Source organism: Dermacentor silvarum, chromosome 5 (assembly GCF_013339745.2).
Source record: "Dermacentor silvarum isolate Dsil-2018 chromosome 5, BIME_Dsil_1.4, whole genome shotgun sequence".
Classification (NCBI taxonomy): domain Eukaryota; kingdom Metazoa; phylum Arthropoda; class Arachnida; order Ixodida; family Ixodidae; genus Dermacentor; species Dermacentor silvarum.
In genome coordinates, this window is record NC_051158.1 from 83740135 (window position 1) to 83804799 (window position 64665).

Consider the following 64665-nt stretch of genomic DNA (forward strand, 5'->3'; position numbering starts at 1 on the left):
GCTTTCATCACTCCGGCCCATTGTTTTTGTCTATGTGGGTCCCACGTGTGACAAGGGTAGTTCAAGGGCGCGTTACAGGTCCCCGACCCATTGAGCTTGGATCTTTTCAGCACTATCACCAGGATCGGCCCACTTTGTTGTAATAGGCATCGCTTTGTCCACGGACACGATCCGCCAGAACCTAGCTTCACTGTAAAAGAAAAAGAGAGGGTCATCGAAGTGTCGACGCCAAAGAAGACAAGGTTGACGTAATCGAGAGTGAAATGCGATACGAATAAGATGCAAAATGAGTGAATAATGAATATGAAAAAGAGACCGAATAGAGATATATTATCAACAATTTATAATGAAATAATTTGAAGCACCATGTACATCGACCTTGTCGAAGAACATGGTGGTACTTCAACAAGTCCATTCAACGAGTCCATCAATAACGCGTACCTGGAAACGCTCGATTGTCCGGGAGTGGCCCCTGGGTACTTTAGGACGCTTGCACGCAGCGGTTGCCATAAAACATTCATTTTAGTGTCACTCATTGTGTTTTTCCCTTCAGCAACACGAAGGAATTTACGAAATAAGTGCTTCAGACACGAAGCACACTTTCCGAACAGCACGCACCCCAATAAACAAACAAAAGATGAGCTCACGAGAGCTACAAAGACCTCCCTGTAATGGCTGTCACATGCACTACATAGAAAAAAATGTGGTTGATCCCTCTTATATAGGAATCGGTATAGAACACGAAAGTGAAGCGTGTCTTCACAGAAGTAGTGTAATGTTTATTGCACATTGATATATAATGTCTATTGGTGTTTTGTGGCTAAAGCGCCCTTAGGCGTTGATGCACCCACGCTGACGCCTGGTGGCACGTCTCCTCCATCACGACTACCAACGTCGATGACCATGAGCAACCGTCGTGCATATGGAAGCTGCACTACGCTGCACACGCTAGCACAACGCGAAAGACGAAGCACGTAACTGACACACTAATACAACGCGCCAGACAAAGCACGTAACTGAATCGTCACCGAGTCAAATCAGCGCGTACAGCGCGTCGTAATTGCAGCCTCCGCGATCAACTTCAGAAACATTTTCAGAGCTAATTGCGGAGGCCACGCTCCGCTGTGCTGAGTACGGTGAACGCCACCTAGGTGGCGTTGGTAGTGCTTCTTGATGCCAGCGTCCCTTCGAATGCTGGCATCGAGGCGTCGTAGTGCTGAGACCACCGAAGCGTTCACTGTCGGTGCGCGTTAGTAGACAGTTTTAGCAGAGCGTTCACGGTCCGCTCCGCTCAGACCGTCGTGTCCGAACGATTCGCGCAGAGCCGCTCAGCGGAACGCTAGCGGGAGCGCTAATGCGCGTGCGCACAACGCTCATATCGGCAGCGGAACGAAGAACGCTGCCCACGGTCCGCTACGAAGCCATTTGAGCGGAGCGTTAGGGTGCGTCTACTGGTTGCTTCGCCGTTTTACAGCCGCGCTGAGCGCGCGTGGCCGGCGTCTCTGGCAGACGCACTTGTCAAACAAGCCAAATCAACGCAGTTCATGCAACCAGTGGTGTGCGTGAAACGTTAGCGGAGCGGAGCGTAAGCAACGCTCTGCTAAAACTGTCTAGTGTCATAATGCAGTACTTCTCTTTTCTGCTCGTAGGCGGCGGCACCGCCCCGAGCAAGAGCGCGGGTATACGGAGGAGTGTTAGATATATAAGGCGCGTCTGTGTAGCTCTCTGCAAATGCGTTTGTGGCGCAATGGGTTAAACGCTCGGCGATCTATCGTCGCGGACCGAGAGGTCGTGGGTTCGATTTCCAAATTTTGCATGTTTGTGGAACTTTTTCTTCTGGTTTCTTTCTTTGTATTAAGTTCTATGACGTATTTCCGTGACGGAAATACGTCAGTGAAGTCTTGGTGGACCCCGGCATAAAACACTTTCGTGTTAAAAAAGTCGAAGAACCGAAACTACTAATTTTGTAAAGCATAAGTGGTTATTATGTAATCAAAATGATTAGACAGCTATACAAAGTAATGTTAATCATTTCAACAGGTCCATAAACTGCTGTAATTACTAGCTAAGTTAACAAGCACGTTATCAAGCACGCACAGGCAAGCACGAGCACATCTCACTCGCTGACCGCGGACACTCCCTGTCAGAAACCCGGCGTGATGAAACGCGGCAGCAGCGGCGAGCGAATTCCTTTTCGTGCAGCCGGTCGTTTCAACGCGAACTAGGGGCGCTAGAAAACAGCGCACACGAAGCAATCAGCTATCTCATCTCTGCTTGCTTTCGAATCGATCATAGATTGCCTCCAATGTAAGAAGAGCGCAGCTTGAGTAGAAGAGAAGATGAACACTAACCTTCCCCCTCCCCCCTTCCTCTTGATAGCGCGTGCAGATCTTCCTGCATCGTCCCCCGTCGAACGGCGGAGAAGATGGCCTACACCCTCCCCGCCTACCTCCTTTGCGAGAGTGAGAAGACAATGCCGCATGAAGCCAACATCCTGCTCGGCTCACCCTGGCAAGCTCTCACTCTCACCTACAGCGCACGGGGCGCGGCGGCGCGGCGGCGCGGCGGCGATTCTATCGCATTTTGACTTTATACGGAACATTTTGACTTTATTTTTGACTTTATTTTTGACTTTATACGGATTTCCCGCCGACGACGGGAAATCGCCAGGAGTTTCTATGTAACTTCTATAGCAATAAAACCACATGCGAAATCCAGAATCGCTGACGGGCTTTCTCACTTTAGGTTCGGAGCGACAACTAATATGAATTAGATAAGCATTTTACAAGTAGCCCATAGCCAAATGTTACATATTTTTTTTGAAAGCTAAAGACGTGCGCTATCGCACCTATGCAAAATCAGAAAATTTATATTTTGAAGCAAGCAGTCTCAGCCCACTTAGACATTTGTCAGGCACGCCTATACGAATACATGTAAAATTTAAGAAAATTTTAAACGACGCGTGACACGTCCGAATAGAACGAATTTGCGTAATCGTCTGCAGCAACTGCCACCTTGATGTTTCCTACCTTGCGTGCTCCGACAGCATCTTAAGCGGCCCGGCAATTTCCCATTGAAATCACACAACACAAACCTCTGTGCGGAGGATATCACCGAAATTTGTTTTCGTGAAGCTTCGCTTACCGGGAGGACAATCTACTTCAGGCCTCAGTCCGTGTACAGGCCTCCCCGTCGACGTGGTGCGGCTCTTCACATCGCCGCAGTGCGCGGCTACCCGAAAATTCTTCAACAAAGCAAAAGGATTTCTATAAAGCCACGACCAGCAGACGTGTTTGTTCTCAAAAACGGTAGATGGGGGGCGAGCCATAGGTCGTCAATCACAAAGTATGATTAATATGCCTGTGTATTCAGAAGAGCCGGCAAACGTATATATATATATATATATATATATATATATATATATAGGGTTAAAAAATTATGGGGTTTTACGTGCCAAAACCACGATCTGATTATGAGGCACGCCGTAGTGGGGGACTCCGGAAATTTGGACCGCCTGGGGTTCTTTACGGTGCACCTAAGTCTAAGTACACGGGTGTTTTCGCATTTCGCCCCCATCGAAATGCGGCCGCCGTGGCCGGGATTCGATCCCGCAACCTCGTGCTCAGCAGCCCAACACCATAGCCACTGAGCAACCACGGCGGGTAATATATATAGGGTGTTTGAGCGAACACTTTCAAAAAGTCCTAAAGGTTGCCTGTGGCAGATAACAAAATTCTAGTTAATGAGCTGGTCTTCTCGCAGAGGCTGACTTTGCTTGCACAAGAAATTGAAATGGATAATGGAATAATTAACAAAAAATCCCTAATTAAGTTCTTAACTAATTATCTGATGGCCCATGTTGCAAAATACAAATTGTAACCGTGGAGTTCGCAAGTCTAGTTAGTTTCTTAACAAAACGTCACTCTATGCATTGAAGCACCAAATTAACTGGAACGCCAATGCATTTCTCCGCAAAGTTCGGGAACTAATATCTTGCAACTGGTGTCATCCTGAGAATTAATTCCAAATTCCGCCTTAAGAACTCCATGGCTACAATTTGTAAATTGCAATATTGGCCATCAAGTAATTTGTTAAAAACTTAATTAGTGAATTTTTGTTGATACGTTGATTATGCATTTCCATTTTTTGTGGAAGTAATGTCCGCCTCTTCGAGTAGACCAGCTCATTAACGATAATTGGGCTACCTGCCACAGGCAACCTTAAAGAAATTTTTAGTGTTCGCTGAAACACCCGGTATATATATATTCGGGTGACCGGCCTCACAGTCTAACTTGCGGAGTTCATTATGACCTCCTTTCAGTGCTAGAGCACAATACTGTGACGCAATGTCTCATGCAACCGTATCGCGATGCTTTAACACAGTGATTGGATCCGTTGGTCGGTTCACTACGGCGCGCGCACGTCCGCGCAGCCCGGCGTGGTGGCGCTCCGAAGGCGAGAAATTCATAAATTCAAACAAAAGTGGAGAGCATTGCTCTACAGCAGCATTGCTTGGCTGTGTGGAGCACAGTTCTTTAGTTTAAAGTGCAGGATCTGTCCATGAAGGGCAACTGCCGACCAAAAATTCATCCCCGATAGCTTGTTGCTGTGCCTGATGAGGAAAATATCCTGGGGCTGATCCACGCAGCCGTCAAACGCCCCGTCACCGTGCTTCCACCGGCATCCCTCAGAAATGGTACGCCGGTGACGTGAAGAGCATCGGACAAGGACACCGGCATGTCATTCTTTAGGAAACACCTAAAATTAAACGTTGTTTCATGATGGATGCCGGTAACGTGACCGTGACGGGGCGTTTGGTGGCTGTGTGAATCAGGCCTTAGTCATGCACCCGACTGGAAACATCACAGAAGTCTTGCTTTTTCTTCTTTCACAAAACGTCTTGCAGCGACAGCAGTTCAGTGCTCTAAACTGGGTTTGCCTTGTCCGTCCATCCCGTTCCACTCACGACGACCATTGTCCTCATTGGCATGTTTTTGTCGTCACCAGGCAGCCTTGTATTTGGAGCTTCATCATCGCCGCTAGGTGACGAAAAATAAACCTTTGTCTCCGGACTACTCCCTCTGCGTTTCGATCCCACGTCACTGCAGCAACGTGCCCTTGGTTGCGTTAGTTATTTTTGTGGTCTATCTCGTCTGTGGCTCCTACCCACTATGGGGGATCAGCCATGAAGTAGGTGGTTTATTCCAATTTAATATAAAGCACGAATTTCCGAATATCTATGTAATTAGTGCTGTATACCGTAGAATGATCTGTTTAAATAAAATCAGTGACGTCAGATTGAATGAATAATAGTTCATTTAAAGGTACCGAAAAAACAAAACATTTAATTTAGCAGGGCGTTCGGTTGGGTTCTGTAAGAAATGTTTGGACAGCGGGACAAGCATCCCTGTGGTTGAATTCTAAAGGGGAGGCCCCAAGCGAAAGAATAGCAGGTTCTGTTAACTACAGGCCAAGTCCTCGAAAACATATTTCCCATAATCTTTTTCTTGCCGTGGTAAAGTGGCGACAGAATAGAAGTGATGTATTGTTTATTCCTCATTACAAAACGAGCAGACAGGGGAGAGAACCAAGCCCGACCTGTATATACGTAGAAATTTAGGGTGGGAATGCGTCAACGGAATTTGGTGACTCAGGCCTCAAACATGTTTGTGTTACAGGATTCGTTACGCCAGGAAAATGCCAGGTGCTTATAATCTGGAGAAGCAGTCAGAACTGGGTTTGATAAGGCTTTCCTAATTGATCGTATCCCGAAGCATTCACACTAAACACATCATAAATCAATGATAAGACAAATTTAAGAACATTAATAAAAGATTAGGCCAGTCGCACACGGCAAAATGTACGACGGCGAGTAACTGAAAGCATACGAGTTGCACATGAATCTGAACCCATTTTACCTTAATCGCGCCGCCATGTTTCAACGATTCCCGGTACACCAAGGTTAAGCACAGAATATCTTTAAGGGTTCACGCTCGCGTTGTCGCATTTCAATCGTTGACGATTGTAGAACGAGCTCGCGTACGCAGCCCAACAAGCTAATCACCGCGACACGAACGTGCCGGACGCCATTTGGGAGCCGGATGTTTACATCACGTGGCTTACATTCGAGCGCATACATCGCCACCTTGTGTCGTATTTTGATTGGCTGCGACAAATCGGGCGGCTTCTCCACACGACAGAATTTGTCATAGTTACTTTTTCCAAAGCAAGTGTATATCTGTATTTCATGCGTCGCTCGCTTATTTATTTGCCGAGTGTGGTCACGATGGCCAAAGTCATGCAATGCGGAGAAGCTGTCACTAAGGCAACGATATAGAGGCTAGCGCCGATAAATATGGTGATAACAGCGCGCCGTGCACTGCATCGCCAAGCTTGGCAGCTTCTGTGTGTGAACAAGTGCACACATAAGTGCTTCTGAAATTGGTACTATGCAATATTTGATAAAGGCTTTTACTTTCTCATGCTGGCATGTACAAGCTTTGTTAGGTGCCCTTACTGTACTCTCTGCAGCAAGGTATTCTAAGAAAAACTACCCCAGGCATATACAGAATTATTCTGTTTGTTGTGAAGCAGCCATCTACCATTGCTAAATTATTCAAACTTGTTTATGTTGTAATCAGGTAGTCCTCAAGTGCCCCATATAAAGTGGGTAGAATATGTACATATTGCTGGTGTTGCACTGGTTTTAGCTCTTGCAAGCATGAGGAATGGCTTTCCTTCGTTGTTATGGTTGAAGTACAAGATGGCGGACCTCTATGCAAGTGTGCTTCCGCCAGGAGCATGTACAGTAACTCTAATTGAGCACACTATCTCGTTTTCCATTTTCTTTGCGCTATTTCAATGCAGTGTGAAAATGCCTAGAACTGAATGGAGAATTAAGGCTTGCGTGTGATCTGTGCATGGAATATTCCATGAATTTTGCCAATCGATTAGACTGCAGAGAGCACCATGCCAAGGCCAATGGAAGTCAATGGCATACCCTGGTGCAAAGGGGGGGGGGGGCAGTGGTGATGATGTCTACACTAACATAAAAACCAGACGTGCAAACGATCCACCCCAGCGTGAAGACAACATTGTTCTGCGTGGCATTCAAGCCAGCTGGTCTGCATGCAACCCAACTGCATTAGACAAACGTATCTGGATGTCAACCGCACCTGCAAGAACGCCGACGGCTAGAAGAATATATGCTCTATACTGCCCAGAGCCAGGCAGGCCATGTCAAACATATTTTCTGACGGACTCTACATGATGACTGCAGCTCACGCAGCCCAACCTGACCTAATGAAACTTCCAACACTTACAATAACCACTTACAACCGGAAACAAGCTATTTGCCTCCGCCAACTCGCAAAACTTTGATTGTATTTGATTTGTATGATTCTCTTGAAGGCAATGCGTACCAGCAGCCCAGAAAAGGCATGTCTCGAGGCGTAGTGCGTAATATGCAAGTAGAAACAGGTGAATCGCTAGTAAAAGCATTGGACTCGGAAGGAGCCACGATACTAGCAGCATGCCCAGTGGGCGAAAGCATAATGGCACTGCTTGCTTAACTGACGCCTGTGTCACCGTACGTACTCAGAATGTTAGCGTGCTTTAGATGCCATGGTACTGGTTACAAACAAGACATATGCATGCGCCCACCTGTCTGCACAAAGTGGGGCGCGGAACACGAACCAGAAGACTGCCCTACCGCGGCTCCTCGTTTTGCCTTTACAGTGAAGATGGACACCTTGCAACGGACCCAAAATGCCCCGAAAGAACTGAAGAAGCACACGAAGCAGCGGCCGTGTAGTTGATCACAGAACTGAGGGCTGTGCTCCCTGGAGTCAAACTGTGCACAAGGAAATGACAATTAAAGAAACCATGTCACTTTTGTGTGCCAAGTTCGAACAGGTTCTCATAGAACAAGGCAAAATAGCTAAAACTTCACATTCAACAGCACATTCTTGACATTCAACACTAGTCGCAATGGCAGCAGCAACAACAGACGGTGGCAGTGTCTGGACATGGACTAGCATGGCAAGCTCTTCCAAATTCTCACATAATAATCGTAGTCATCTTTGCTCAAGAATCTTTTTCTGAGATTCTGAAAGACTGCGAAATCCACAACCCCAACAATCCCCTACTGCAAGCCTCCCTCGATCGTTCCATGCGGCCGCTACTCCAGACCGCTTGCAACGGAAGCTGCAGCTTGAGCGCTAGTGTGACCAATATTGCGGCAAGAAGGCCAACCCGTCCTCCTGCTGCTCCAGGAAAACTGACTGAGGCAGAACTCCAAAGATACAAGGGTACAAAGGCTAACTCCATGCGACTATAAAGCATCGGGCACGGTGAGTAGTGGCACCAATTGGGCAGGCTCAAATGGCCATCTTTGTTTGCGCAGATGCTCCACATATATAACTGAACATTATTCTATACTGTACCTCTTATCAGAAAGTTGTGGCAGTGTGCTGCAGGCTAAGGCAGGGGAAGGAAACCATTTGGGAATCTGCCTATCTCTGTCCCAAAACCAACCGCCACATTCGAGGTGACTTTACTTGGCTTCAACATCTGAAAATTCTCTTTCCCCAATACAGTATACTCAGTGGAGGTGACTTCAATGTACATCACACACATTGGGGATACAAAGATGCATGACCAAGAGGATGCCACCTTGATTAAGCAGACACCAGAGACCTTATATTAGTAAACGAGACCAACTATCCCAACTGCCACACTCGCCACTCAAACCATACATTACCTAACCTGGGCGACTGCGGCCTTCGTCCAGAGCTTTAGTGTGACTCTTACCAGAGAGGCAGCGACCATTACCTGACCTAGATAGCACTAGCTGTCTGGGTGAAAACGTGCCACGTTCGCGAAAGCACAGTTACAGGTTGGGAGCTTTTGCGTGACGCACTTAAGGCCATGAATGTGAAGGTGTTGAAGAATCGCTAGCAACACACATTCTTTGCACAGTGCGAGGAGCGACATGCGAACTAGAGCTTACTCGGGCAACATCCAGCCCTGACGAGCACCTGCTGCAACATTGTGGTGCGCAAGCCAAGCTGCATACCACATACTTAAATTGTGACTGGACGCAACAAGCCCTGATTAATGTTCTGCACAAGACTGAGCAGATGAGATTTCATGCTAAGCAACTCCATAGACCAGTGGATGGACCGCTGCACGTCATTTGAATGCATAGGTCTCAGTGAGCTGTGGCACACATTCACAAGGGAGTCACAAAAGGATGAACCAAAAGCTGCTACACTATTGAAAACACACTGCTCGATCTTCAGTGCCCATCTGAGGAACTTGAGGAACAAGCAGCAGGCGCTTTCCCCATCTACCTGAAAGCGGCCGACTGTTACCAAACTTATATGTACCTTAATGGCCACTTGCGAGGAAGGAGTGGAAACCTTTATGATGGTAGAACCTATCGCTGCTCTCGAGTATTTCGACACTTGAAACGCACCTGGCAAAGATGGAGTCACTTGGCAGATGTTGAGGAATCTTCCCGAAATGAGAAAAGCAAGTACTACTGCTTGTAATCAATGAAATTTAGAATATTGGTTAATTCCCCACAGAGTGGAAACACTCGCAAGTGGTGCCACTACCGAAACCAGGTAAGAAACCAGACACCATAGCCAACCTTTGACCAATCTCACTCACATCGACAGCGTGCAAATTGTTTGAACGAATGTGCTTCGCGAGGGGGGCTCAACTACCATCTGAAAAAGACACGACTATTCACACCTGTGCCAGATTTCTTTCTGACCTAACTTTGACATGTGCGACAATACCCTCTTCCTGCATCAAAGCATCACCAATACCAGCCGCTGCGGAGGAAAGATACCTGGGATCCTAGTCATTTGAGCCAAGAAGGATGTTCAACACAGTCTGCAACGAGGTGGTACTGGTGGCCATTCGTGAAGCCTACCCATGTGTTAGGGGTGCCAGGGTTGTCAAGGATTCTTATACGACCGGACGTTTGAAATATGAAGTGGCCGCAAGCAGCCGAAGACTTCTACCAGCTGCACAGGCGGAAATGCACGTAAAGCCCGGTCCAGCACACTTGATTGCAAGAGTGGTTTGCTGCAGAGGTAAGGTAACTTAACAGTTGCTGATAACGTATACCAAGTGCAAGGAAGTATGTGCACTATGTATCTACCAGTTAGGCCAAAACAAATGCATTTTCTCCAAACCAAATATCAAAAGCTCAACACTTTTTTTATGTGCCACTCACGTACGGGCTTGTATAAAGGTGCATAGGCAAAATTATACTAGATACAGCTGTTCAGCCTCATTTTTGTTCTGGGGTAAATTCTTGCTCCTTGACCTCATTCGAGATCAGTAACTATAGCACAAACGTAATGGAGCACTAGCAGAAGGACAAAGACGTGTAGTATGCTCATTACAATTATTGTGCTTGTGCCATCTTTACAGCAATAGCTGCTGTGGGTAATAGCTGTTAGGCCCTTGGTTGTTTTGATGTCTATTGGTGTTGTCGCTTGAATCCCCAAATTTCTTTCCAGAAAATTGCAAATAAAGAAAATTATCATGGTGCCATGATGATTCAAACTTGCAACCATAAGATTGGCAGTCCGCAATTATATATTTCAGCCACTCTTCTGAAGCTATAGCCATGGCGAATGCTGATCCTGGAGAGCACAATCTAGCCAACAGGTGGCATGATTGGCTAACACCTGCTCAATACCTGTATACTACATATAGAGCTGGTATTCATGCCTTCAGGTTCTGGCACGTCACCTTCCCACTTGTGGAGGCAGTGCTATGTTAAATTTTCTTCTTACATGTAATGACAATGATCGGGTACGTCTTCTTTGTCTTCATTATTTTCTTCTAGTGGTTGGCTTCTCATGTTTAGCAAATGGGGCTACTGATGTCTTGTTTTCCTCAAGGACAGCATGAGGCCTAGTAACCGGGTAGCCCACATATAGATTTGAGAGAATCCAAACAGATTCAGCAGTAAGAAGCTAAAAGGTTGTTTTGGTAGAGACCAGTGGCTAAATCCGGGTATGAAAGAGGAGGCACAATTTCCACAAACAAATATGACTCGCACTTATTTTACTTTGAAAGGAGATTATTGACTTGCATCGGCAAGTGTTCATTTTAACAAGCACCGCATGAAGCAGGCTTACTGCACATTAAATTTCACCAGCTATTGCATCACTGTTGCCCATTACGAGTGAAACTGCAATTTTCTTTAAGCCACAATTTGCCCAATTTTGTTTTGCAGTAGGATGTTTGCAGCAGTACTATTACGGTGCTTAAATACTCGTGAAATGCAGTAGAGAACAAAAAATAAAGTAAGAAAGCAGTGCCTTTTTGTGTGTAGACAATAGCCGTTGTGACTAATGAATGAATGAATGAATGTTTATATTCCACAAAACATGTACAATACAGTGTTGTGGTGGGAAAGTGGGAAAAAAAGCTGCTCATGGCAGCTTGACTGGTCCCAAGAACCCAGAAACATCCGAGCAGCAGGGTGGAGCAACATATTTCGTAATGACTATGTAAAAAAAATTTGCGATTGTATAAATACAACAACATTGATCATCTAGTCAATAAAGAAAGACATATTTGAATCATAACTGAATCAGACATAGTTTAAACACAAAGAAAGACACAACTGAATCATTTAGAGGCGTGAAAAAAAGTTATAAAGATCAACTGATGAACACGACAGCACATCAATTTCATTACTCAACAGATCATTGAGTAGCCTAGGCAGTCTAGAACATAGCATTTGCCTGCCGTAATTGGTACGTGAGTGAGGTGTGTACCAGTATTCTGGAAATATGGTTGTGTAGGTTGCTTTACGCTTGTTGAGTTCGGCTATTGACTGTATAAGGCTTATATTGCTTTCGTGTTCCTTTTGATAGGCTATTGCCAGACGGTACTCCATAAGATTTGTTATTTTCAACGTTCTAAGCTCTTGAAATAAGGAGGCAGATGGGATGTCGTACGGCTTGTTACATACAGCACGAACTGCTTTCTTTTGTAGTACGTACAACTTCTTAATGTTAGTTGCAGAAGTCGTACCCCATACAAGGCAACAGTAGTTTAAGTGGCTGATAAAGAAGGAATTATATATCAACTGTTTAACGGAACGGGGGAGAAAGTTCAGTGAGTAGATCAGACCAGCAATTTGGGACAGTTTGCCTGCAACGAAATCTGTATGATTATTCCAGGTCATGTGTTGGTCAAAGTGTACACCTAGAGATTTTATAGATTCAGCGATTTCAGTCGTAGAGGAATTAATCCTCAGGTCTTCTTGCAAAGTGGTCTGCATATTTTTAGCCCGAAATAGCACTCCTTTAGTTTTTGAGGAATTAATACATAGGCCATTTTCTACTGACCACTTATATAACTTCTCCAGTACGATATTAGCCCTTGAGACCAAATCATTTGGATTTGTAGACGAAAGAAATAACGTAGTATCATCAGCATAGATTACAAAATGTGAGTACCCATCAATGTTCACTAAATCGTTAACATAAATATTAAAGAGAACGGGCCCTAAAATACTGCCCTGTGGAACACCAATATTAATTGAACGAGCTTGAGATGCCTTATTGTTTATTTGTACAAACTGTTTTCTGTGATTTAGATAGGATTTAATGAGGTCAAGGGCACTGCCACGAATGCCTTAATATGTCATTTTAGAAAACAAGAGCTCATGGTTAATGGAATCAAAAGCTTTCGAGAAATCTATAAAGACCCCTAGTGTAAACAGACCTTTTTCAATATTATTTAGGATAAATTATTTTTGCTCTAATAGAGCGAGCTGAGTGGATCTATTCTTGCGAAAAGCATACTGCTGGTTCGTTAACAGATTATGTTTATCCAAGAAGTTAATTATCCTGCAAGATATAATCTTTTCTAGGCCTTTAGAAAAAACTGGCAGAACGGACATCGGCCTGTAATTTGACAACATGGTTCTATCACCCTTTTTAAATATTGCGGTTACTTTCGCCGTCTGCATTTCATGTGGGAATACTCCTGACGAGAGACAGATATTATAAATATGAACTAATGCTGGCGCAATTATGTCCAGGACAAACTTAACAGGTTTAATTGTTTTGGCTAACACCAGAGGTATCCTTAGTAAGCAAGGTATGTTTATTTTATGCCATTTTCTGCAGCCCTGTTACCAGGCTTTCTTTCCTGTTCAGCTGTGCAGGTTCATTATTTGGGATGTGTCGAGACAGTTTTGACAATTTTAATCATTACAAAATTTAGCGAAACCTTTTTTGGTTGTTTGTTCTAGGTTTTGGAATCAGCACATTGCATTTCAAGTCATGTCTTACATGTTTTATGCTTTTGAGTTTCTTCCAGTTTTTTTATGGGGATCGTAACGTTGTGTGTCTGTTAAACCATGTCAAGTATATGGTTCCTTAATCTGTTCTTCGAAGAAGTCTTGCCCTTTCATTCTATGGGCTATAATGTTGGTGTTCCGTGTCCAAGGCCATTTTATAATTGAATGTCATTGTGTTAAGTTTTTCCTCTGTCACCTAAGCTTGAAAGTTCACTACCCACTGCTGGTGGCATACTTTGCACTTGTGTGAAATTGTTTTTCAATAAAAGACAGTGAATCACTTATTCTGTGCACTGCTGGTCTTTATATTTTTGCATTACAATTTGTTAGCTATTTTCGCTCTTTTCTTGCATTTCAGATTAGGAATGGCTATCATAGTTGACACCATTTAATCATTTTGCACACAATATGGATATGTACAAGTGTAGCAGAAAAAGATTACAAGAAGTGATCGATCACCCGAGCAGATAATTTGCAGTACGTGACGCTGTTGTTCCCTAGCACGCCTAAAGCGAGTGCCAGGTTCAACATGAATTATCTGGCACTTTAGATACCATTGTGCACGGGAACAAGAGTGCCGCTTATCGCAATTTTGCTGCTCCAGTCGTCGGTCACTTGTGCTAATATTTTTCCGCACCACCTTTACTTAATATACATGGTCAGGATAAATATAACAGCAGAAGTTGAGAATTTCTGAATAGTGCCTCTTTGCATGCTGGCACAGCCTTGAATTATGGCCATGAGGTACCAGCACTGCCAGTAGCACTGCTTGTGCAAAATATAGTTATACTCTAAATACACTTTCAGGCACCCTTGTTCTTATCTGCATTTGTAGAGCTCCACTTTCTGTGAACAACACACGTCAGGTGGAAGAGTGGCTTGCACCTGCAGTTGGGGCTAATTAATATGCAAATTTCTGACCATTTTTATGCTAATGTTATTAGCAAGTTAGTTCGGGCACTCGTTTTTACAGTACCTTGTTTACTCAGTGTAGAAGGCGCCGCAGGATGTCAGAATATCGTACACAGCTTCGGCTTTGCAGGGGACACAGCGTCTGGCAAGTAGTTTGTCACAGGCCATGTATTCGGGGCAAGTTGAGTTTACTCACTTGCAAAAGGAAAACCAAGCTTGTTAGATACGAAGTAAGCCACCTGTACACTCAGTGGTCTTCTTCACTTTGTGTGGCATGCGGTTATAGCGACCTTTGCTTTATCTGCTTCTTGTCAGGCAGTGGTCTTTTGCTTCTGAAACTCACTCAGGATAGCTTTCAGCAAGTCGGACAGGAATAACTCTGGAAAACCAGATTTTAATCGTTGCACTTATGATGTGAAGCTTCATAGAGCATGATGAGGACGTAATAACGGAGGCCTCGTAGCACGTCAGGAGTTTGGAGCAACGTCTCTTATCGCAGGTTATAGATTCAGCAGGTGTTGCCATTGTTGAAGTGCAGCACAAGGTCAAGAAAACTAAGATATCTATGAACAGCACCTTGGTGAATGAGAAGCTTGGGAAACTAATGGTAAGCCTGTTGAACACTCGGTTTACTCTGTTGCTGGCTTCATCAGGCGAAGTGCGAAACAATAGAAGGAAGTCATCAATGCAGTAGAAGGTTTTGACATACAGACGTCATGCTAAGGTTATCAGGCCGCACTCTGTCATAGAAGGTAACAGGTCTTAGTACGCAGAAGAATGTTTGTAAGCTGTGGCTACGACGTATTCTGAATAAACACTCCTGCCTCAGTAGCTCATGCATGTTGATGTTTACCGACATTTATTGTTTTGTGGGGTTTTTCATAATATCGCCTGTTAATTCCTTTTGTAAAATTTATTCTCAACATATGGCAGCTGTATTGGCATGTTTTGCGTTGTGCAGTGTACCCATCTTTTACAGCGTAAGCTGTTATGGGCTCAATACCATAGCCGTTTCGGTTCGCGATGATGCCGCCGCCGGCGTTTGGCCGTAACCGCTATCGCCGGAAATGCGAAAAAAAGTACCCGCTCTCCGGCGAGATCGAACCAAGGCCCGCTGCATGGGGATTCGGATACTTTCCACTGAGCCACGCAAGCGCTTGCTATCACGCAGCAGAAATATTCCCTTTAAACGCGCGGCGCGCAGGCGCAGACGACCCAAGCCTCCGCCAGTATGGTGGCGCAATCTAGTTAAAGTGGCTGTAAACGCAGCCTGCGCAGGCGCAGATGACGAGATGCGATTCAGATCAACACTATCCCGATGTTAGATCTGCGCCACGTATTCTGGGTCAACTACACATTATGACGTCTCCTCGCAAGGTGCGCAGCGCTGCTGAAGAAGCGAATCGTAGAGCTACGTGCGTGGCTACAAGCAGGCATCATTGGGCTCAGCAGACTGCTGTGCAGAGAGCATTACAAGCCGCAGCTCGCCGTCGACGCCAGGCGGACAGTTCAGATCGTTCTCGGGAAAATCGAGGCGAAGACACTTTGCCGGGAAGACCCCGTTGTGCGTGGTGCCGAAATTGGAGCTACTCTTGCGCCGCTCAACCAGCTTACGCTGTGACTGTGCTGCGTGTGCCGCGCAGGCCTGTTTTGTGCTTCCGTTCTACGAACGTTGCGAAAAAAATGTGTGCATGTGCTTACTGAGAATATGACTTGAAAATAAAGGTTCGTCTTTCCAACACTTGTCATGTTTATTTAAAATGTCTGCATTAACATATAGTGGCATCGTGTGCTTGCTGCTCTGGCGGTACAGCTTACACGAAGCTACTCGATGCATGCAAGCAATGAGTTAAAAATCAAAATATAGCCTCATGGACGACAACTAGCACGCAAGCGATCTTTGAAGCCGTGTAATTTTTGTAATCGCCAGAAAATAGCCTTCGAGATTAGTTTTTCTACCGTCTCAATCTGTGAGTCTGTGTAGATTCCACACACCCGTTAGGTGTGCTGCGACCCCGAATCAGTCTCGGGGCCCTATGGAAGTGGGAAGTGTCCTTTCTTATCCTTATATATATGTTACTCTATGGACACGCGGGCACCAGGGATTACTCTGGAACCTTCGATGACTCGCGTATAAAAGCCGACGCGTTTCGCCGCTGATAAGATTTCGACGATCTCCGACTGTGTTCGTCGCTATCGTTGTGCTTCGAGTGTAGTTTGCTTTTGAGGGCACAGGTTCGCCCAATAAAGAATCAGTTTCTTCATACACAGTTTTACGAGTGTTTGCTTCACTGTCTACGTGACAATATTTACAGATTCGATGAAAGCCTGCCGCATAATTCAGAAGTCATCTTCCCAAAGATTACTGTGAAGCATTCCACAAACACCTACACCTGCCCACTCAGGTGATCTAGATACCGGGGTACGTGGGAATGGACGGCAATGAAGGGGCTCACCTGCTCGAACAAGAAGCACTGCGCTGAACCCCCTCCATCCCATGCTCAGGACGAACCTCTCACAAGGCTCCCACAATGCCCACACCATACAGAGAAGACAGAACACAATTTTCAACTCTCAACCGACACCTCACCAGACGAGAGGGCACACTTATTCACCAAGTACAAACACCCTGCATACACCAGCTAGACAACACCTTTATATGGGGACAAGTAACAGAGCCTTTGCCACACTGCGAGATCTGTAGCGGTCACGCAAACACTTCGCACATACTATATGGCACTGCGGGCCTCCATTCCCAAGATTTTGCAACGCATAGCTCGCACGCTCATCGTCTCTCAGCACGAACCATGGGAGCATCGACATGGATCTCGAAGACAACAAGCACTTCACTGCTATATCACGAAAGAAAAAAAAGTGGAAGGTGGCTTCGCGCATATTTTGCACTGGTTAATGCATGCGAGTGTTGAGGTTTTTATCTCATGATATCTTGATTCTATGCTGCATAGGCTTGAACACTGGCACAACGTCGTCAATTTCGTTATTTTTTCTCTTCGAGCGTTGTAACCTCTTCCTCTGTGTTCATGCAGGGATCATTACTGCATGTTGATGCTCACGGTGTCTCACATGCTTTCAACGCAGTGTGTTTGTAACAGGCAAAATGAATTTGCAGGTTTACTGCTTACATTTAGGTGAACAAGTGGCTCACAACACTTGTATGCACGCTGTCGAAACATTTGATGTGCTGACAACGATTGCTCCTCCTAGTAGCTTCTGTTCATTAGTGCACTGTGAAAATCACGAGGCGTGTACTTGAAATGCATATAATCGTTCCACTAGTATAGCGCATGTGCTACCTGCTCCGCACTGTGCTAGTCGCTGTGCAAAACAAAGCTGTGACTAGGCTGCAGGGCTTCATACATCAGGGCACCGAGCTCAAATCGGCAAATCGGTGCACTGTTGTTGGCAACAGGCAACCCAGTATCGATACCACCAGCCCACCTTACTTATCAGGTAACCAGCAAAGGAGCCAGCTTGAGGAAATCCCAGGAATGTACACCCATTTCTGCCGTGTGTTTTACGGGTTTTAACAGAGGTAGCAAGTGAATTGCTTCAACTGGATTATCATTGTTTGAGTAAAAATACAAAAAAAGGGAAATAGATGGGCTGTAACGTGAAATATTTATTGCTTTTGATAACGCACATACATATTTACCAATTCCTCACAGTCCTTGACATTGTGTACAAGACAAAGTACAGTGTTCCAAGTGCTTGTAGTTGCCCACTGTAGTGCAAGCAAAATTTGTGTTCACGCAAAGTCAGTCTTCATGCATATTGTGATCACCAGTTGTGTTCAAAGCTAAGAATTGCGAATGTTTTCGCAGATAGCATCTATCAGTGGGAAATCCTGGCAAGAAGCACAGAATGGTGCAACCGCAGTTGAGGTCGAGCTGTCGGCAGAAAGAGGACCAGCTGACCTGCTGTCCCGCAACTGGCTTCTCCGCAACTGGCTTCCACATAACAGGCTGCCCCGTTGCAGGCTAACCCGCCACACCCAGCTCCTGCGCAACGCAGAACGCACACAACAAGGGCAGCTGTTGAAGAAGAGTTTAGCACCCACCTTAGCAGTGTTAAAGAAGACGACAAACGAAAAAGGAGGGAGCACCTGCTCAAGATGAAGCTCATGAGAGCTGAGCATGCGCTTCATATGAAGGATGCAATACAAATGCACGAGCTCGGTTGTGCAAGCAAGAAGGCTAAGCTCGAGCTGAGCATGCTGAAAATAGCTACCGTGAGAAAAGACCGTAAGTAAAATGGCACAATATCTTGATTTTCAATATGCATGCCCTGTCTTGGTCTGCCACATTTTAGGAAAAATATTGCTGAATAATGCGTGCTCGAGTTCTGAAGCCACTCGCCGAGTCAATGGGCTGTGGCCCTTGAGCTTGTGAAGCTGGGGAGGCCTGCTGAACATATTGCATTTGTCGGGAGGTCCCGATTTGGGACTTGTTGTACCTGAATAAAGAGATGTTCTATATTTTCATGTATTGCTGTATATTATTATGACCAGCTATACACACCTGCGCTCCGGGCTTTCTTTGCCTCCAGGATCTTTTAGCGGCGTCATAAGGTATAGCCGGCAAGCATAACCCATGTCGCCGAGGAGTACGCCAGACACATCTCCTTCCTCATAAGATAATCTCGCATTACTGTTGTCGAAAATCCTGCTATCATGTATGGAGCCCAGCCAGCTTGCAACTAAATCGAAAATTTGAATTCAGGTGCTGTGATTGCCTACAAACATGCCCTCCCAAAAAATGAACATGAATTTTTTGGAGCTGCTGTTACCTGCCGATTTTTCAGGCCGTTTATATGCAGTCTAGTAGCAATGTCCCTATTATAATAGCGGTCAAGTGCTTTTTAAATCGTGCATTTAAACGTTAGTGGATGAAAATAATTTTCTATCGGAGAAAGTGAAGCAGCGATAGAGCTTTATGCAGCTCCTGACGTCGCGCACTTTTCTTGTATTCCCTGCTATGTTTATTACCATTGAAATGAGAGGCCGACGCAGGTTAAGAAAGCAAGACTACGGTAACCACTCTACCGCACAGCAAATGCAGCAGTTGCAATAGCATTGGCGGTATGGCTGTCCGGCAGGATCTTGTCTTTAGCGCACGTCTGGTTGCGTGAACGGGGAAAATAGAAAGAACAAACAGATACACGTAATTAGCGCAACTCTTAGTGAGCAGGAAAAAAAAATGAAACGCCACCGAGACATTCTCGCCTTTGCCTCGTCGTCTTCTGTCCCCTGTTTAATCAATCAGAGTTGCGCTGAAAACAAGACAAGATCATGCCGCAAGAACTCGCCCAATCCGCTATGCTTCTAATAAATAAGCTATTTGAAGGAGTTCACGTTTCTGCTGCATAAAAGTGCGGTTTCTTTCATGTCTCTGCACGCATTCTGACGGTTATGAAAATAATTTCACTTACCTGCACATAAATGAGAAATATCCCTTCTGATTGCGGAATACTTCGGCGTCGTCTCCGTCTGGACTTTTGACAGGTACGTGGGTGAAATCATTGCAACCAGAAACCCTGGGAAACTTCGCCTTGGTGTAAAACTGGTGCATGACTTCATGCATTTTTGCTCGCGTCGGGGAACTTCACAAGCGCAGGGAACAACGTTGCGGCAATCATTGTCGACACCCGCGTGACAACACGGGAGACAGTTGCTGCGACACGTTAACTAGGTCGCCTGAGACAACCTGAAAAGTTCCCGCGCCGTACAAACGAAGTCGATCAAGCAGTTGCAACAGCGGTGGCACAGGGCAACCACGTCTGTCCGTGTTTTGATGCAGCGGCAACATGGTCAGTAGTTGGAGCACAGTAGCCTTTGAGAAGCGGTACCTCGCTAAAAACTCCTGGTTATTGTGAAACTCCGTGGGATTCTGGCGATCCTCAAGGTTCCGCTGCAATGGCTGCACAAAACTATGCGCTTCGTTGTCCATTTCTTTCGCACGGTTGACAAAATCGACGAACTCGCTGAAGCTGTCGTCGTAACACGCCGCCATGTTGGATTGGATAAGGAGCCGTTAAGGTACCTTAGATACTGCCTTAAATTCTTTGTAGTTCTGTGTAAATTCTTTGTACGGCAACAAGCGGTAGTAGATGAACTTAATTGAAAGTGTTGTGTCGGTGCGGCTGCCATGGACGCCAGCGCCGGGCACGCGGGAACGCATTGGCACGCCGGGACGGTGGCCGAACAGGGAGACACAGACACAGGCGGGTACCGAGGCGAAGAACTCTTTATTGAAAATGGCAGCTGCTTAAATAGTCGTGATAAGCTACAACAGAGCCACCTGGGAACGGATTACGTTGGTTTCAAAACAAAAACCACATGACATCATCCTCTCTCTTCTAAGCAGAGCAGGGATAGTGTAAACAACACCATACAATTGTTAATAAGTGAACAATATGAACATTCACATATTATATATAGAAAAATATTATATTTGATAACTCTTCTCTTCTAAGCAGAGCAAGGAATGTAAAAAACAATATACAATTGTTAACGAATGAACAATATGAATGTTCACATTTTATATCTGTTTTAATGACCCACGATAACTCTCTCCCTTCTGCGAAAAATAGTAGCATTTGTTTCATTGTAGACTAATGAGGTACTCGTTTATTTTTTAACAAACATTACCTCACACTTTCCTGAAATGCAACATATAAAAAAGTAAGGTACTTTCACACATACAATGGTTAACGCAGCCGATTAAAGTTAAAGACAGCGAAACACCTATTTCGCACTCGTGAAAATGAAATACAACATCAAAATTTAATGCATCCAAAATGATAACAAACACTGCAGACGAAGACATTTCATATATTAGGGAACAAAATCCCTTAAATGTTGCGGTTTCTTCCTGCGTCTTTCGACCGTCGAGGTAGCTGAGGTATACAAAGTGTCGGCTCAGTCAGCCTCAGTGCCCTGCATAGGAACCACTGATGGCTCACAGGTTGTATGTGAGCTTTCCTGCTCGGTTAAGCACCCGCCAGACGGAGCAGGAGGCGGAGACAATGACTTAGAATTTGAGCATTTACGCTTGCTTAAATGCCCGCCAGACGAATCAGTGAACGAATAATATGCAAAATTGTCGGATGACTCAGTGACACACTCCTCAGGAACAACTGGGAGCGAACTCTCATCTCTAAGTGCATGGGAGCGCGAAGGCTCAGAACTATGTCCGTTGTTGGTAAATGAAAAAGAACATTGCATGGTGACTGAGCACGTCAGTCGCATGCTGTAATGGTGTCTGCATGAATCCTTTGGTTGCGTTAAGTGCCTATCAGGCGCATTGCCGGATTAAGGTGAGGGCTATATGGCGGTTGCAGCACCGGGCCGCCAACTTTCACGGGCCCCACTCGACCATTTGAAAAAAAAAAAAAAAAAACAGAGCCTCTCCCCTATCAGGAAAATGGGGGTAAGCGAAGCTTGTGGCAAGACGACACTGTCGCAGGCGTTCCGCTTCGTTTGCCCTAAATTCAGGGTCAGCACTCTTCGCTGACGTTTCGCCGGGGCTTCGGAAGCCCTCACGCTAGAATCGGACGACAGGCTTCGTTTACCACCATTTTCTCGACAGGGGAAGGGCTGGTGATTTTGTCTCTTTGGGTCCCACGTGTGACAAGGGTAGTTCAAGGGCGCGTCACTGGTCTCCGAGCCCAAGGGGGTATGTGCCATTGAGCTTGGACCCTTTCTACACCATCACCAGGATCGGACAACTCTCCAGCGTGACACCACTCCACCACCACCGCCGAATCTTGTGAGCCTATAAAGCTTCGCTTAAAAAGTTGCTGAGCGTGCTTGCTGCCCACGTTGTCATCGAAAACCGACAGCCGGGGCCCCTTCTTGACAGCCGTCGCGTTCGTTTCGGTGAAAGCCCTGAGTTCGGCTACGGTATTTTCGGTACAGGGCGTTTCGGCGAAACATAACTCTGATCATGGCATCAAAACACCGTAATGTATAATTTACCATAAAAAATAGGTTGTGTGAGCAACAAATAAATTTGCTTCAGATTACAATGTGTAACAGTAACAACATCATCCACAGCGCGCATCTGTGAGCCGGGCGCGCTCATGGAGGACGGAAAAAACTGAGAGGCCCTACCCATTCCGCGCGCTAGGAAAAACGTGTGGAGGAAGTCACGTGGTATTAGTTGCTGTAGCCGACATGTTGTCGGGGCCCAATGGCGGTTTGTTATGGTGGTCTGTTATGTTAATTAGGCGGAATGCGAAAATAATCTGAGTATCTCCGAGCGACGGCACACAACATTACCTTGGTTCTCTTCCTACGTAGCATTTGCATATTTTTAATGTTTGGCCCAAGTTAAGCGAAACACCTTATATATATATATATATATATATATATATATAGCAGGGGACCGGCCTCACAGTCTAACTTGCGGAGTTCATTATGCACTCATTTAACGCTCGAGCACAATACTCGGAATGACTTAGGCAACAGCATCGCGATGGTATAACACCGCGATTGAATACATTGCTCGGTTCACTACGGCGCGCGCACGTCTGCGCAGCCCGGCGTGGTTGCGCACCGATGGCGAGAAATCTAAACGAAAGTGAGGAGCATTGTGATACAGCAGCATTGCTTGGCTATATGGAGCACAGTTCTTTAGTTTAAAGTGAGGGGCAACTGCCTACCGAAAATTCATCACCGATAGTTTGTTGCTGTGCCTGCTGAGGAAAATGTCCTAGGGCTGATCCATCCAGCCGTCAAACGCCCCGTCCTCGCGCCCGCACCGGCGTCCCTCAAAAATGGTACGCCAGTGTCGCGAAGAGCTTCGGCCAAGGTCACCGGCATGCCATTTTTTTGGGTAACACCTGGAATGAAACGTTGTCTCATGATGGACGCCGGCGCCGAGATGGTGACTGGACGTTTGGCGGCTGTGTGAATCAGGACTTGCAATAAAATTAGTTACGCACCCGAGTGGAAACATCACAGAAGTATTCTTGCTTTTTCTTCTTTGTGCCTGCAACTTGTGCCTGCAACTTGTGCCTGCAAATTTCCTACTTCATCATCCTACCTAGTTTTCTGCCGTCCTCGACTGCGCTTCCCTTCTCTTGATACCTATTCTGTAACTCTAATGGTCCACCGGTTATCTATCCTTCACATTACATGGCCTGTCCAGCTCCATTTTTTTTCTCTTAATGTCAATTAGAGTATCAGCTATCCCCGTTTGCTCTCTGATCCAGACCGCTCTCTTCCTGTCTCTTAACGTAAGACCTAACATATTTCATTCCATCGCTCTTTGCATGGTCCTTAACTTGTTCTCGAGCTTCTTTCTTCACCTCCAAATTTCTGCCCCATATGTTAGCACCGGTAGAATGCATTGATTGCACTCTTTTCTTTTCAACGACAGTAATAAGCTCCCAGTCAGGATTTCGCAATGCCTGCGCTGTATGCACTCCAACCCAATTTTATTCTTCTGTAAATTTCTTTCTCATGATCAGTGTCCCCTGTGAGTAATTGACCTAGATAAACGCATTTCTTTACAGACTCTAGAGGCTGACTGGCGATCCTGAATTCCTGTTCCCTTGCCAGGCTATTGAATATTATCTTTCGCTTCTGCATATTAATCTTCAACCTCACTCTTACACTTTCTCGGTTAAGGCCCTCAATCATTTGTTGTAATTCGTCCTTATTGTTGCTGAAGAGGACAATGTCATCTGCAAACCAAAGGTTGCTGAGATATTCGCTGTTGATCCTCACTCCTAATCCTTCCCAGTCTAAGAGCTTGAATACTTCTAAGCATGCAGTGAATAGCATTGAAGGAATTGTGTCTCCTCGCCTGACCCCTTTCTTGATAGGTAACTTTCTACTTTTCTTGTGGAGACCCAATGCAGCTGTGGAATCTTTGTAGATACTTCCCAAGATATTCACAGTATGCCTCCTGTACTCCTTGATTAATCAATGCCTCTATGACTGCTGGTATCTCTACTGAATCAAATGCCTTTTCATAATCTGTGAAAGCCATATACAGAGGTTGTTTGTACTCTGCAGATTTTTCGATTACCTGATTGGTGACATGGATATGATGCATCGTAGAACATCCCTTCCTGAAGCCAACCTGTTCTCTTGGTTGACTGAAGTCAAGTGCTGCCCTGATTCTATTGGACATCATCTTGGTGAATATTTCATGCAATACTGAAAGCAAGCTAATGGGTCTATAGTTCTTGAATTCTTTAACGTCACCTTCTTATGCATTAGTATAATGTTGGCGTTCTTCAGCTCTCTCGTACACTTGAAGTCGTGAGGCATTGCGTATAAAGGGCCGCAAGCTTTCAAGCATAATATCTCCTCAACCTTTTATTAAGTCGATAGTTATTCCATCTTATCCAGCCGCTTTCCCCCGGGTCATGTCTTGAAAGGCCCTTCTAACTTCACAGCTTGTTATAGAAGGAGCGTCTGTATCCTGTTCATCACTACTTGGAATGAAAGTAGTTTGGCTGCTCTGGGAACTGTACAGGTAAGTATAGAATTCTTCCGCTGCTTTTACTACGTCATCGTTATTGCTGATGATATCACCCTGCTTATCTTTCAGGGAATACATCTAGACTTGTCCTATGCCAAGTTTTCTTCTCACTGATTTCAGGCTGCGCTCATGTTTTAAGGCTTGCTCAATCTTTTCCACGTTATAATTTAGAATATCCCTTGCTTTCTTCTTGTTGATCAGAGTTCACGGTTCAGCGAGTTCTATCTGATCTCCTGAGTTTGACACTTTCATGCTTTGTCGTTTCTTTGTCGTTACTTGGGACAACTTACCTACTGGTCGCCTTGGTGGCTTACCTCACACTTCAATTGCTGCGCTTGAGATCAGCCTCGTTACGGTTTCAATCATTACCTCTACGTTATCCTTATCTTTCTGTTCTAAAGCTGCATATTTGTTTGTGAGTACCAGCCTGAATTGGTCTGCTTTTACCCTTACTGCGTCTAGGTTGGCCTGTTTGTTCTTGACTAATTCTATTCTTTCTCTCTTCAAATTGAGAGAAAGAGTAAAATTAGTCAAGAAGAAGTAGGCCAACCTAGACGCACATATAGAAGAGGCTACACCTGTTAGAGGCGTCGCTAACGCATTCGTTTATTCCGCTTATCTGAAACATTTGCTCCTGAAAAGTACTCTTGGTTGCTCACGCTGGTTCGGCATTTCTATCTATTATTCTTGCGTTCCAGAGACTATGTAGACCAACAAGAAAATGAGATAACATGGCAAGTTAATTTTTTTTTTGGGGGGGGGGGACGGAACAACGCTAGGCAATTGCTGCAAGGTTACGTTTACACACAGACTGTGCGAGTAGGGACGTCTGTGCATGTATTTCTGAGGCCGGAATTAGCAATGACGGCACTGGCACCGGACAAGGATGACAATGTGCGACGCACTTAAGGTATTCTTGGTAAGATAGTGGCATGTTGACGTGCAATTTATTTATTGCCATGTTCGCGAAGACATCGCCAATGGCATGAAAGCGGCGTTTATGACTGGTGGTTATCAGCCTCAAACACTGAAACTCAAACATGCTCAAAATAGAGGATGCACACAGAGTCATTCGTTTGGTGGAAAAGAACGAAGGAAGCATCGCCGGCGTGACACCCAACAATGACGTCGTAGCGATTACGTCACCTACGCTGTTGCATGACGATGAGCAAAACGGGAACAAGGTGAAGGCAGGAGCCAACGTTGTAAAGTCCGAGGACGTCTTGCCTTGTAGACCAGGCTTCAATTACGTTGAAGGACAATAAACCCGAAGAGCCGAGAGCAGCGCGTCTGACGCTGCCATTTATTTCTGCAAGAAGACGAAGAACCCTTGCCACGCGCCCTCGATCACCGCATTTCGTTTTTCTTTCGTATTGCTCGAGCTATTTCGTTGCTCTTATTAACAAATAATTCGTACAAGTTGGCTTGTCTGTTTCAAGGCCTTGAAAAAGACAAGTCCAGTTGTCGAAGAGCTGGCTCCTGCTTTCACCTTGTTCCCGCTTTGCTCATCGTCTTGCGTTTGAATTTGCAGTGCCCTATATTGTGACACTGCAAGTATACACATAGAAAAGCCTTAAGCTCAAATCGCATACTAGGTAACACGGTGTCATTTCACTCGTGGCATCAGCTGTACAAGTTTTGGCCTCGCCTCAGAGTCGAATAATCCCAAGCCGGGAGCCTTGAAAACGCCGGAAAAGCAGTGCCTCTTCACTTGCGGTTTACGTATTGATTTACACAAACAATGAATTTCAAAAATGGTTGCAGGAAACTTCATATTTAAAATTAATCTCAAGCGCCACGCTGCTGGGTCGTCTGGCCGGTAGGTCCTTGGACGTCGTCCAATCGAACGATAGAAACAGAAAATATGGCTGTATTACACAACTTCTTGAAACTTGTTACCTTCACCACAAGGTTTCTGCTGGTTACAGTACTTCTACACGGTTTTCTGGCATGCTGCCCTTGTGTCTGCTAGAGGAATACAATGCCAGGGGACACGGCAACTCTATTACTGCAAGTACCTAGCATATTTTCCGGCGATTGCGGTAGCCTGACATAATCGAGATGACATAATCGAGCAAGCGAACGACCTAGAACCATGTTCTGTGGTCCGGGGCCTCACTTGCAGAGTTTTGCATTAAAAAGAAACTGACTACACAGCAACCGTACCGCTGCATATTACCGATGCGGCCGCCGTCGTTAGCATCGGGCGCACGTAGGGAAAGGGGAAAAATGAAAGCAAGTGTCAGCGTGGTGCCTAACGCCACTGACCGGTTCTATCATCGCTGCAGCACAGAACAAAGGCACATCGCGCATTCGTTCCGGCTTTTCCGCCTTCCTAACGACATCCGAACGCACGAATGCGAGATAAGCGGTGGCGTCGAGGCAAGAAAAAACTGTAAACACCAGATAACACATAACCAAAGAACACCACATAACCATGCCAGCAGAACCCAAGTTACGGCGCCCTCCTCGCACAAGGATTCGTGTGTGGCTCCGGTTGACTTGATCTCGAACGGAAAGCAAAAACTCCTGCAACAATGATCACATGACGTCATTGGTCACGTGGGCGAATCGGATCGACCTGCAAAAAAAAAAAAGCTCTCCCGTGCAATGTTGCTGTTGCCTTTTGCAAAGCACGACCTTGTTTCTGTCGTTTCTCCTTTTTTCTTTTTTTATACTTTTTTTTCGATGTGCGCGAAATCACCTAGCGACCACGCAGAGAAACTAATAGTTATAAATTGTAGTAGTCATAAGTACATTTTTATATAAAGATTTGCATTGATTGGAAGGCGAGAAAAATTTCGTTTTGCAGTATACTGTCTGCAAGCAGACGCCAAACGAGCCACGCAAACTTCCGGGGAGTTCACCGCTTGCCGATTGGCTGCTCTCTCCTCTCCCCCCCGCTCTCCCAAATTTTGAACAATGCCCACTTTGTGACGTTGCAGCAAATGAACAGAACGCGTTTCGAAGAAAGATCTCTGATCGCCAGGAGGTCAAAATTAATCCTAAACCCCCCACTATACGGCGCGCCTCATGACCAGATTGCTATTTCGGCAAATAAAAGCCCGAAAATTAAGTTTAAAACTTTTTCAGTGTGATGACTTAAAATTATTACATTACTGTACGACGGAACCCATCCCCCTCCCTCAAGCAACATTCCTGTAACCGCTGGCTTTTGCTTTCGCCCGTTGTGGGGGAGCGCAATTATTTTAGGTAAAAACAGTCAAGTGCAAATAAGATGGATGTCTTAATGCTGTGAGAAAATGTTGCTGTCGCATTAAATGAGTTCAGAGTAGGGTTTCCAACAGTCCCGAGTTTAGCGGTATAGCCGCAAAATTAGAGTCATAATCCCCAGTCCTGACTTCACCCAGTTGGGACGGAAAAATGTCCCGGCGTTTTTTTTCTTCTACTGAATGACAGTTCAGTAAACATGATTTTCTTTGTATAATGCCTGAGAGCCCTCTTGCACATTCGTCTCTTTTGACTTCTGTTTCCTTAATAAGCATAAAGGATTGCGTGTTTTTCTTCGATCGTTGCAGGTTGCTGTAAGCCCTAATCATTCAGAGCACCACTATCTGTATTGGTAGTCGTGTTAGCGTGGCAAGTTGGCGGCTCCTGGCACTAATAGGGACGGTTGGCATCAGCCGACGTCTAGCCCCCCCCCCCCCCCCTTCCCCCCCGCTTAGCCCCCTCCAGTCCCTGTCCTGACTTCGTCGGCGCGAGAGTGGGCAACCCTAGTTCAGAGCCGAAGCAATCGGAGAAGTCTGCGGTCTTCTTTTTTTCTGTCTCTCTTATCACATGAAAAGTGTTTTCTGCTCCGCTGTAACTAAGCGTGACTCATGCTAGTTCTAACAACAATTATTGCATAATTGGTGGCGTTGTTAACTGACAAGGAAGCTTTGGTTATTTGGACGGTGGCCACAAACACGTTGAATGGCGCTGCTCTTCCCCTAGAGAGAAGTTGCAATTGCGCAGCCGATTCGTCATTTGTGCTGTTTTGTCGGGGTTTGGTGGCGCGGTTATCTTCGTCCGCTCAGTTTTCTTTAATACAACAACACCAGCCTACGCTTACGGTTTTCCAAGTCCAATCTTATAGGAAGGGCGAACAAAAGGCAAACACAGCCGGCACAAGGATTGCAGAAAGGCAAAAGCCCGGAATAAGAAACAATGACATGTAAAGGTAAATTGTCAAGGGTAATAACGTCGCCATTTAAGAGGAAGCTTGGCGGCTCCTATCTAAATACATAGAAAACGAGAAATCGTTTTTGTCAGCAATCACTGCACCAAGTTATGATGTTCGTTGCATTTAAAATAAAACAAATTTAAATATATTGTGACTGTAGGGAGCGGGCTTTTTTTAGGCTGTCGATTTTAATAAAAATTTAGAAATCGCAAACTTTCAGAAGACGAAACTATCGCTATCACAAATTTTCAGAAGGCGATCCTATCCAGTTTACAGCTCTGTAACTCAGCCATGAAAAAAAGTGACACGAAAGGAGGGCACAAGAAACGTTTGAGGAAATTAAGAGCGACTTTACAATCAGCGAGGTTATGGGAACGTTTAAAGAAATGTTTGATCGGATACAGCAACAAATCACAAACATGTATGTAGAAATTAAACAACGACCCCATTGATTAGAGAATAGAGTAGCGGCACTAGAAAGCACACTAAAGGATATTCGGCCAACAGGCACGGGACCCGTTAAAAGCAAACCGTATAGCAGACCGACTGCTGTAGAAAATAGCAAGGCCACCGGGAAGATCAGATAAATCAACATGGCGCCGCGTAAACCATACGCGATTTGGCAATGGAACTGCCGCGGGTATCGTCGCAAGCAAGGAAACCTGCAGCAGTTCATAACAAGCAAGGAGCCGCCAGATGTCATCGCCCTGCAGGAGACCGGGGGGATGGCAAAATTATCGGGTTATAAATCTTACAGTGCTTCCGGCGAGAAGGCAACCGTCACGACGTTGGTACACAGAAACCTCGTGGCTGTCGAGCACGATACCGGAATGCATGGCATAGACCACGTCCTTATTGAAACAATTCCCTCCCGCAAAGAAGCGCGAAGTCTATTTATTCTTAACATATACAGCTCACTCCGGCACAAGCCGAAATTCGGTCCACTCTTCCGCAAACCGTTGAGCGTAACCGACAAACAGGCGCTAGTCGTGGTCGGTGATTTTAACGCGCCACACGCTGCTTGGGGATGCAGCTTAGGGAACATCAAGGGCCGAAGCCTATAAGCAGATGCTCAGCACGATAGACTAACGCTCATAACTGATCCTCAAGCACCCAGCAGAATAGGAAACAGTGTAAACAACGACACGACACCAGATCTCACGTTTACGAAAAGCGTAGTAGATTCTCGATGGAAAAACATGCAGGAAAGCTTAGGTAGTGACCATTACATCGTCGTCGCAACGGTACAAGCAGACCCAAGGAAAAAGAAGGGTAGAGAACTGAAACTTGTAGAATGGGACTCTTTCCGCAATATCCTAAAGGAAGATGCGGAAGAGAATATAACGGACATCGAGAAATGTGCAGAGAAACTACAACAAAGTGTTAAACGAGCTACCAAAACTGTTCCAAAAGAGGCAGGGATAGAGGAGATGCATAGCAGATTATTGCACATGTGGGAAGTGAAAGGTATGCTGAAAAGATGGAAAAAGCAAAAACATAAATGGAAATTAAGGAAGAGAATTGCGGAATTAGGCAAGGAAATCGAAGTTTATGCGAATAGGCTAACCCAACAAAATTAGGAAGCCACGTGCAACTCGATGGAGAGGCAAATGGGTATGTCCAAGATCTGGAACATTCTCCGATGCCTCTTGGATCCCGAGAGTACAAAAACCGCACAAAGGCACAAGCTACAAAAGGTTATTATATACAGCTACGAAGGTACAGAAGAAGAGCTCTTTCGAGAGCTCCAAAAGATGTACGTTGGAGATACGAATAAAGAACGACTTCCGGATTACAGCGGTAATGAGAATCCTGATCTCGATGGCCCCATTACGGAGGCAGAAGTCAGATATGAACTTAGCAGACTCAACCCGAAATCTGCACCAGGACCTGATGGTATAACCAACAAAACGCTCAGAAACCTCGGCGATGAATCCCTCCGAGCTCTCACAGACTACATGAATAAGTGCTGGGAGCAAGGGGACATTCCAAGTCAATGGAAAGCAGGCCAAATCATCTTTATACCGAAGCCTGGAAAGAAACCACAACTGACAAACTTAAGGCCCATATCACTAACATCCTGCGTCGGTAAACTCATGGAACATGTGGTTCTCACACGCCTCACGAGATAGATGGATGACGGAGGACTTTACCCACATACCATGGTTGGATTTCGACCAAAGTTATCCACGCAGGATATTATGCTCAAACTGAACATCACATTATAGATACGGGTGCGAGAACTCTAGATACCAAGGCGATACTGGGCCTCGATCTAAGCCTTTGACGCTGTCACGCACAAGGCAGTACTACAAAATCTCCAAGAGCTGGATGTAGGACGTAAAACATACGCGTACATCAAAGACTTCGTGACGGATCGTACGGCAATGATTACAATTGGGGGAACCAAATCAGAGGAGATCAAACTAGGTAATAGGGGTACTCCGCAGGGGTCGGTCCTATCCCCCTTTCTATTCAACGTGGCAATGATCGGTCTTCCTGCGACACTCGAAAAAATAGAAGGGCTCAGACACAGCCTATACGCGGACGACATCACCCTCTGGGTGGCGGTTGGAAGCGATGGGCATGTGGAAGAGATCCTCTAAACAGCAGTAAACACATTCGAAGACTACATCAGAGACAAGGGACTGCGAGGTTCCTCTCAAAAATCAGAATTTCTGCTCTATAGACCCACATGCAGAGGTCGAAAAGGCATTAAGAAAAGGCGGGACGTTGTGGTCACAGTAAAAGGCACCAGGATACCGATATAGTGGAGAACCTAAGAATACTGGGACTCCGCATATCCGAAAACGGTCATAATGGAGAAAACATTACACTGTTATTCACCAAACAATTCGACTAATAAAGCGAATATCCATCAGGAACTATGGCATGAAAGGGCACAATCTTATTCGAATAATAGAAACATACGTAATCAGTCGTATTGTATATGTTGTCGCTTACCTTAAGCTCTACGCTGCGGAGAAAACCAAGATAGAATGTATAATTAGAAGGGCGTATAAGCAAGCATTGGGACTTCCAGCAAATACGTCAAACGAGAGGTTACTAGTGCTCGGCATGCACAACACATTAGACGAACTTATTGATGCCCAGAGAGTGGCGCAGTATGAAAGACTAACGCAGAGTTTGACGGGCAGTCACATCTTAGACGACAACAGAATCACCTATGAAGCACAGCACGGACTGCGGGGAGACATCCCAAGGAAAATAAGGGAACATCTCTCAATACCCCCCAATCCACAGAAACATGCACCCGGAGTTTCACGAAGAAGGAAGAATCGCAAGAGCGCGAGCTCTCCACAAAAGATTCAGTAGTGCCAGGGACATGGTCTATGTGGACGCGGCGGAGTACACAAATAGACAGAGTATGTCGATAGTTGCTACCAGTCTAGAGGGTGACTCCAGTGTTAGTGGCACTGTAAAAACAGGAGAGGCGGAGGTGGCGGAGGAGGCTGCCTTAACATTGGCAATAGCCTCCATGGAGGCCAACATCATAGTCAGCGACTCCAAGACCGCCGTCAAGAACTATGCCAAAGGAAGAATCTCACCGGAAGCGCTAAGAATTCTAGCCAACTTTCATGAAGATCGAGATGTTCACATTATATGGGCACCCGCACACTCCTCCCTTCCCGGGAACGAAATAGCGCACAACCTGGCTCGAGAACTGACAGACCGAGCAGGTGACACGCAAATACTGGGAACGGAGAGAGACACGGATGACCAGCTTTACCGAGATCACCAAACACTATAAATTGGGAAGGGCCCGTTTCCCCCCGGCAAGCGATGGCAAGCGATGGTTTCCCCCCGCTAAGTAGACGGCAAGCGATGGCATGGCGCTTGTTACAGACAGAAATATATCCGAACCCCGTGGCATACCACCGTTAATATCCAGAACTTTACACCCATAGATGCAGATTCTGTCAAGAAAGGGCGGACTTACAACATGTGGTTTGGGCAATTGTCCTGGGACACTCACACAGAATAAAACACACAAGACACAAGAGAGCAGTGGGAGACCGCGCTGCTCAGCTCTGCACCGGAAGACCAACTTAAGGCAATCCAGCAGGCCCAAGATGCCGCCAGCGCCCAAGGGCTCGAGGCCGTCATCTAGGTAGAGAGGCCTAGGTCTCACAAATCTGATGTACAAAAATAAGAGTTTATTCCTCCTGCTCCTGGCCATCCCGGCCCCTGCGAAAGTGGATGTCCAGCCAAGCTGTTGCAAAACCACCACTACAACTGCTGAGGGGGGTGTGCAATACTTCTAAGGCGAAAGCCTTAGGTTTCTACGTTGGCGGTGCCCTTGGCTAAACTGTGCCTTGACAAAAAATTGCCATCGCCGGAAGAAAAGCACGAATTGACGTCACATTTTTCAGGGAGGTTCCTGTAAATAAAGTAAATTAGTGGCTTTCAAAAGAAACATTTGCTACATTTCGGTCTGGGTGGGAATCAAACCCGGGCCTCCGGGATCGAGCACGCTTCCCTGAAGTCACGGCTGCTTTTTTTTTCTTTCTTACATGATATTTATCGCATCACGTATATCCAAGAAACGTACTATCCATGAGAAACGTGCAAACACTAGCCAACACATCTCGTATTCATGGTCTTGAAAGGCTCACTAAATCACGTTGAGCACACCATGTACCACTGAAAAACTACACGTATAGCTTTGAACTTAAAAAAAGCTGCAATGGCAGGCAACTTATCAAGAGGTGGTATGAGTCCGGTTGAAACTCTTTAAGTCATACATGTCCTTCAAGTGACTAGTCATTTGAGCATACTGAAATTTCAATGAAACAACAGGTTCAGCGTTTCGGTCTAACATGCGTGTCTTCCATAAGCTACGTAGTCCAATTAGGAAAAACGTACCAAATGGGACGTCTTCTCCGTGGGGTGTAATCAAGTATCAGGTGATATGCTCTTTCAAAATGAAGTCTTTATTGAGAGTTCTTTGAAGCACATCCCGAAATAATTTGCATCTTTTCAACTTATGAAGCAATTCTCTAGAGTCTCGGGTACGTCGCAAAAGCGATAATTCATAGTGGACAGAAAAATGCCTTTTTTGTGCAACCACGCCTTCACTGGTAACGTTTCACTGTGTCATTTAAAGAAAAATGTTTTTGTACATAGGAGAAAAGGCATCTTGCGGACTCACTGAAGTACTTCATGCCCAGGCAGACTGGAGAATGTAGAGCGGTAAAGGGGAGGTGGGAAAATTATGGATATCAAAATCCTTACGCAGCTGTTTTCTTGACACTGTGTAGAGATACTAAGTAGAAAACCGAACCAAGAGGAAATGCACACAGAAATTCGCTTCATACACAAAACCTCACAAAAAAGGTCGCTCAGAATATTGGGATGAAACCACCAGGTTGGGTAAATCATTGACCAAGGTTACTTGTATGAATGACCGCAGTACTGGGTGTGAAATATGTAGAAAAAGGAAGAAACGACAAACAATCTGTCGTACAAATAGATATGCCAGACGAAGTCCACCAGCACATACGGGTCTAAAGATATTATCTCGTCTCATAGGCTCATAGGTAGAAGACCACACAAAAGTAGCGAATATTCTATGAAAACGTTGAATATAAGTCCGGGTACAATTAAGCATCTGCAGTAGGCAAAATATTTTGTAGCCAGGAACAAATTTCAATATTTGTAGCCCCAGCCTACCAAATATTGAAATGCGGTGTGGCGTAAAGGTATCCGCATTGTGTTGAAGCGCCGGTACGCGTTCCCGCCAGAAATGTGCACTAAGCTTATATGCATCAAAAGGAACACCAAGGTATCAGAAGGCACGGTTGTCCATTCTATATCAGCATAGCAAGTCCGCGTACATCCCCATAAACCAAACCAAAGGCCTGAGCTTTTTAACCAATTTATCTGGGCCCCTGGAAGCCATACCATATTTTTCAGTCATTGATAGAACTTTGCCAATGATGTGTTTGTCTGAGCAGAAAAAGGGAGGATCATCTGCGGAAGCCAATACTTTGAGTTCGTTGTCCAAAATGTTAAAACCTTGAATATCACTGGACTTTAGAATGCTTATACACAATGGGTCTAAATAAAGGGCTAATAGAAGTGGCGATAACGGACAACCCTGTTTTACAAAGGAAAGAATAGAAAACGGCTTGCAGAGATTATCATTAACAATGATACTGGTAGCACGGATCGTGTAGCACATGCAAACACCTTTGTAAACAACGCAGCTAACATTAACGTATTCTAAATGTTTTAGAAGAAAGGCATGGTTCACTCGGTCAAATGATTTTGCTAAGTCGATCTGAACCAGTGCAAAGTGGTCACAGTGGGATGAGCAAAACCGAAGAGGAGTTCGGAGTAGATGTAAGTTTGTATGGAATGGCCTTTAATCCGCAAGTCTGGTGAGGTCCAGTAAGTAATGACATTGCATACTGGAGTCGATTAGATAAGACTTTCACATAAAGTTTGAAGTCTACATTCGTCAGTGTAACGGGTATACCGCATTCTAATGACCGCAATTTTCTTTGTTACTACTTTTAGGGATCAAGGTAATAAGACTTTTTGTAAATGATCGTAGTAGGCAATCTTCATCAAAACAAGTAGTAAATATAATAACTAAATCAGGGCTTGCTAGGAACCTAAAGTCTTTATAAAATTCTCCGGAGGTTCCATCAGGACTAGGTGTTTTGGAAAGCGGTAACTGATCAATGGCAAGTTCTACTTCTTGTTGGGTAAATGGTACACTAATAACAGATCCATCATCCTATGAGAGGGCTTTAAGTAGAGAGACAAAATACGTCAGAACTGTTCAGCTGAAGCCACGGATGCTCCACGGTTTTGGCTTACTAAAGGTGTGGCGAATGCGTGCGTGAATGCACACGTCACGTCGCAGCCATATCGCTGACTAAAGTTCAGGCGGTCGCCTTAGTGCCACACGCGTACTTCCTATTGCGGCTCGTTATGTTTTGCGAGAAGTGTAACCCCAATTTTATAACTTAATGCATTACCAATTTGCCTTAGAAAGAAGTCTGACCCCGATTGTATAACTTCACGTATTACCAAATGTGCAGCAGCTTTCGCCTTGTGTTACAAGAGTGTAACATCTGCCGAATGTATGCACTGAATGTATGTACTGTTCGCTTCACTTTGCTGAACGCATGGTAGCCTCAGCCTTACGGGGGTACGTGCCATTGCATTTTGTGCTTCCTTACGGCGGTATGAGTCATTGTTGATGATGATAGATCTTTGTTTAGAGCTTGTTGTTTATTGAAACGTACCGTCAACCACAAACGTTTACGGGAAGCAGGATCTGTCAATTAGCTCAATTCTCGCGAAGCGTGGTGACACAGCTTAAAATAAATGTTCCAGCGTGTAGTAGCTTTCCCCACCTACATAGTGATCTATTAAATTCGAAGTGACATGCCTTAACAGTGCAGAAATTCATATTTGCAGAGAAAACAACATCTCGTAAACATTTGTGGTTGACATTAGGCTGTTCTGTACGTTGTATGGCCTGATTACAATGAATTTATGCGCTGTTCGCTTCACTTTGCTGAGCGTTTGTAGCCCTCTGCGTTGCGAAAGGTATCAGCCAGTGCATTTTTGCTTGCTTAAGGGGGTATGAGCCATTTTTGATTATGATAATTTTTGTTCAAGGACAGCACACAAAAAATGCCGACCACCAAGAGGCTAACACCTTCGCTGTAAAACGATATCGTAATTCTGTAAACTGCATTTACTAGTACATCTAGAGGAAATAAAATTGATGTTTTATACATGGCACCCAATTACAGCACTAATATATGAGTGGAACTAGCCATTGTAAGCAATGTAACAAATTATGGTAACATATTTTTTACAAATAGGGTTTAACCGATGCGATGGTGCTTTTTTAACTATTCATTCTTTCAGGAAGGCGGTGGAGTAGCTGTCGCAGTGCATTCGGTAATTAACGAAGATTTTTAATTTCTATGTCTCACTGATTCGCCAGTGAGCGCCGAAAACGCACTGCAGGAAAGCCAACTTACACAATGGAACTATCTGCGCATCTGCCCACACAATCGTAGAACACAACAGTTTACATTCGCAGTTGTACCGATAAGAACAATGGGAACTGCAACGTCACGCTACCCAGATGAACTGTATCTATCTGCATTGCATTACGCGCGTCATCATGGGTCATCGCATTGCATTACGCGCCATCGTGCCCTTAAGGCCAATCCCGTGTATAGGCAACGGCATGCAGTCCGTGAAAGTGTGAGTGTGCGTCTAATGAACGCTACACGATCTAAAATAAAGACTATGCAACTTAACGAAACGTGTCCTCATTCAACTTCAACGTTCCAAAAATAGAATCCTGAACAAGCAATGAAATCACATACGCGTCGCATCGGGTCGCTCAGGATTTCTTGGGTTCGATGCGTGGTCGTTGGCTTTGGACTTTGACTATGATTCAGTTTGCATGGGCGAAAGCTTCGCGTTCAACCATCGTGTTTTAGTAAAGGGGCTTTGATTTTTAACTTACTTTTTGGGTACTGATTTTAGCGCCAACGTTGCAATAGCACCATTATATAGGAGGACGCCGCAGAAGGCTCATACAATTTAAGAGGCTTCAATAACGCTTTATGAAACATCGTTCTAGCACACAAATAAACACGGACGAGCAGAGAAAGACAACAGGTACGCCGGACCTCAGCTGACTTTTATGCACCCAACAGGCATTATAGACTCAGGGGGGGGGGGGGGGGGGGCTCCTTGTGCACCCGAGAACTCGAAGCTACTTCCTTGAACCGGGCCACAATCGCGACAGGCGGCGAAAACCAAATGAAGCCAACAGTTTCACATCGTTCATGTACAATCTTGAACATCTCCAGCCCTACCTAGCTGGCGCAGACCTCATAACCAAATCGTGGTTTTGGCACGTAATACCCCACAACTCAATCCTGTCTCTAGGTGTTTAACAACCAAGAATATGCTCTTGGGAGCTTCGGCGTTGTTTTTTGTGAATTCGTAGATCCGGGTAGCATTTACTACTTGGCGTAATAGCGAACAAGGGCTGATAAATGTCTTGTGCGATGTAGCCAAGATGACGCAGAAGGAAGAACAAACAGTTCCGTCTCGCAACGAAAAGCGACGAGAGCCATGCCAATAAGGAGATAATGATGCTTGATTTAGTTGATGATAATAGAAAACTACCGACCTAATGGAAGAAAGCACCACCGAGGATGTTCCCGTATAGGCGCTTGACAAAGGATTGTGTAGTTGATAAGGGGAAGAGGAAATCGCGCAGGTTACACCTACACCGCGTAAAAATGGAACGAGGCTGATACAGGAAGGCGATAGAAGCTTTCCTTTTTTGCTTTACGCGAACGCTGCGCTGAATTTTGTTGCCGTGTTTCGCCTTGTTTTATATAGCGGGAAGTGTCCTTGGAAGTGGAAAAGTTGCACAGGTGTTGGCCCTCCAGCATCGCCGAGCACGTGCTGCACGTTTGCAAACGGGTGCCCTTCGTCTTGGACAGCCAGGAACCGGGTCCCCTGTCGAACGTTATCGATTCAGTTACTTCGGCGTGATTACCGCTGTGGCGGCAGCCGTTCTATTCGTTTTCTGTTTGCTTCTTGCCTCTCGTGTAAGACCCTTGTCGGGTGTCTATGCTTAGATACTGACTCCAACGTCCGTGGTTGGATTTCTGCTGCAGGCGCAGCGCTTTCTCCCGTTATTTTGCAGCCAATACGTGAAAAATGATGTTCGCGTCTCTACTGTTGTCTGTGGGTTTACTGCCTGGAGTAATTGCGCTGTTGTGAGTGGATATAGCTACCCCATTTTCTCTATATAGAAGGTGAAAAAAAGTCGTTGTGCTGTGTAGGGCAGCTATAGGTATTTTCTTTCCTGTTTTCGCCATCATTTACAGGCAAATATTTGCCGTGAAACAAGTGCGGGTCACAGTGATCTCGCGAAGAAGTGAAAACAAAGAAACGCAGAGAGAAAGAGAGAGAGACAGGACACACGCACCCACGCACACGCGCGCACGCGCAATGAGAACTATAAACAATTTTTTTTTAGTGGGCGAACTTGTGCCCACAAAAGCAAGTTACATATAAAGCACAGCGATAGCGGCAAACACGGTCGGCGATCGGCGAAATGTACTCGGCAGGTCAAGGGTGTCGGTTTTTATAGATGAGTCATCGAAGGTTCCAGAGCAATCGCTGGTGCCCGCGTGTCTTCCAGAAAGTACTACACAATTCGCGTCGACACAAGCTTCAGTGACAACAGACAAATGATAGAACCATGTTTAATGTTCGGGTAAGTTTCAATCATGCAGGTGTGTGTTGCACTGAGCGATAACTTAAAGCTATTAGCGGGTGAAATGCAGTCCCTGAGAAGAGGATAAATGAGTGCATGTGACAATGCACCACGAGCGTCGGGCTCGTGAAATGTGAGAAGTTTTGCAGCGGCGGGGGCTCTGCTGTAGTGAACAGAGCAGCAGACGGCATCTAAACTGGAAATAATCCTGAACCTCCGCGTATACCGTCGCCGATGCCGACGCCCCTCGCCGCTATACAAGGCCACTCACACGCCGTGCGCTTTATGTCTGCGCGATGTTAAAACAAAATTGCAAGAGCGTGGGCATGTACACGTTATGCAGAAACACGCCATCTGTATAACACGCAATCGAGCACTTCGTCTGGCGTCATAATAACAAAACAAGTTCCATTCGGTGCTTCGCACGAGAATTTTCGGCCCCGCCCACAGCTCTCTATAGGTACTGGCTCCACGTAGTCTCGCCGGTTTTTTTAATGCTGACTCGTGCCAGACGGATTAACGAGCGGCGAAGATGAAAATAAAGATGGCTCTGATAAAAATAAAAGGTTTCATTGAGCACGCACCTTCCTCATTGCGCCTTTCTCATAGTCAAAGGTGACATCAACGTACGACAGCCTTGTTGGCAGCATTCACCGTGTCCGCGGTGCACCCGAGGTGTCTCGCCTCGTAAAATGTATATATATAGGCAAGCGTGTGCTTGCAGGGAGACCGCAGAGTTGGCGTTGAGTTCGCTGAGACAGGATCGTATTCACCGGACGTTAGTCTAATTAGTCACATTCGTATATATAAGGATAGACAAGGGAGCAGCTCCGCGTCCAGACATGAAGTTCTTAGTGTTGGTCGCCGTCTTCGGCTTTATTTGCCTGGCTGTCACCACAGCAAAACATTACGGTGAGTTTTCTGGTTCTGCTTATATCTGCGTTGACACACTTTGTTCGTTTTGTTAGATATTCTAAGACTTTTTTTCTCTGAAGCTTAACGCTACGGCATAGATGCTTGTTTAAATTGTTTAAATAAAAGCATGGATGCCCTCCTCATGCTCAATTTGCAATAGTGGCTTAGCGAACTTGTCTTCCATATGCCAACGCATTTATCTGACTGTATGATTGTTTCGTAGCTTCATAGCTCTAAGAGTATTTCTCCCGAGTATCCATCGTTCCTGGACCAAGCCTCAACAGGCGATAAATGCCGTCTGTAGGAGTTGGAGCAGCAAACTTTGGACAGGCAACTGGGTCTTCAATTGTTGAACACCATGCCCAGGTGAATCTTAAGCGAAGCATAACCGAGAAGTGAGGTTGGGAGAGAGGAATGAAATCAAAGGTGAAAGCCATCTAGGAGTGAAACACGCGCTGATTTTGATGCACTCTGTAAGTGGATTACTCAAGAAGCCATTAGAAACTTGTCAAAAGGCCGTAGGTATAAATGCAAAAGGGCCTCTTGATTCCTGATCATTCGCTCGCTCGCAGATAAGCATATACTAACTCGCTCAGTTTTCCGTCATTTCAAGACTCTACTAAATTAGTCTGTACGCTAGTACGGACTTTGTTCATTTTTCTTCTATAGCTCTTGATGAACATGACATTATGCTAGTGTTGGTGATGTAGTGTAACCTCTGTAATTTTTATGCAACTTCACTGCTACAACTTTACTACAGCTTCAGGTGCGTGAAAATATTTCAGCGTTCATTTCCCTTCGCCGAATCACTAATATTAAACATTTTTTCCTGCCAGAATGTTGTTGCCAAAAGACCCTTTCCTTATTTTACAGTATTCTTCGTAGAATCATGAACTTGGTACTACCACCTATTCTACTTGTGTTCAAATGTGGTTTTTATACACCTATGTCAGAAAGTGTTGTTCCGCCTGTTTATGTGCATTTTGGAAGAAGCTGGAATAAAACGTGCATAAGAAATCGGGATGTCTAGGTATCCAGTTGTAATGATTCGCTTAGTACGCATATCGAAGTTGCGAAACTGCGTGGGACTAAGACTAGTGCCACTCTTCAGATATCCCTCCTCGTAGTCTGATAAAAGGTACATTGCCATTGCAAATAACATCGCCTCAAACTGGTAGAGAGCGGCTTCGGAGAAATGGTCAAAACGAATGACAATGTATACGGCAGCGCATTTCAACCCATTCAAGCAGTAGTTATTTCTGTTGAATAAAATCTTACTTTCACCTCATTTCCACTCTTGAGAATAATAAAAAGTGTAGAGCTGCAGAATGGAATAATCATTTTAAACGTTTTAGCGAAATTTGTCAAGTTTACAGAACGCGGACTCCACGTGAAAACTCGCTGCAGCAACATCAACTATTTCATGTTTAGCGGGCTTGAAACGCACCTATTCCGACACTTGAAAATAATGCCTGGTGCAGCACCTCGTGAAAAGCAATGAATGAAGTGAACCCACTACATCCAACAACATACTCACACCCAGCAGAAATACCAAGCCTTCTTGGCGCTCTTTGGCCATCCCTGGGCCTTGCGCCAATGAACCCAATATATCATAACCATGAAGAATACCAAGCTGTCTACCTTACCACTCATTTTACCAAAATATTTCGCACACGTTATTTCTTGCAGCACCATTCCAATCAGAAATGTTCCAAGATTGTGTGCGACACATTTTAAGTATCATTACTTTCATCAATGCTTTTGCTGTTGGTGTACTAATCTTGTACACAATTATGTGCACAGCACCTTAAAAGTTGAAGGACGTAATTTTGACATGTTGTTTATGTCTTGGAGTAGAATTCATTAGTGCCTGATCATTCTGCAACGGCCAAAAGTCACGAATGTGAACTTTGTGACTGCGAAGAAATGACTGGGCACCATCTGTGTTATTGTCCTCGTTTGAGTGGTCCAAGAAAAACGTTGTGCATCACCCTCGACGAGCTTGACAATGGTCTTCTCACGGAAGAGATAATCCTTGTAGCGTGGTCCCAGCCGACATGGGCCCGAGTTGCTCTGAAAGTACTAGTGTGTTTGTGAAAGCATCGGGACTGGACGAAAAAAAAAAAAACTGTAGTCGTTGTCAACTGCATGCCTTGCACTTGTGCTGACGAAGTTTGCTCATATTTTCTCTTATTTTCTCATCTTTTCTGCGCTTTGCCCTTCCCCCCTGAAGCAGAGTAGCCAACCGGACAGTTAATCTCGTTAAATTCTTTGCCTTTCATAACTCATTTTCTCTCTTCCAGGACTGAGATCTCTGAACTGGTGCTAGTCTTATTATTCCTTGAATGGTGTACGATTATTCGAAGTTTTCAATGGGAGTCCAGTAGGACGCGCTATTTGAGTCGTATTTGGTTCGAGAATTCGCTGCTTGAAATTGTCAAATATTCTTTGCGGTTCGCATGTGAGGAATATCAACACTTACTTGTGCCTCGAGAGAGAAATATCGATACAAGTAAGGATTGTTCCGTGCGATTCGGCTACAGGATAGCCGCTGTTACTGCACAGAGGGCCGATTCCTTAGCGAACGCACGGATCACATGACCTCCGTTCAATAACCTCGAATCATTCAAGGAGAATGCCTCGATTTAGGCCGCCTGTACGTGAATTTATTGTCTCTATTTAGGCAAATCAATGTGTTATTAAGAACAATGCTGCTTAAGTCAACCGTAATTTGTGGCTCGTATCAAGAAACTAGTAGATATAAAATAAATAAAATTTCTTGCCGAGGTGGTATTCAAGCCCATGAACCCCCGGTCCCAAGGTGAGCATCGTAACCAGTAGGCTATTCAGCCACTTTTTTGTTCTTTATGATAGGCTATTCAGCCACGCTTGCAGAACATGCATTTATTCGAGCCATATAATTGTGTTCGAACGTCGTCGTCTTCGTTCACAGCTGGCGCGTTCGCACGCTCGTGCTCTGCGAGGTGAAGAGGTTTTGCGCGCTACGAAAGCAAGAGAGAGAGAGAGACGCATTCACGGAGCGGGTCTGCTGGAACGCGTTGTTGGCATTGCAACGCGGTATCGGGGTTGCAAGCTGCGCTACGCAACGCGCAGTGACGGCCGTAAGTTCGAGGCACGCGAAAACAAATTATCATCATTATGAGTAATAAGATGGAAAGTTCGCGCGCACTTCCGGAAAATGCTGGGCAACGATCGCCCAGCTTCGCTGTTTGAAGCGTTGCGCGGCCGAGTGCAAGGTTAAGCATTTTTTTGACCAGTCTCATCAAATTTGCATCCCAAACAACTATGTTCGGGCGACGCTCTAGTATCGCACTTTTGAAGCGAAAGCTTCATTACGCTACCACGGGCAGCCGTCGGCGACTCAACAGTTTTCACCTTGAGAGCTAGAGGTCAAACTACAAGAGAGCATTAAGGCGCGTTTATAGTCCATCGGTATGCACGTTGGTGAGCGTCATCAGATGCCGGGCGCGTCGGTGCGCATTCGCCGCGCGTCCGGTTACGTTGGTGGCGCCAGTGCGTCGAACCATCGGTCGAACTATAGCCGCTGTTGTTCTCGCCAACGTGACATAACCTGTGCGCGCGTTCACGCTACGTCGGACCATATTAGGCCTTTACGGAGCCCTAAAAGGAGACATTGCCGCCATTGCGCGAGTAGAGTTGGGCTCGGCTGCGAGTTGCAACCAAGTCTCACTACTTCACTGAGCACCACAGTGTCTTCCTAGGTAGGGAGCCTACATGCAACGTGTTGCATGTAGGCTCCTACGCATAACAAAATGATGAATAAACATTCTATTCATTGGACACAAGTATGTATATCATTGCGAAACCACACTCGGCCACAGCTCGACAATGTGCCTAGCCAGGGCAGCGAAGCTTTCGTTAACAACCAGGGTTAACCAAAGCTAAACCACACCAAGTTTTTATACCACTACGACCACAACACTGAACTTGCATCTGGTGACGTGCTGTTCCCTTGTTGCGGGGATTTCATTGTCGTGATAGGCCACATAATCGAAAGCTGCTAATTTGCTAACTCCTTAACTGATCGGATTTGCAGTTGCGAACTACATCACACGTATGCATCACACGGTTTATGTAATCATCATTTTTCTTTTACCAAATGGATTCCACACAAGCGACATACTTCACTTTCTTCAAAAATGAGAATATATGGTCAATTTTATTTTTTGACTCTTTTCATTTTGTTAAGAGGTTTATTAGTGGCGGACGCAGGCGAACGGGCAGCAGTCACAAGGGTTCGGCCGAGCACAGCAACCACGAGCTCATGCCGGTGGTGATTCTGCTGAGGCGCAGGCTACTCTTCTCCATTACAGCAGCCCTCCGCAGAAAAAGGCGCCATACTGGCGGCTTAAGGCGCATGCACTACTATTGGGTCGTAGCACGGCTTAATGCGACAGACGTGGACAAGTTTGCGGCCCCGATGGCGTCGGTCTGTCGATGGCGTGAGGGGCTCCACGAGGTAATTGCGGGGGACGTTTACTCCAGAACGCGGTAGAGTCCGAGGAATCAACGCGATAGTGTTAAGGGCCTCGTGTCGCAGAACATTCGGCGTCTTTTTCGGTGTAGACGTGCCGGGGTCGGTGGCGGAGAAAATCATTTCGAACCACCCCGACCGCGCAGGCCCTCAGCGCGGCGCAAGGCGTTACTGAACAAAATTGAATTTCTCAAAGTAAAATCCGTCAGAAAAATCGCAAAGTATGGCTTAACCACAACCTACAGACATGATAGCGTCGGATTCTATTTCGAGTGTACGGGAAAACATAATTCTGTTACGAGGAAACTAAACCACAAACACCTTTTCCAGCATTTTTACCGTAGGAACAGCGGCGCGCAGATGCGAAGTTCGAGATAAAGAGAAAGCTGCAGTTACCGACAAGCCTGAAAAGCAATCAGTGATCATTGAATGCTATCGCGTTCCACTCTTAAAGGCGAAGCTTAAGCGTCCTCCAGTTTTTCGCAACAAGTTTTGCGGAACGGCCGGGTGTGGTATTGGGTACCCGATGGCCATACCAAAGAGCCAGGGAAATAAGTTGGTGCTGGACGGTCGGCAGGTTCACGGAATTGCTGCTGCCACTGGTCCTCGGTGGAAAAAAAGTGGGCAATCTGTCGGCATTCCTCGACATGTGGAGCAGCTTTAGATAGCGGAGTATTTTCGGACGCATCAGGCTTATATTAAAGAATTGTATCGAACGTATTAGATGGTTCTTGTCTGTATAGGAGAAAGTACGGGGAAAATCCAGTAGTTGCTTGGGCCGCAGTATTGTGAACATACGTCACGAAAGGAAGAACTTGGAGCCAGTTGGAATGATCAGAGGCGACGTAGTACATTGATAGCATATCACCAAGAGTAGGGTTGAAGCGCTCTGTCACCGTTAGTTTGCCGAGGGTACGCTGTACTTGTGCAGTGGACGATGAGGCATTCGTCGAGGAGTGCCTTCAAGGCATCGGAAAGAAAGGCGCGCCCTCTATCGCTCAGAAGTTCGCGAGGGGCACCGTGGCGCAGAACGAAATGGCGTAACAGAAACGATGCAACGTCGCGGGTGGTGGCGTGGCTGTTTCAGCATAACGGGTCAAGTGATCAACTACAACCGTAATCCAGCGGTTCCCTGCTGGAGTGGATGGTAGCGTTCCGTGTATGTCAATACCAACACGATCAAAGGGTAGACTGGAGAGGGAAGGGGTTGTGACGGGTAGACTTGTCCGGGAGGTAATTTTCGGCGCTTTTCACGGAGCACAGGAGCGAATGAACTTTCGCTCCTAGTTATGCATGCCGCACCAGTAAAATTGGAGGCGTAGTCGAGCGTAGGTCTTGAAGAGGCCGGCATGCGCTCAATGTGGGTCTGCGTGGAAAGCGCCGAAAGTCACGTAGATGGCGGGGTATCACAAAGAAGCCATTTGCGACCATCAGAAAGATAGTTACGAAAATAAAGAAGGTCATCGCGAATGCCGAAGTGGGTAGCCTGGCGTTGAAGAGCGCAAGATGGTGAAGAGCTGGATGGATCAGAAAGGATGCCGATTGAATCACTGATCCAGGGATCCTTGTGCTGCTCCGACTAGATGATGCGCAGAGGATATGATGTAGGGTGGGCTCAGGGGCGGATAGGCAAGCGCTGTCAGCTGAGACCGGTGAGCGAGCGAGGGCGTCACCATCCGTGTATTTGGGGCTGTGGAACGGTCAAGAAACGCGGATGTCGTACTCCCGTAGCTTAAGGGCCCAGCGAGCGTGTCGGCCAGATCGGTCCTTGAGGGTGAACAGCCAACAAAGGGCGTGGTGGTCAGGGACGACATGGAAAAAAGAAGTCGTTTAATGATTTGAAAATTTAGAGAGGTGGGCCAGAATATGGAGCATCTAGCCTGCTACTCTACGTAAGGGAAGGGGAAGAGGGGAAGAAAGAGGGTCACAGTGGGGGATGATAATGGGAGGGTGCCCACAGAAATAAGGGAGAAAATTTTCCAAGGGCCCAAATACTGCGGTCTAAGCAGGTATTTATTATAAATACCCACAGCGCCAGAGTTGGGCATTATCGGAGGGGGTTAATTACAAACATAATGGTAAGAAATAGAACGCCGCCGAAAACAGCATCAAGTCAGTTATGTAGTTCGAAAAATCTAATTGTGATTAAAGAGGAAGACAACACATCCAATACCAAGCATAAAGTTTGTTACCCAATGCATAAAACAGTAAACTGGAAGTACTATTTTAAATCAGATTCATGTAAAGTTCTGTATGGCACATGAGAAATTGGGTAGAAGGTTTTCGAGGGAATCGATCGTCAGTCAGTCAGATCGGAACGCCCTTAAGTTTCTTTACAGGCAGACATGGCGTCAGTGCTGCTCGGATTCGGTTTCGGAATTTCAACGTGTGTCCTAAAGGGAATAATTACAATGTTAATTAGTGTATCTTGTTAATTTACACCTGGACATTGCGATTTTTCCTGCACGTAATAGCCGTTCTTTAGGTAATCCACATGAACTGATCGAATTGCGGTATATGTACCCATGCGATGTTTAGCACAACGTTCATGTCCGTACATGCGGCGGTGGTTTAGTGGCACCCACTGTGGTTGCTCAGTGGCTGTGCTGTTGGGCTGCTGAGCATGAGGTCGCGGGATCAAATCCTGGCCGCGGCGGCCACATTTCGATGGGGGCGAAATGCAAAAACACCCGTGTACTTCGATTTAAGTGCACGTTAAAGAACCCCCGGTGGTATTATTATTCCGGAATCCACCACTACGGCGTGCCTCATAATCAGATTGTGGTTTTGGCACGTAAAACCCCAGAATTTTGGGGGGTTTAGTGGCTATGGGGCTGACGGGGAAAAGTTTGGAACGCCCTGTGGCGCAACCTGGTGGGAAAAAAAGAAGTTAGTTGCTGAGTAGTACAAATTCGACGACGGGCCAGAGGGTGACGCGAGCCTCGGATAGTTTGCGCGTTGTTTCAAGTTTTCAGCATAGTTTTTCGGACTCAGAAGATACTTGTAACGTACACACGGTCTTGTGCGCTTTGACCAACGAGAACACTTTGGCCAACGCCGTTTCACGCTCAACTAACACAGGGCGACACAACAAAAGATCAATGTAATTATGTGCCCTTCACGCGAAATTGCGAACTTCCGCCGCGCACAGACATGATTTGATTATTAAAGACAGATGCCGAACATTACGCGTGCATAGCCGAGAAGTATTTCTGCGATGGATTGATTGTGCTGCAGTGGCTAGCTGTCATCGTTTGACCTTTAATCCCTGACACCACTTATTGCCGATCACTTGGTCATTTTGGCTCTTTTAAGAGGAAGCGGTTCATGCAATAATTATTCATAATCCCGGGCACATGCTTTATAGAACTTACCTGTATGTCTGCGTCGTAATATATTCGCTGCACTTTCGAGTTGCAGCGTGCCGAAACAATCCCTTCGATCTCTTGCACGTCGTAAACGTACTTGGCCTCACAGAGATTATTGCCTCTCTGAGGAGTGCTCGGCCTGAAGTTTTCCGTGCGCGAATTTTCTGGAATCCATAACGCAGGGCAAGCGCAACCATCGGATCCATTGTACGCCTCTGTTTTCGGCAGCAGACGTCCACCTTTTGTTCTACTCGAAACCGAGGGAAGCGCAGTAGGGGGCGTTGTTTATCGGCATTTTTGCAGCACCACCGGGGCAGCACAGCAGCTCAAGAGGATGGGGCGTCGGCGGCGTGCGTTGAAACGGGCATCTTTCCCGTCTTCGCCGAGTCTCCCTGTATGGGAACTGGGAAAGTGGCGAGACTGTTATTCACGAGTTTCGCGACTGCGTCGGTTCTACCCATTGTCAGCCACGTCTACCCCTCCCCTCTACAGATCTATCCACGTCCCCTCTAGATTTGCACGGCAGTAGGAAGGTAAGCGCTGCAGTTTCTGCAGTTATTGTGAGGGTGGTTACGTATATTTACAGCTGTCAAGAGGCTAATGTGGCGGCACCCAGGGAGCTCCAGTGGGCATGGTGCACATGCGACGCGATGGAAAGGTCCAAACGCACTTCTCCCGTTAACCTTACTCTCTGCCACGCTCCTGCCATGTATGCACATGTCCCCCCCCCCCCCCCCCCCCTTCCGACGCGGTGTAATGAAAACAGTACAAGCGCAAAAGTCGAAGGAGGAGGCAAATAAACCTTCGCTTTGAAAGCCTGCTGACTTGAAAACTTGCCGGTAAGGGGTGCCTACAAGCATCACAAGCCGTGCGGGATGAATGAGGAGTTCAAGGAATGCCAGAGCAGAACGAAAAACAATCGGCTTAATTTTAGGAGATAAGACAGCAGCGGTAATGATTTGCGAGCAAACGGGGTAGCCCATGCTCTAGTTGGCATTAAAAGGAAGAAATAGAAATGAGCAGGTTATGCAATGCGGAGAACCGATAACCGTTGGTCTAATAAATTTCTCAGAACGGGCGCCAGGAGAGGAAAATCGCAATTGAAGGTTATATAGAATTAGGTGATGCGATGAAATTAGGAAATGCGAAGGCATAGGATGGATTAAGCTGACTCAATGCAGGGGTAATTGGAAATCGCTGGCACAAGTGTTCGTCCTGCACTGGACATAACAATACGCTGATGATGAAAATAATGTCACACTGCTTGTAGGCATACATCATCACCAATGTCACCTAAGAGTAAACCTTTAGAGGCCCGCCAATATTTTCGTGTGCTACGTTTAGTCATGTAATGTTTATGTTTGTGCTACACCTCTCACACGCAATGCCGCAATGCTGACAGAATTTCATGCAACTGCACACTCTGAGACGTTGACGCAGCAATGTCACGTGGACGAGGTCGATGTTCAATTGGCGTTTGTCGAGACGTGTGGCGAGGAGAGGTGTACTCAAACAGATGTACGTTCTACGTCATGTGACTTGTTACTGGTTTACAGATAAGAGACAAACCCCCGCTGAGGCCGCCGCCAAGACAGCCGCTACCGCGGCAGAAGCAGCACGCAAGACAGCGGCCGACGCCGCAGAAGCAGCACGCAAGACAGCCGCCAACGCCGCAGAAGCAGCAAGTAAGACCCGTGGTAAGGACGACGTCATGGCTTTTGTTTGCTCTCTCTAGACGGTAGGCAAAACCCGATGTAGTAGCGCAGTGGTTACGGCGTTTCGCTACTGTTACAACCAGGCCGCGGCCACCGCATTTCGATGGGGCGGTGAGAAGAAAAAAAAAAATAAACGCTCGAGCAGTTAGATTTAGACATCCGCGCATTTATGAACTAGTAAAAGTCCCGAATGATAAAGAAATGAATTTTGTGTTTATATGAACCATTTCTTGCGTTGTCATGAAGTAATCTGAGGCTCTAAGGAGTTTCACTTCTTATCGAGTGTATGTAGAAATACCCGGTGTTGAGTAGAGATCATAACTTATTGATTGCCAGCGAGTAACTGAAATTCAATGGTGCTGTTATCCCCTTGGCATTCAAATAAACATGAATACCATAACATATAAATACAACATATAATATTGATTCGACGTTCTTGGGACCATACGGCCCCTTTGTTAACAACGAGACGTTTAGCATTGTTAACAAGGGTACAATTGAGATTTTATTTTATTTTGTGAGTGTACGTTTAAGTTCTTTTTTGTTCCTTTCTCACCAGACTGGTTTCCCTTCAACACTGTACTGAGAACAGAATGTCATAATAACCTTGAGCAAATGATCTGTAAGCAGTCATTTTGAAGGCATTAGCATATCCGGTGGTATATAGATGAAGAAGAAAAAAGCAACGAAACAAAGCAAGAAAGAGTAGCAGTGTTTCGCGTGTGACCCATTTGCTTTTATTCGCGTCTGCATAAATTTAGCAAGTTGTCGTGTTTCAATTAGTGGCTTCCTTCGTAGGCATCAGTACGTGGCCAAATTGCCACTACTCTGATGCCGGGTGCTGGAGTAACATCACCTCGTTCTAGAAGAGGGCAGCCCAATACTCGAGACTGTCGTATCTCAGCATTTCATTGGTTGCGTAACTCATTACTGCACGTTGAGATGTTTGTAAAATAACCCTTGATAGGGCAGCACAGAGAGCAACATTTTGGAGCCGCATAAGCGTGCCCTTAGACAGATATGAGTGACTTCCGTTCGCAACACTTGGAGCAACGTGTGCGAGAAAAAGATTGCCATTTTTTTTAATAACTGGGTGGCCGATCTGCTACATCCGCTGGGCCTTGGTGACCGAAGAAAAAGCGCGAGCAGCGGTGTAGTGGCCCCAATTGTTCTTGGAAGGAAGGCGAAGATGAGCATCGACAATGCTGGTGGTAACATCGGTAGTCCTGCTGGTGGTAACTGTAGCGGCCTGTGCCGCTGACACACGTAAGAGCTGGGAACTTAGCTCTGGTGTTGTGCTCTGACGGGGGCGTTAATCATGCTTTCAGAATCATGTTGTCGTCACTGTGCTCTTTGACGTAAGCGTCTGTAGAGGCAAACGCTTTGACAGATCAATATTTACTGTTCTCAACACTAACTGTTCCCTTGAATACGAAAGTGCGCAGTCATTGCATTCTGATTGCATTAATTCATGATGCAGAGACTTAAACGTTAACGAAAAGACTTAAAGACGAATTTAAGGGCCGCGCAAGAAATGATGTAACGGAAAACTATAGACGTAATTTTAAGGGACGGGAAGACATTGGTAATGATTAGTGAGCAAACGGGGGTAGCCGATGCTCTAGTTAGCATTAAAAGGAAGAAATAGAACTGGGCAGGTTATGCAATAGAGAGAACGGATAACCGTTGGCATATTAAGAGTTGCAGAATTGGCGCCAGGAGGGGGAAAACGCAGTCGATGACTACGGAGAATTAGGTGACGCGATGAAATGAGGAAATTTGTAGGCATAGGATGGATTCACCTGACGCAATGCAGGGGTAATTGGAAACTGCGGTCAGAGGTCTTCGTCCTGCACGGGACATAAGAATACGCTGATGGTGATAATAATGCCACACTGCTCGTAGGCATACATCATTAACAATGTCACCTAAGAGTAAACCTTTAGAGGCCCGCCAATATTCTCGTGTGCAACGTTTAGCTGATGTTAAAGTCATCATTGATAGCACTTGTGTCCGAAGAAGCTTACATCGAATCTTCAGAAACCTTTAGCGAGAAAGCACTTCGCCGGCTGCTACGGCGTCCACCCGCTTTACGAAGGTTCATTGCTTTATTTGAAATACCAATTACGATATTTGCTCCCGTTAGTATTTTCATTATATAACCAATATGAAAGGGAACAGTGAAGTCGTTTGTAGGCAAAGATTAATCCTGGTCGGTGGATTAGAACGCGACATATGTTAATATTGCCACCTTGCGTTTTGGGGAGAAAAGCGCACAGAGAAGACGAGAAAGTAGAGGATCCTATTGAACGGTTCTGAGCCACGAAAAAACAACCTTGTCATCTTGTTCACCTTGTCGTCCAAACGCGTGACAAAACTGGTGGAGGTGCTGGGTACGACGATGACGACGCATCCCATGCACAAGACCCCGTCCGGCAGCAGGAACCCGAGTCCTATGCCCGTGAACACCCCAGTTCACAGAGCAAGCCGTCGACAACGAGGCTTACAACCAGAGACACCAGGACAGCCTGCTATAACGTCGTCTCAAATCACCACGGAAGTTCCGACGCCTCCTACTCCGACCTACTGTAGCCTTCAGAACCCGCTGTCGCCGCCTGCTATTCACGGAGATTTATGTGAGGCCCTGGATGACTGGCTGAGAGAGTTTGAACGAGTCGCTGCGACCAACTGCTGGGATGATGCCACAAAACTCCGGCGCGTGTACTTCAGCTTAAAGGACGCCGCCCGCACGTGGTTACCAAATAGAGAAGACGTGTTAAAATCCGGGCGTGAATTCTGACATCACCTTCTGGGGTGCTACAGGAACACCGACCGTCGAGAACACGCTGAGCGTGAACTACGATGCCGCGTTCAGGTGCCGAATGAGACCGTCACCATGTACGTCGAGAATATGACTCGACTTTTTAAACTAGCGGGTCCTGCTATGCCAGAGGACAAAAAGTTACGCCACCTAATGCGTGGTGTGAAGGAGCAAATTTTTGCTGGTCTGGTGCGAAGCCCTCCAAAAAGTGTGGCCGAGTTCCTCACTGAAGCTGTGACGTTTGAGAAAGTTCTTCATCAGCGGTCTGCCCTCTTCGATCGGCAGGTGAATGCCACGTCAGCTCCCGAATTGTTCGCCACCTTCGGGAGCAGTAGCACCGAATGGGTTCGCGAAATCGTTCGCTCTGTCGTCCGCGAAGAAATGGAGAAGCTCTACGGAGTGAGACAGTCAATGGTTGGCTCCATCAGGTTCGCCAGAGACCAAGGGAAATTGAAGAGTATCTGGACCAGCAACGGGTACCTTTCACACGGCGTCAATCGCGGTCACTATCTCCGAGGCGACCCTCACCCATTCTTCCACGTTTCGGGGCGACGGCACAGGGCCGCTCGCCAAGCTCCCATCGGGAAAACTGAAGGCAGCGGCCTTCGGGGGCGAGGTCGCTGGAACTCAAAGTGCGGAAGACCTCTCATCGACGCTTGTACGGAATGTCGCAGATTCTCTGAAAACGGCAAGTTCTACGCTTGAGGAAGACAACACATCGGTCACATCCCCGTATGCGTGCAGTGGCAAAGAATCGCCGGTTACCCCATCTGAACTTGGTGACCGAGTCTCGTTTCACATACCTGTGCTGATAGACGGTCTACAGGTCAGCGCATTGGTGGACACAGGTGCAGAATATTCAATTATCAGCGGGAAATTGGCTACAATTCTTAAGAAAGATATGACCCCTTGGAATGGAACGCGCATTCCCACAGCTGTAGGTGACGTTGTTATTCCGCTGGGCCGCTGTGCTGCAAGAGTTAAAATTCGTGCGTCGATGTTTGTAGTCACCTGCCTCGTCCTCCAAGAGTGTTCGCGTCAACTCCTTCTCGGTATGGACTTTTTTCGCGAGTACGGTGCAATAATAAATCTTCGTGAGCGCAGCGTGACCTCGACACTACATGCCACAGAGCAAGACGCCGACAGCTGTCGTAAACCTGCGCTGCGTGTTGCTGACGACAGCGTGACATTGCCGCCACGAGCGACTGTTCCAGTAGAAGTCACGTGCGAGAATCTCCGAGACGGACACGGGGTCGCCGAAAGCAAAGTCTCTCTTTTGCTACTTGAAGGTGTATGTGCTGCCCGAAGTCTGGTTCGTGTTCGTGATGGGTGGACGCAAATACTCCTCACAAATTTCAGCTACGAACACCGACATCTTTTCCGCGGCACTACCGTCGCCTATGCAGACCCTGTCGCCGACGTCGCAGAGTGCTTCGCATCCGAGGAAATTAGGGCTGATGACAATTTTCTTGACCGCCTCGACGTCAATTCGAAGCTTTCGGACGAGAGGAAGGCTGCACTTCACGACCTTTTAAAGTAATTTCAGTCTTGCTTCGCCTCTTCGTCTAAAGTCCACCAAACACCCCTCACCAGGCACCGTAAAATTACCGAGGATGATGTTGGCCCTATCCCACAACATCCCTATGGTGTCTCTGCTAAAGAACGCGAGGCGATTCAGACGCAAGTAAAGGAGATGCCCGACGATGGAGTCATTCAACCATCCAGCAGCCCGTGGTCATTGCCAGTTGTTCTAATGAAGAAGAAGGATGGAACACTACACTTCTGCGTTGATTACAATATGTAACAAGTAGCTTTCCCGTCGTGTATTTAGTCAAATTAGGCGCTTTAGTTCGGGGCGCATGTGCTTAGCCACTGCTGCCCCTTGAAAGCAATTTGCTTACTTCGCATTGCTCAAGGGGTTACACGAAGTCTGCTCGGATCCTGCAATGTTTCACCTCGCTACTGTCCACTGTGGCGATGCCAGTGTCTCTCGTATCTTCCTTTTGTGGTTTGTCTTAAGTGTTGGCGCTGTAAGTTTAAGTTAAGGATCGCTTTAACATCGCCCCGACCGTTCATTGTCCATGATCGTGGAGGCGTCCTCAGCATCTGACATTGCCGAGGTGTACGTGCCGCATATCCTCTTCAACCACTGTGTACACATTTTTGTACGCGACTTCTTTACGCCTGTTTTACATATGATGGTAAGGAAGGAACTACGGATATTAGGTTAAAAATATCACCGACCCTTCCACTCCGTGGAGATGTATGAACAGCGAAGCTGTGCATTCGCGGCCGTTTGGCTGGCGCGAACAGCGCTTCTTGCGGGGATGGGACATGTCGGCGTCCATGGGCGACGGCGTTCCTAGTACGTTCCTCGCGCTTTTTTTCTACGACGTTCCCAGACAAGAGTCCTTGACAAAGGCTCCGTATATACAACCAACGCTAGCACGAACTCCTCTCACACCCCACTCCTCGGTTGATCTACTTTTTCCTACACCGCCATTGGTTGGCGCGGCTCACGCTATCCCCCTCCAACGCGAGTAGTGGACGGCGCGACTTACATCAACCCCCCTCCCCGTTCTCGTTATCATCTGCACGCTCTCACAGAATTTTCACGGGGGAAATGAGTCACTCCAACCCCTTTCCCCCTGTTGAGCTCTTTTTGTCTCCTCTCCTGCTAGGTCACGTGGCCTCTTTCTAGCGAACTCTGACAATGACGGCACAGGGTCCGCATAAACAGCTTCGCTGTAAAAAAATGAACGCTCTGCGTACATAGTGTTCACAGAGTTCCATTTCACTTCAGCGTGTTCATTTTTCCTATACACATCCACTTCGCTGAATGCATTACCATTCTTGGCGGAATCCTCGCCCTGTCACGTTCCGTTAACAATGACAAGAGAATAAATTTGAAGACAGGGCCTTCTTTGTAGAGTTGAGGTCGATTTGAGATTTGGAAGATCTGGGTATTAAACCACTTTCGCCTGGTTAATTAAATAATTTTAGGCCTTCTAGTGCAAGTAAGACAACAAAAAGTGTGTCTCAATGAAGCATGGAAAGTTAAAGAAGCACCAAGTTAGCGTGAAGTTATGTACGGAGCCGTAATATTGCCTAATTAGCACGAAAAGGCGAGAATATAACCCAGATGCGCTCGTTCAAGCTGCGTGCGCCTAGAACTGGAACCTGACGTTTGGTTTTACACAATGAAAAAAAAAAATTCGGGCGGCTTCACACTAGTGGTGCGAAGACTGTGCAAACAGCGAAGCTGTCGAGACCACCTAGCTTTATCTCGGTTCGGCTAAGTCTCAGGCCCGGATCGTTTTATCGACGCTTCTGGCTGCACACACCCTTTTGCTCGTTAACGCGAGCTCGTAACTCCAAATGTTATGCAAATCGCCGATGTTTTGCCGCCGCTTCACCGGCGCGATACACGGGGTTGGTCCGAAGTCGCCTCATCCGCTCTCGAGTAGCGGCACGATGGTTTTCGCACCGCGCTTCCTCTTTTTCGGGAGTAACGCACTGCTTCGTTCGCCCCATTCTCACGGCGATGTGCTCGGCGCGGAGAAGTGGGGCATTCTGTCGCCGCGGCGGCGACGCGGAGCTATTATTATGAGGATCATCGCCGTGGCGTCACTACTTAGCTCTGCCTACCAGATGTGTGGCGTGGAGCTCGGCGTGATGACGTCATGGGTCGGCAAAGCTTGGCAAAGCGACGGCGCGCGGTGACGTCGCGGCTTTGCTCCAACTACACAGCTGTTGCGAGGCTCGGCGTTGCTAGGCGACGCAGAGTGACGTCATCGCTCGGCGAGGTTTTCCTGCGCACACTCCCCGGACTAACCAAAGGCTTTCACCCGTGCATGGACTTTGAGCCAGTGGGTAAATTCTTTTTGTAAATAAATTGGAGGACGCTTAAGCTTCGCCTTTAAGAGTGCAATGCGATCGCATTCAAAGATCCCTGACAGCTCACGCTTGCCGGCAACTGCAGCTTATGCGACCGTAATGTTTACCGGAAACGCTGGCGTCGAAAGCTATGCACGAATGCGAGCTTTCTGGTATAAACGCGGCATCTTGCGTGGGGCACTCTTCTTTTGCTGCTTCGCGCTTTTAATATTTCAGCCTGAGAAGATTTAACATAAATGGCATGCGCTGTCGGTTTCATGCCATTTGTTCGTTGGCTGTCATTATCAAAATTACGAGGAATAACTTTGAAAAGAATGTAAGACGAAGTGTGACCAACTTTAGTGGTAGAAGAAGTACTTTAGTGGCGTATAGAATATTTTTAGCACACAGGACGCCAACGCCGGCTACGGCGCCGGACGTCGACACCGGATTATTTGCGACACGGTGCCGTTAACGCTTTAGGGTAAAAAAGTCGCAATTTCGCCCGAAAGTCGAAGCATCGATTGCAATAGCAAATTAGCTTACAGCCATACCAAGTAAGGATAGTAGTTTTACCGGCCGTACGAGATTGTAAACATTCTCTTCTTAACTAAATTAACAAGCAATGTGTCAGCGCACACAGGCAAACATGAACACTTCACACTTGACGACTGAGGATACTCGCTGTCAAAACGCTGGAGTGAGGAAGTGCGGTGGCAACCGCGAGCGAAGTGACCTTCGTGCTGTCTATCGCTTCAACGCAAGCTGAGCGGCGAAAACACAGCAGACGCAAAGGTACGAGCCGTCGTCCCACCTAGACTGTGCCCCCAAAGCAGATCGATTTCAAGATAAAGGCCGCGCGACTACGCCATGCGTAGTTGCTGCCGAAGTACAACGCCGTTCCCTGCCTCCCCTGCCCCGGTGCCGTGCGCGCTACGAGACAGCGCGTTTCCTCCCCGCTTTCCTCCCATGCGCGCGTGAGATTGAGCTGCGATCGTCGGATCACCATCGCAGGCTCATACGCACACTCGCACATACGGCATACGGCGCGCGGTGACGGTGTCATCGCCCTTGGACTTTATGCAGAACCTCATGGCAATGGCGATGGCAAAAATGCGCCTGGAGTGTCCATATAATTGCTATCGCAATAAAAGCACGCGACATGTTTGACTTCAAAAAAACTAATTATTTATTTACTTTAAAATCACGAGGGCTTGCTATAAAATACACAAAGAGTGTTATTCTAGAGCCTCGTCGTTCTTCTCGGCGGAGTGTGCAGTGCTTTGGAAGATAATTATTTAATTTATTTAACACCATGAATGTTTCACGAGGGAATGGAGTGTAGGGGTGATAAACCGGACGGGGGGATTGGCTGAACGGATTGGCCCGTGTAATTCAAGGTTTTCTTATGCTCGATTATATTCGTTGTTTATCACTCACAGTTCATAACCAGTCAGTCCGTGGGATAGTGAAGGTGTAGCTCCACTCGGACCTCTGAAAAGGGCTAAGGTAGAAAATAATTCTAATGGAAACCTCACATTAGCTTGGCACAGGTTCTCGCTAGAAGGGTTCCTCAGAGCTGAAGCTCTTAATTGGCCTAATAACCGGGTGGCATGGTTGCGGTATTTACAAGAATTTTGGTATCCAGATGTCACTTCAGTCGCTTCAGCTGTTTCTGTATCGATGGCTTTGACGAAAGGCTCATCAGGCAAGAACTTACTGACTTCCCTTAGCAGTATTGATGAATCGATGGCTTAACAGTGCTGAAATTTCAGTTATTTGCGAAAAGCGTTCTATGTCTTGTTAAAACCCGATGTGGTCAGTCATATTCCGCTGTCAGCGTCATTACCCGCTAAATAGCATTAATATTACGGAGATGCAACGCACTTGTTTGAATCTACGTGAAGCGAATAATGGAATTCTGTAAAACCTGTGTGTGTAGAATCGTCACTGTGTCTAGAATCGTCACTATTTTCAGCTCATACAACATGCACTGTTTGCAACGCAATGTTTTGTTTATGCATGGCACAGGTCAAAATTTCGATCATGCTTATACATATATGTACACTGAGGTTTTACATGCCAAAACGGGTATCCGATTATGAGGCACGCCGTAGTGGGTGACTCCGGAAATTTTCATCACCTGAGGGGATCTTTGAGGGTCGAATTTTTTAACCAAATGCTACCCCCAGGGTCGATTTTTTCATTGCTGATTTAAATTCTTCGTAAGAACCTATCTAAAAAAATGGTTGTAATTTTTTTAGGATGGCCATAAAGTGACGAAAAAGATCATTTGTGTTGTAAAATACACAATGTTTATTCATGAATATGAAGATAAGCGCCCTGGAAAATAGTTGTGTGCACGTCTGGAAACCGTAAGAAGTGAGAAGCCTTCGTCTTGACGCTGACAAGGTGCGATAGAGCTTTTGTGGTCTCCATAAAAGGAAACGCAAAAACGGCAGCGTCGTTTGTGTATATGCGCGCCTTCCCGGTAACAGGTGTAATCGCGCCGCGGCTAGCGATAAACGATCGAGTAACTAGCGACCACCCTTTCAGACATTTGAAAGCAGATAGCCATCAATTTAGCGCGTGCAACAAGCGGGAGCCGCCGCAAGAGAAAACCAAAACATGCCACCGCCGCCGCCGCCGCGCGCGCGCGCCCGTATGCGTGAGCGATAGCCGACGCGCCGTTGCCATTAAAAATAATAAAAACAGGAAACCGAGAGGCATCGGCGCAATATAAAAATTACACGTGTTCCCGTCGAGTAGCAGCACATGCCAAGCGAAAGAAATGATCGGAAGAGCGGCGCTTTTTAAATATACAAGCAATGACGTACATGTACGTCATTGACCCTTTTGAAGGTGCTCGCGGAGGACCTACACGTACGTCATTGACCCTGAAAGAGTTAACGGGCCCCAAATGCACGGCATGCAAGCGTTTTCGCATTTCGCCCCCATCAGAATGTGGCTATCGTTGCCTGGATTTCATCCGGAGTCCTGGTGCTTAGCAGCACAGTGTCATAGCTGCTAAGCCACCAGGGCGAGCTATTTAAGTCATGAAATGTTTGTGTTTGTGCTACACCTCTCACACGCAATGCCGGAATGTTGACAGAATTTCATGCAACTGCACACTCTGAGACGTTGACGCAGCAATGTCACGTGGACGAGGTCGATGTTCAATTGGCGTTTGTCGAGACGTGTGGCGAGGAGAGGTGTACGCAGACAGATGTACTTTCTACGCCATGTGACGTGTAACCTCGTTTCCAGGTAAGAGACAAACCCCCGCCCAGGCCGCCGCCAGGACAGCCGCCGACGCAGCAGAAGCAGCACGCAGGACAGCCGCCACCGCCTCCGAAGCAGCACGCAGGACAGCTGCCAATGCCGCAGATGCAGCACGCCGGACAGCCGCCAACGCTGCGGATGCGGCACGCAGAGGCTAGCAGCAGCCTAGCAGCAGGAGCAGCAGCTAATGTACAATAAACTGGAGGGTGCACAAAAAATTCTTTGCTTGAAAGTTGAAGTGCCTTTATTTCCATAAACCTACAATTTATGGGGGATTTGAGAAACAAGTTGCACACAGCAACCTGAGGGGATTCAGAACCTAGTCTAAGGGAATGCAGCAGCGCCAGGCACAGGCACTGATTCAGGACCAACAACACAAACAATGCAATACTAGACAATGTTGGCTTGGACTTCTGCCAGCAAAAAGAAATGCAATGTAAAAAAAAAAAAACACCACCAACCATAAAAGCCCCGAAATCCGCAGTTTACACATGACCAACAAGATCTTCAACAAAAAAAAATGAAGCAACAAATTCAGTCATGTTCAAATATCGCTGAAAAACTCATACAAAAGCGAAACAGGACAAGAAGTGACATCGATGTTGTTGTGCTTTAGTGTGTTTAACAGGCAACGTAAGCGATGATGTAACATTTGAAAAGCATAGTTAATGCGAGGATTTGGCACATGCTAGTGCTCAGGTGACCGTGTGCTGTATTCTGTTCTGTTTCTAGTTTCCTACGTTAAGGACGTAATGTATGACAGGTTTTGCTTCTCGTCTTTACGATATGCTAAGGACAGCCTGAAGTCTAAAAGAGAGTGCAGCGTGAGTAATTTCGTCTTTTTAAAGAGAGGTGCAGTATTAGCATCTAATCGAACATTACAGGTAGTACGAATTGCCTTACGTTGAAGCAGCAATAATCGATTTATGTTGGCAGCAGACGTCGTACCCAGGCACTGACACAGCAGTAGTGTACGTGACACAGGAAGAGAGAATTGTATAAGAGAAGTTTGACATTGCGTAGCAGTTGTTTTAACCTGATCAGTATTCCAGCGACTTGCGCAAGTTTTCTTGCAAGGAAGTCTAGATATGTGATCAGTCCATGATATATCGCTATCAAAAACACACTTAGCGTTTTCGCAGAGCGGACAAGCTCAATTCTTGAAGAGCCTATTAAAATGTCCGTCTGTAAGTTCACACATTTATTTTTGACATGAAATAAAATACCTTAATTTTTCTCAGTGTTAATTTTTATACCAGTGTACTGCGACCATCTATGTGTTTTAGCAAGGACAGAACTTGAGGTTGAAATTAGACTTGCAATATTGTTCGACGGGAAAAGCACGGTAGTATCACCTGGGTGGATTGTATATTTTGGTTCCCTATCGACAAGAACGAGATCATTTACATAGACATTGAAAAAAAGGGGTCCCAGTATGCTCCCTTGGGGAATTCCAACCTTTACTTGCTTGATCTGGGAGCAGATGCCATTAATTTCAACAAGTTGACTCCACTGCTTTAAATAAGATTTGACTATATGTAAAGTAATGTCACGAATACCGTAGTACTCTAGCTTCTTTAATAAAAGTTCATGATTAATAGACTCGAACGATTTACTGAAATCGATTAGAATCCAGAGCGTGCGCAGATTTAATTCAAAATGTCTCAATGTTAATTCCTTCTGTTCTAGTAAGGAAAGATGGGTTGACTTTCCTGTTCAGAAAGCATACTGACAGTCAGTTAGCAGGTTGTATTCTTCTAAGAAATCTGAAATACGCCGAAATATTATTTTTTCAAGTTCTTTTGAATATGTTGCAAGTATAGAAATAGGTCTGTAATTTGATATCTCAGTTTTATTACCCTTTTTAAACAGTGCGACTACTTTAGCGATCTGAACTTTGGCAGGAAATACCCCAGAAAGCAGACAGAGGTTGTAAACGCATACTAACACTCCATTTTCGGCGCCACGCAATACAGTTCAGAACGATCTGAACTGTGTGCGTCGCCGAGCTGCTGCTTGTGCTGTGGCTTGTTCTGCTCTCTGCACTGTGGTCTGCTGAGCCCAATGTTGCCTAGTTGCAGCCGCGCGTGAAAGACCTATGGTTCGCTTCTTCAGCTGCGGTTCGTACCTTGAGAGAAGGCGCCATGACGGGTTTCAAAGTGTAAACACAGATATCGAGACTACATGGCGCACCTGTCACATCTCTTGACCCGTGCCGCTGTACGCCGCTGTTTAAGATGATGATGATAATGATGGTGTACAGGCATCCCCTTCGAAACAGGGTGGTGACAGATAGCCACCTAGCCTGCTTGAGTTAAGCAGGTCCAGCTACATACAGCATGTAACTGCTGTATGCAACTGTCCCATGTCGGGACACCTGGGGGAATATAACGCAACTGCGATGCTACCTTTGTATGTATCGACGCTACGCGGCGCGCATGTCATATCGCGTGTCAAAGGCCACAATACAATGCTAATGATGATGATGACGATTTAATTGCATTCCCTTTGAAATGGGACGGTGAGAAACAGTCACCTAGCCTGTTTGAATTAATCAGGTATGAAATACATGTTTTCATAACACCAGTATTTATACATCTTCGTAATGTTTTTCTTCCTCAAGACTTCTCTATCTACCTTGTACAGCTACCTATCCAACTGCTACATGGCGTGCCACCTGGTGCAATATCTGACCGATGAGGCAAATCTGTGGTTCAGAAACCACGAAGCCGAGTTTACAACCTGGTCAGCTTTCACCGAGACCCTCACTTCATTCTTCGGCCGTCCCTCTGTGCGCACACTCCGTGCTGAAAACCGTTTGCGTGGTCGAGCTGAACAAAGCGGTGAAACCTTCACGAGCTACAGTGAGGACTTCATCGACCTCTGAAAGCGCGTAAATGCGTCCATGACCGAAGCCGATAAGATGAGGCATATTATGGAAGGCATAGACGACAATGCCTTCCATATGCTCGTGGCCAAGAGCCCTACGATAGTTGCACAAGTAATTGAGCTCTGTCAAAGCTTCGACGAGCTGTACAAGCAGCGCCTTTCCACCCTTTGCACCAGTTTGCAATCCGCGGACCTCTTCACCTTGGAGCGCGGATGCCTTAGCGCTGATCACTACGGCTTGCTGCCGCAGATACAGCAATACATTCGGGAAGAAGTGGCTCGCCAGCTATCTCTTGTGGCGTGTGTTGCTGAGCCTGCTTCTACACTAGAACCGTCGCTCCGTCGTGTGATCCAGGCGCAAGTTTCTGAGGCATTCCCACCTCCCTCTCCACCGCCGCCTGTGACTGCACCTCTGACTTACGCTGCCGCTTTCAACCGACCTCCTGCGCGACCGATGCCTACAACCTCCAGACACGCCGCTGGCTTCTACTCGTCGCCACTTCCGGTACGCCTGGTTCACGTGCCGTTGCCGCCTTCCGGACCTTCTATTAGCCGTTGACGTACTCCGGATAACCGCCCCATTTGTTTCGCATGCGGTATTGCGGGACATGTTGCGCGTTTCTGTCGCCGCCGTGGATATTATTTTCGTCATGAGGCGTCGAACCTCAGCTACCTCACCCAACAACCTTCGCACCGTTCTATTCCTGATCCCTCGGACTCGTATTCTCGTGTATTCTCGATCCCTCGGGCTCGTGGGCAACTGCAATGCAAAGGGCGCACGTATAGACGCTAGGCAGCGGGTATCTCACATCGCAAGGCAAGTGGCACGATACAATGCTGCTGATGATGATGATATATTGACATTCCCTTTGAAACCCGGCGTGGACATGGTCACCTAGCCAGCTTGTTTAATCAGGTGAACAATATACAGGGTGTTTCAGCGAATACTTCCAAAAATTCTTAAATGTTGCCTGTGGCAGATAGCTCAATTCTAGTTCATGAGCTGGTCTACTCGAAGAGGCGGAAATTACTTGCACGAGGAATTGAAATGCATAATTGAATAATTACGAAAAATTTAATAATTAAGTTTTTAACTAATTACGTGATGACCCATATTACAATTTACAAATTGTAGCCGTGGAGTTCGCAAGGTGGATCCACTTGGAACGAATTCTCGGGATGACACCAGTTTCGAGATATTAATTCCCGAATTTTGCGGAGAAATGCATTGGCGTTGCAGTTAGTTTCTGAACAAAACGTCGCTTTATGCATTGAAGCGCAAAATTAACTGGAACGCCAATGCATTTCTCCGCAAAGTTCGGGAATTAATATCTTGAAACTGGTGTCATCCTGAGAATTCGTTCCAAGTGTATTCGCCTTGCGAACTCCACGGCTACAATTTGTAAATTGCAATATGGGCCATAATTAGCTAAAACTTAATTAGTGATTTTTTTGTTAACTATTCGATTATGCATTTCAATTTCTTGTGCAAGTAAAGTGCGCCTCTTGTAGTAGACCAGCTCATTAATTAGAATTGGGCCATCTGCCACAGGCAACCTTAAATAAATTTTGAAAGTGTTCGCTGAAACACCCTGTATAATAAAGACGATAGTCTCCTCTTGGGCTAACTAAATGCCAAAAACTTTTCTGTCTGTCTGTCACTCGATTCAAAGGCCCGGTCAAAACTGATTCAACCACCCGGCCATAACCAACCAAGCTATCAGCAATGGTGGCACGGGGTCATACATGTCAGCATTGTACTGCGCAAAGGAAAACTCAGACCTGTTTGAGGCAAAATATATGTACATAACCGTGATCCGCAGCGTTCATTTAAGCGAAGGCTCTGTAGCAGGCTTTAAGCCAACAGTAATAAAAGGTCGTAACAGATGGCGCGAGGGCAGGGCGAACGCGGCAAAATTTGAATCGAGTTCAGCAAAACCTCCATTGCAGCCATCATGGGAGGAGTGAGAGGGGAGGGGAGAAACATGAGGGGCGGGAGGAGGGAGCAGAGAAGGTGTTACGTATC

The 64665-nt window shown here is 46.3% G+C and overlaps 1 protein-coding gene across 1 annotated transcript; it reads left to right on the top strand.

Moving 5' to 3' along the window:
- Positions 1-39967: 39967 nt before the first annotated feature.
- Positions 39968-59925, top strand: LOC119453559 (ice-structuring protein 4-like). The gene is made up of 3 exons (XM_037715613.2): positions 39968-40169; positions 49613-49753; positions 59736-59925. The coding sequence occupies exons 1-3, from the start codon at positions 40100-40102 to the stop codon at positions 59906-59908; spliced, it is 384 nt and encodes a 127-aa protein (XP_037571541.1). The 5' UTR covers positions 39968-40099; the 3' UTR covers positions 59909-59925.
- The last annotated feature ends 4740 nt before the right edge of the window (positions 59926-64665 follow it).

Bases quoted from the DNA above. Each gene is read 5' to 3' on its own strand.
- LOC119453559 (XM_037715613.2), top strand. From the start codon at position 40,100: ATGAAGTTCTTAGTGTTGGTCGCCGTCTTCGGCTTTATTTGCCTGGCT. The intron at 40,170-49,612 runs GTGAGTTTTCTG...ACTGGTTTACAG, and splicing joins CACCACAGCAAAACATTACG to ATAAGAGACAAACCCCCGCT. The intron at 49,754-59,735 runs GTAAGGACGACG...CCTCGTTTCCAG, and splicing joins AGCAGCAAGTAAGACCCGTG to GTAAGAGACAAACCCCCGCC.